We start from the raw sequence: 72,089 nt of genomic DNA on the forward strand, positions 1-72,089 counted from the left end.
TCTATTAGTCCATCTATACTGACCTCCACCAGGTTGCAAATTGAATATAATTTTTTTCTGCATATAGCTCTGAAAAAATATTTGGGCTTCTAGCAGTGTGTGGAACTTGGTCTATTAGTCCATCTATACTGACCTCCATCTGGTTGCAAATTAAAAATAATTTTTATCTGCATCTAGCTCTGAAAAAATATTTGGGCTTCTAGCAGTGTGTGCGACTTGTTCTATTAGTCCATCTATACTGACCTCCACCAGGTTGCAAATTGAATATAATTTTTTTCTGCATCTAGCTCTGAAAAAATATTTGGGCTTCTAGCAGTGTGTGGGACTTGGTCTATTAGTCCATCTATACTGACCTCCATCAGGTTGCAAATTAAAAATAATTTTTATCTGCATCTAGCTCTGAAAAAATATTTGGGCTTCTAGCAGTGTGTGGGACTTGGTCTATTAGTCCATCTATACTGACCTCCGCTAGGTTGCAAATTGAATATAATTTTTTTCTGCATCTAGCTCTGAAAAAATATTTGGGCTTCTAGCAGTGTGTGGGACTTGGTCTATTAGTCCATCTATACTGACCTCCATCAGGTTGCAAATTAAAAATAATTTTTATCTGCATCTAGCTCTGAAAAAATATTTGGGCTTCTAGCAGTGTGTGGGACTTGGTCTTTTAGTCCATCTATACTGACCTCCATCAGGTTGCAAATTAAAAATAATTTTTATCGGCATCTAGCTCTGAAAAAATATTTGGGCTTCTAGCAGTGTGTAGGACTTGGTCTATTAGTCCATCTATACTGACCTCCATCAGGTTGCAAATTAAAATAATTTTTATCTGTATCTAGCTAATAAAAAATGTTTGGGCTTCTAGCAGTGTGTGGGACTTGGTCTATTAGTCCATCTATTATACTGACCTCCATCATGTTGCAAATTAAAAATAATTTTTATCTGCATCTAGCTCTGAAAAAATATTTGGGCTTCTAACAGTGTGTGGGACTTGGTCTATTAGTCCATCTATACTGACCTCCACCAGGTTGCAAATTGAATATAATTTTTTTCTGCATCTAGCTCTGAAAAAATATTTGGGCTTCTAGCAGTGTGTGGAACTTGGTCTATTAGTCCATCTATACTGACCTCCATCAGGTTGCAAATTAAAAATAATTTTTATCTGCATCTAGCTCTGAAAAAATATTTGGGCTTCTAGCAGTGTGTGGGACTTGTTCTATTAGTCCATCTATACTGACCTCCACTAGGTTGCAAATTGAGTATAATTTTTTTCTGCATCTAGCTCTGAAAAAATATTTGGGCTTCTAGCAGTGTGTGTGACTTGGTCTATTAGTCCATCTATACTGACCTCCATCAGGTTGCAAATTAAAAATAATTTTTATCTGCATCTAGCTCTGAAAAAATATTTGGGCTTCTAGCATTGTGTGGGACTTGGTCTTTTAGTCCATCTATACTGACCTCCATCAGGTTGCAAATTAAAAATTATTTTTATCTGCATCTAGCTCTGAAAAAATATTTGGGCTTCTAGCAGCGTGTGGGACTTGGTCTATTAGTCCATCTATACTGACCTCCATCAGGTTGCAAATTAAAAATAATTTTTATCTGCATCTAGCTCTGAAAAAATATTTGGGCTTCTAGCAGTGTGTGGGACTTGTTCTATTACTCCATCTATACTGACCTCCACTAGGTTGCAAATTGAATATAATTTTTTTCTGCATCTAGCTCTGAAAAAATATTTGGGCTTCTAGCAGTGTGTGGGATTTGGTCTATTAGTCCATCTATACTGACCTCCATCAGGTTGCAAATTAAAAATAATTTTTATCTGCATCTAGCTCTTAAAAAATATTTGGGCTTCTAGCAGTGTGTGGTCTATTAGTCCATCTATACTGACCTCCATCAGGTTGCAAATTAAAAATAATTTTTATCTGCATCTAGCTCTGAAAAAATATTTGGGCTTCTAGCAGTGTGTGGAACTTGGTCTATTAGTCCATCTATACTGACCTCCATCAGGTTGCAAATTAAAAATAATTTTTATCTGCATCTAGCTCTTAAAAAATATTTGGGCTTCTAGCAGTGTGTGGGATTTGGTCTATTAGTCCATCTATACTGACCTCCATCAGGTTGCAAATTAAAAATAATTTTTATCTGCATCTAGCTCTGAAAAAATATTTGGGCTTCTAGCAGTGTGTGGAACTTGGTCTATTAGTCCATCTATACTGACCTCCATCAGGTTGCAAATTAAAAATAATTTTTATCTGCATCTAGCTCTAAAAAAATATTTGGGCTTCTAGCAGTGTGTGGGACTTGTTCTATTAGTCCATCTATACTGACCTCCACTAGGTTGCAAATTGAATATAATTTTTTTCTGCATCTAGCTCTGAAAAAATATTTGGGCTTCTAGCAGTGTGTGTGACTTGGTCTATTAGTCCATCTATACTGACCTCCATCAGGTTGCAAATTAAAAATAATTTTTATCTGCATCTAGCTCTGAAAAAATATTTGGGCTTCTAGCATTGTGTGGGACTTGGTCTTTTAGTCCATCTATACTGACCTCCATCAGGTTGCAAATTAAAAATTATTTTTATCTGCATCTAGCTCTGAAAAAATATTTGGGCTTCTAGCAGCGTGTGGGACTTGGTCTATTAGTCCATCTATACTGACCTCCATCAGGTTGCAAATTAAAAATAATTTTTATCTGCATCTAGCTCTGAAAAAATATTTGGGCTTCTAGCAGTGTGTGGGACTTGTTCTATTAGTCCATCTATACTGACCTCCACTAGGTTGCAAATTGAATATAATTTTTTTCTGCATCTAGCTCTGAAAAAATATTTGGGCTTCTAGCAGTGTGTGGGATTTGGTCTATTAGTCCATCTATACTGACCTCCATCAGGTTGCAAATTAAAAATAATTTTTATCTGCATCTAGCTCTTAAAAAATATTTGGGCTTCTAGCAGTGTGTGGTCTATTAGTCCATCTATACTGACCTCCATCAGGTTGCAAATTAAAAATAATTTTTATCTGCATCTAGCTCTGAAAAAATATTTGGGCTTCTAGCAGTGTGTGGAACTTGGTCTATTAGTCCATCTATACTGACCTCCATCAGGTTGCAAATTAAAAATAATTTTTATCTGCATCTAGCTCTTAAAAAATATTTGGGCTTCTAGCAGTGTGTGGGATTTGGTCTATTAGTCCATCTATACTGACCTCCATCAGGTTGCAAATTAAAAATAATTTTTATCTGCATCTAGCTCTGAAAAAATATTTGGGCTTCTAGCAGTGTGTGGAACTTGGTCTATTAGTCCATCTATACTGACCTCCATCAGGTTGCAAATTAAAAATAATTTTTATCTGCATCTAGCTCTAAAAAAATATTTGGGCTTCTAGCAGTGTGTGGGACTTGTTCTATTAGTCCATCTATACTGACCTCCATCAGGTTGCAAATTGAATATATTTTTTTTCTGCATCTAGCTCTGAAAAAATATTTGGGCTTCTAGCTGTGTGTGGGACTTGGTCTATTAGTCCATCTATTATACTGACCTCCATCAGGTTGCAAATTGAAAATAATTTTTATCTGCATCTAGCTCTGAAAAAATATTTGGGCTTCTAGCAGTGTGTGGGACTTGTTCTATTAGTCCATCTATACTGACCTCCACCAGGTTGCAAATTGAATATAATTTTTTTCTGCATCTAGCTCTGAAAAAATATTTGGGCTTCTAGCAGTGTGTGGAACTTGGTCTATTAGTCCATCTATACTGACCTCCATCTGGTTGCAAATTAAAAATAATTTTTATCTGCATCTAGCTCTGAAAAAATATTTGGGCTTCTAGCAGTGTGTGGGACTTGTTCTATTAGTCCATCTATACTGACCTCCGCTAGGTTGCAAATTGAATATAATTTTTTTCTGCATCTAGCTCTGAAAAAATATTTGGGCTTCTAGCAGTGTGTGGGACTTGGTCTATTAGTCCATCTATACTGACCTCCATCAGGTTGCAAATTAAAAATAATTTTTATCTGCATCTAGCTCTGAAAAAATATTTGGGCTTCTAGCAGTGTGTGGGACTTGGTCTTTTAGTCCATCTATACTGACCTCCATCAGGTTGCAAATTAAAAATAATTTTTATCGGCATCTAGCTCTGAAAAAATATTTGGGCTTCTAGCAGTGTGTGGGACTTGGTCTATGAGTCCATCTATACTGACCTCCATCAGGTTGCAAATTAAAATAATTTTTATCTGTATCTAGCTTATAAAAAATATTTGGGCTTCTAGCAGTGTGTGGGACTTGGTCTATTAGTCCATCTATTATACTGACCTCCATCAGGTTGCAAATTAAAAATAATTTTTATCTGCATCTAGCTCTGAAAAAATATTTGGGCTTCTAGCAGTGTGTGGGACTGTTTCTATTAGTCCATCTATACTGACCTCCACCAGGTTGCAAATTGAATATAATTTTTTTCTGCATCTAGCTCTGAAAAAATATTTGGGCTTCTAGCAGTGTGTGGGACTTGGTCTATTAGTCCATCTATACTGACCTCCATCAGGTTGCCAATTAAAAATAATTTTTATCTTTATCTAGCTCTGAAAAAATATTTGGGCTTCTAGCAGTGTGTGGGACTTGGTCTATTAGTCCATCTATACTGACCTCCATCAGGTTGCAAATTGAATATAATTTTTTTCTGCATCTAGCTCTGAAAAAATATTTGGGCTTCTAGCAGTGTGTGGGACTTGTTCTATTAGTCCATCTATACTGACCTCCATCAGGTTGCAATTTAAAAATAATTTTTATCTGCATCTAGCTCTGAAAAAATATTTGGGCTTCTAGCAGTGTGTGGGACTTGTTCTATTAGTCCATCTATACTGACCTCCACTAGGTTGCAAATTGAATATAATTTTTTTCTGCATCTAGCTCTGAAAAAATATTTGGGCTTCTAGCAGTGTGTGTGACTTGGTCTATTAGTCCATCTATACTGACCTCCATCAGGTTGCAAATTAAAAATAATTTTTATCTGCATCTAGCTCTGAAAAAATATTTGGGCTTCTAGCAGTGTGTGGGACTTGGTCTTTTAGTCCATCTATACTGACCTCCATCAGGTTGCAAATTAAAAATTATTTTTATCTGCATCTAGCTCTGAAAAAATATTTGGGCTTCTAGCAGCGTGTGGGACTTGGTCTATTAGTCCATCTATACTGACCTCCATCAGGTTGCAAATTAAAAATAATTTTTATCTGCATCTAGCTCTGAAAAAATATTTGGGCTTCTAGCAGTGTGTGGGACTTGTTCTATTAGTCCATCTATACTGACCTCCACTAGGTTGCAAATTGAATATAATTTTTTTCTGCATCTAGCTCTGAAAAAATATTTGGGCTTCTAGCAGTGTGTGGGATTTGGTCTATTAGTCCATCTATACTGACCTCCATCAGGTTGCAAATTAAAAATAATTTTTATCTGCATCTAGCTCTTAAAAAATATTTGGGCTTCTAGCAGTGTGTGGTCTATTAGTCCATCTATACTGACCTCCATCAGGTTGCAAATTAAAAATAATTTTTATCTGCATCTAGCTCTGAAAAAATATTTGGGCTTCTAGCAGTGTGTGGAACTTGGTCTATTAGTCCATCTATACTGACCTCCATCAGGTTGCAAATTAAAAATAATTTTTATCTGCATCTAGCTCTTAAAAAATATTTGGGCTTCTAGCAGTGTGTGGGATTTGGTCTATTAGTCCATCTATACTGACCTCCATCAGGTTGCAAATTAAAAATAATTTTTATCTGCATCTAGCTCTGAAAAAATATTTGGGCTTCTAGCAGTGTGTGGAACTTGGTCTATTAGTCTATCTATACTGACCTCCATCAGGTTGCAAATTAAAAATAATTTTTATCTGCATCTAGCTCTAAAAAAATATTTGGGCTTCTAGCAGTGTGTGGGACTTGTTCTATTAGTCCATCTATACTGACCTCCATCAGGTTGCAAATTGAATATATTTTTTTTCTGCATCTAGCTCTGAAAAAATATTTGGGCTTCTAGCTGTGTGTGGGACTTGGTCTATTAGTCCATCTATTATACTGACCTCCATCAGGTTGCAAATTGAAAATAATTTTTATCTGCATCTAGCTCTGAAAAAATATTTGGGCTTCTAGCAGTGTGTGGGACTTGTTCTATTAGTCCATCTATACTGACCTCCACCAGGTTGCAAATTGAATATAATTTTTTTCTGCATCTAGCTCTGAAAAAATATTTGGGCTTCTAGCAGTGTGTGGAACTTGGTCTATTAGTCCATCTATACTGACCTCCATCTGGTTGCAAATTAAAAATAATTTTTATCTGCATCTAGCTCTGAAAAAATATTTGGGCTTCTAGCAGTGTGTGGGACTTGTTCTATTAGTCCATCTATACTGACCTCCGCTAGGTTGCAAATTGAATATAATTTTTTTCTGCATCTAGCTCTGAAAAAATATTTGGGCTTCTAGCAGTGTGTGGGACTTGGTCTATTAGTCCATCTATACTGACCTCCATCAGGTTGCAAATTAAAAATAATTTTTATCTGCATCTAGCTCTGAAAAAATATTTGGGCTTCTAGCAGTGTGTGGGACTTGGTCTTTTAGTCCATCTATACTGACCTCCATCAGGTTGCAAATTAAAAATAATTTCTATCGGCATCTAGCTCTGAAAAAATATTTGGGCTTCTAGCAGTGTGTGGGACTTGGTCTATGAGTCCATCTATACTGAACTCCATCAGGTTGCAAATTAAAATAATTTTTATCTGTATCTAGCTTATAAAAAATATTTGGGCTTCTAGCAGTGTGTGGGACTTGGTCTATTAGTCCATCTATTATACTGACCTCCATCAGGTTGCAAATTAAAAATAATTTTTATCTGCATCTAGCTCTGAAAAAATATTTGGGCTTCTAGCAGTGTGTGGGACTTGTTCTATTAGTCCATCTATACTGACCTCCATCTGGTTGCAAATTAAAAATAATTTTTATCTGCATCTAGCTCTGAAAAAATATTTGGGCTTCTAGCAGTGTGTGGGACTTGTTCTATTAGTCCATCTATACTGACCTCCGCTAGGTTGCAAATTGAATATAATTTTTTTCTGCATCTAGCTCTGAAAAAATATTTGGGCTTCTAGCAGTGTGTGGGACTTGGTCTATTAGTCCATCTATACTGACCTCCATCAGGTTGCAAATTAAAAATAATTTTTATCTGCATCTAGCTCTGAAAAAATATTTGGGCTTCTAGCAGTGTGTGGGACTTGGTCTTTTAGTCCATCTATACTGACCTCCATCAGGTTGCAAATTAAAAATAATTTTTATCGGCATCTAGCTCTGAAAAAATATTTGGGCTTCTAGCAGTGTGTGTATGACTTGGTCTATGAGTCCATCTATACTGACCTCCATCAGGTTGCAAATTAAAATAATTTTTATCTGTATCTAGCTTATAAAAAATATTTGGGCTTCTAGCAGTGTGTGGGACTTGGTCTATTAGTCCATCTATTATACTGACCTCCATCAGGTTGCAAATTAAAAATAATTTTTATCTGCATCTAGCTCTGAAAAAATATTTGGGCTTCTAGCAGTGTGTGGGACTGTTTCTATTAGTCCATCTATACTGACCTCCACCAGGTTGCAAATTGAATATAATTTTTTTCTGCATCTAGCTCTGAAAAAATATTTGGGCTTCTAGCAGTGTGTGGGACTTGGTCTATTAGTCCATCTATACTGACCTCCATCAGGTTGCCAATTAAAAATAATTTTTATCTTTATCTAGCTCTGAAAAAATATTTGGGCTTCTAGCAGTGTGTGGGACTTGGTCTATTAGTCCATCTATACTGACCTCCATCAGGTTGCAAATTGAATATAATTTTTTTCTGCATCTAGCTCTGAAAAAATATTTGGGCTTCTAGCAGTGTGTGGGACTTGTTCTATTAGTCCATCTATACTGACCTCCATCAGGTTGCAATTTAAAAATAATTTTTATCTGCATCTAGCTCTGAAAAAATATTTGGGCTTCTAGCAGTGTGTGGGACTTGTTCTATTAGTCCATCTATACTGACCTCCACTAGGTTGCAAATTGAATATAATTTTTTTCTGCATCTAGCTCTGAAAAAATATTTGGGCTTCTAGCAGTGTGTGTGACTTGGTCTATTAGTCCATCTATACTGACCTCCATCAGGTTGCAAATTAAAAATAATTTTTATCTGCATCTAGCTCTGAAAAAATATTTGGGCTTCTAGCAGTGTGTGGGACTTGGTCTTTTAGTCCATCTATACTGACCTCCATCAGGTTGCAAATTAAAAATTATTTTTATCTGCATCTAGCTCTGAAAAAATATTTGGGCTTCTAGCAGCGTGTGGGACTTGGTCTATTAGTCCATCTATACTGACCTCCATCAGGTTGCAAATTAAAAATAATTTTTATCTGCATCTAGCTCTGAAAAAATATTTGGGCTTCTAGCAGTGTGTGGGACTTGTTCTATTAGTCCATCTATACTGACCTCCACTAGGTTGCAAATTGAATATAATTTTTTTCTGCATCTAGCTCTGAAAAAATATTTGGGCTTCTAGCAGTGTGTGGGATTTGGTCTATTAGTCCATCTATACTGACCTCCATCAGGTTGCAAATTAAAAATAATTTTTATCTGCATCTAGCTCTTAAAAAATATTTGGGCTTCTAGCAGTGTGTGGTCTATTAGTCCATCTATACTGACCTCCATCAGGTTGCAAATTAAAAATAATTTTTATCTGCATCTAGCTCTGAAAAAATATTTGGGCTTCTAGCAGTGTGTGGAACTTGGTCTATTAGTCCATCTATACTGACCTCCATCAGGTTGCAAATTAAAAATAATTTTTATCTGCATCTAGCTCTTAAAAAATATTTGGGCTTCTAGCAGTGTGTGGGATTTGGTCTATTAGTCCATCTATACTGACCTCCATCAGGTTGCAAATTAAAAATAATTTTTATCTGCATCTAGCTCTGAAAAAATATTTGGGCTTCTAGCAGTGTGTGGAACTTGGTCTATTAGTCTATCTATACTGACCTCCATCAGGTTGCAAATTAAAAATAATTTTTATCTGCATCTAGCTCTAAAAAAATATTTGGGCTTCTAGCAGTGTGTGGGACTTGTTCTATTAGTCCATCTATACTGACCTCCATCAGGTTGCAAATTGAATATATTTTTTTTCTGCATCTAGCTCTGAAAAAATATTTGGGCTTCTAGCTGTGTGTGGGACTTGGTCTATTAGTCCATCTATTATACTGACCTCCATCAGGTTGCAAATTGAAAATAATTTTTATCTGCATCTAGCTCTGAAAAAATATTTGGGCTTCTAGCAGTGTGTGGGACTTGTTCTATTAGTCCATCTATACTGACCTCCACCAGGTTGCAAATTGAATATAATTTTTTTCTGCATCTAGCTCTGAAAAAATATTTGGGCTTCTAGCAGTGTGTGGAACTTGGTCTATTAGTCCATCTATACTGACCTCCATCTGGTTGCAAATTAAAAATAATTTTCATCTGCATCTAGCTCTGAAAAAATATTTCTGCTTCTAGCAGTGTGTGGGACTTGTTCTATTAGTCCATCTATACTGACCTCCGCTAGGTTGCAAATTGAATATAATTTTTTTCTGCGTCTAGCTCTGAAAAAATATTTGGGCTTCTAGCAGTGTGTGGGACTTGGTCTATTAGTCCATCTATACTGACCTCCATCAGGTTGCAAATTAAAAATAATTTTTATCTGCATCTAGCTCTGAAAAAATATTTGGGCTTCTAGCAGTGTGTGGGACTTGGTCTTTTAGTCCATCTATACTGACCTCCATCAGGTTGCAAATTAAAATTAATTTCTATCGGCATCTAGCTCTGAAAAAATATTTGGGCTTCTAGCAGTGTGTGGGACTTGGTCTATGAGTCCATCTATACTGACCTCCATCAGGTTGCAAATTAAAATAATTTTTATCTGTATCTAGCTTATAAAAAATATTTGGGCTTCTAGCAGTGTGTGGGACTTGGTCTATTAGTCCATCTATTATACTGACCTCCATCAGGTTGCAAATTAAAAATAATTTTTATCTGCATCTAGCTCTGAAAAAATATTTGGGCTTCTAGCAGTGTGTGGGACTTGTTCTATTAGTCCATCTATACTGACCTCCACCAGGTTGCAAATTGAATATAATTTTTTTCTGCATCTAGCTCTGAAAAAATATTTGGGCTTCTAGCAGTGTGTGGGACTTGGTCTATTAATCCATCTATACTGACCTCCATCAGGTTGCAAATTAAAAATAATTTTTATCTGCATCTAGCTCTGAAAAAATATTTGGGTTTCTAGCAGTGTGTGGGACTTGGTCTATTAGTCCATCTATTATACTGACCTCCATCAGGTTGCAAATTGAAAATAATTTTTATCTGCATCTAGCTCTGAAAAAATATTTGGGCTTCTAGCAGTGTGTGGGACTTGTTCTATTAGTCCATCTATACTGACCTCCACTAGGTTGCAAATTGAATATAATTTTTTTCTGCATCTAGCTCTGAAAAAATATTTGGGCTTCTAGCAGTGTGTGTGACTTGGTCTATTAGTCCATCTATACTGACCTCCATCAGGTTGCAAATTAAAAATAATTTTTATCTGCATCTAGCTCTGAAAAAATATTTGGGCTTCTAGCAGTGTGTGGGACTTGGTCTTTTAGTCCATCTATACTGACCTCCATCAGGTTGCAAATTAAAAATTATTTTTAACTGCATCTAGCTCTGAAAAAATATTTGGGCTTCTAGCAGCGTGTGGGACTTGGTCTATTAGTCCATCTATACTGACCTCCATCAGGTTGCAAATTAAAAATAATTTTTATCTGCATCTAGCTCTGAAAAAATATTTGGGCTTCTAGCAGTGTGTGGGACTTGTTCTATTAGTCCATCTATACTGACCTCCACTAGGTTGCAAATTGAATATAATTTTTTTCTGCATCTAGCTCTGAAAAAATATTTGGGCTTCTAGCAGTGTGTGGGATTTGGTCTATTAGTCCATCTATACTGACCTCCATCAGGTTGCAAATTAAAAATAATTTTTATCTGCATCTAGCTCTTAAAAAATATTTGGGCTTCTAGCAGTGTGTGGTCTATTAGTCCATCTATACTGACCTCCATCAGGTTGCAAATTAAAAATAATTTTTATCTGCATCTAGCTCTGAAAAAATATTTGGGCTTCTAGCAGTGTGTGGAACTTGGTCTATTAGTCCATCTATACTGACCTCCATCAGGTTGCAAATTAAAAATAATTTTTATCTGCATCTAGCTCTTAAAAAATATTTGGGCTTCTAGCAGTGTGTGGGATTTGGTCTATTAGTCCATCTATACTGACCTCCATCAGGTTGCAAATTAAAAATAATTTTTATCTGCATCTAGCTCTGAAAAAATATTTGGGCTTCTAGCAGTGTGTGGAACTTGGTCTATTAGTCCATCTATACTGACCTCCATCAGGTTGCAAATTAAAAATAATTTTTATCTGCATCTAGCTCTAAAAAAATATTTGGGCTTCTAGCAGTGTGTGGGACTTGTTCTATTAGTCCATCTATACTGACCTCTATCAGGTTGCAAATTGAATATATTTTTTTTCTGCATCTAGCTCTGAAAAAATATTTGGGCTTCTAGCTGTGTGTGGGACTTGGTCTATTAGTCCATCTATTATACTGACCTCCATCAGGTTGCAAATTGAAAATAATTTTTATCTGCATCTAGCTCTGAAAAAATATTTGGGCTTCTAGCAGTGTGTGGGACTTGTTCTATTAGTCCATCTATACTGACCTCCACCAGGTTGCAAATTTAATATAATTTTTTTCTGCATCTAGCTCTGAAAAAATATTTGGGCTTCTAGCAGTGTGTGGAACTTGGTCTATTAGTCCATCTATACTGACCTCCATCTGGTTGCAAATTAAAAATAATTTTTATCTGCATCTAGCTCTGAAAAAATATTTGGGCTTCTAGCAGTGTGTGGGACTTGTTCTATTAGTCCATCTATACTGACCTCCGCTAGGTTGCAAATTGAATATAATTTTTTTCTGCATCTAGCTCTGAAAAAATATTTGGGCTTCTAGCAGTGTGTGGGACTTGGTCTATTAGTCCATCTATACTGACCTCCATCAGGTTGCAAATTAAAAATAATTTTTATCTGCATCTAGCTCTGAAAAAATATTTGGGCTTCTAGCAGTGTGTGGGACTTGGACTTTTAGTCCATCTATACTGACCTCCATCAGGTTGCAAATTAAAATAATTTCTATCGGCATCTAGCTCTGAAAAAATATTTGGGCTTCTAGCAGTGTGTGGGACTTGGTCTATGAGTCCATCTATACTGACCTCCATCAGGTTGCAAATTAAAATAATTTTTAATCTGTATCTAGCTTATAAAAAATATTTGGGCTTCTAGCAGTGTGTGGGACTTGGTCTATTAGTCCATCTATTATACTGACCTCCATCAGGTTGCAAATTAAAAATAATTTTTATCTGCATCTAGCTCTGAAAAAATATTTGGGCTTCTAGCAGTGTGTGGGACTTGTTCTATTAGTCCATCTATACTGACCTCCACCAGGTTGCAAATTGAATATAATTTTTTTCTGCATCTAGCTCTGAAAAAATATTTGGGCTTCTAGCAGTGTGTGGGACTTGGTCTATTAATCCATCTATACTGACCTCCATCAGGTTGCAAATTAAAAATAATTTTTATCTGCATCTAGCTCTGAAAAAATATTTGGGTTTCTAGCAGTGTGTGGGACTTGGTCTATTAGTCCATCTATTATACTGACCTCCATCAGGTTGCAAATTGAAAATAATTTTTATCTGCATCTAGCTCTGAAAAAATATTTGGGCTTCTAGCAGTGTGTGGGACTTGTTCTATTAGTCCATCTATACTGACCTCCACTAGGTTGCAAATTGAATATAATTTTTTTCTGCATCAAGCTCTGAAAAAATATTTGGGCTTCTAGCAGTGTGTGTGACTTGGTCTATTAGTCCATCTATACTGACCTCCATCAGGTTGCAAATTGAAAATAATTTTTATCTGCATCTAGCTCTGAAAAAATATTTGGGCTTCTAGCAGTGTGTGGGACTTGTTCTATTAGTCCATCTATACTGACCTCCACCAGGTTGCAAATTGAATATAATTTTTTTCTGCATCTAGCTCTGAAAAAATATTTGGGCTTCTAGCAGTGTGTGGAACTTGGTCTATTAGTCCATCTATACTGACCTCCATCTGGTTGCAAATTAAAAATAATTTTCATCTGCATCTAGCTCTGAAAAAATATTTGGGCTTCTAGCAGTGTGTGGGACTTGTTCTATTAGTCCATCTATACTGACCTCCGCTAGGTTGCAAATTGAATATAATTTTTTTCTGCATCTAGCTCTGAAAAAATATTTGGGCTTCTAGCAGTGTGTGGGACTTGGTCTATTAGTCCATCTATACTGACCTCCATCAGGTTGCAAATTAAAAATAATTTTTATCTGCATCTAGCTCTGAAAAAATATTTGGGCTTCTAGCAGTGTGTGGGACTTGGTCTTTTAGTCCATCTATACTGACCTCCATCAGGTTGCAAATTAAAAATAATTTCTATCGGCATCTAGCTCTGAAAAAATATTTGGGCTTCTAGCAGTGTGTGGGACTTGGTCTATGAGTCCATCTATACTGACCTCCATCAGGTTGCAAATTAAAATAATTTTTATCTGTATCTAGCTTATAAAAAATATTTGGGCTTCTAGCAGTGTGTGGGACTTGGTCTATTAGTCCATCTATTATACTGACCTCCATCAGGTTGCAAATTAAAAATAATTTTTATCTGCATCTAGCTCTGAAAAAATATTTGGGCTTCTAGCAGTGTGTGGGACTTGTTCTATTAGTCCATCTATACTGACCTCCACCAGGTTGCAAATTAAATATAATTTTTTTCTGCATCTAGCTCTGAAAAAATATTTGGGCTTCTAGCAGTGTGTGGGACTTGGTCTATTAATCCATCTATACTGACCTCCATCAGGTTGCAAATTAAAAATAATTTTTATCTGCATCTAGCTCTGAAAAAATATTTGGGTTTCTAGCAGTGTGTGGGACTTGGTCTATTAGTCCATCTATTATACTGACCTCCATCAGGTTGCAAATTGAAAATAATTTTTATCTGCATCTAGCTCTGAAAAAATATTTGGGCTTCTAGCAGTGTGTGGGACTTGTTCTATTAGTCCATCTATACTGACCTCCACTAGGTTGCAAATTGAATATAATTTTTTTCTGCATCTAGCTCTGAAAAAATATTTGGGCTTCTAGCAGTGTGTGTGACTTGGTCTATTAGTCCATCTATACTGACCTCCATCAGGTTGCAAATTAAAAATAATTTTTATCTGCATCTAGCTCTGAAAAAATATTTGGGCTTCTAGCAGTGTGTGGGACTTGGTCTTTTAGTCCATCTATACTGACCTCCATCAGGTTGCAAATTAAAAATTATTTTTATCTGCATCTAGCTCTGAAAAAATATTTGGGCTTCTAGCAGCGTGTGGGACTTGGTCTATTAGTCCATCTATACTGACCTCCATCAGGTTGCAAATTAAAAATAATTTTTATCTGCATCTAGCTCTGAAAAAATATTTGGGCTTCTAGCAGTGTGTGGGACTTGTTCTATTAGTCTATCTATACTGACCTCCACTAGGTTGCAAATTGAATATAATTTTTTTCTGCATCTAGCTCTGAAAAAATATTTGGGCTTCTAGCAGTGTGTGGGATTTGGTCTATTAGTCCATCTATACTGACCTCCATCAGGTTGCAAATTAAAAATAATTTTTATCTGCATCTAGCTCTTAAAAAATATTTGGGCTTCTAGCAGTGTGTGGTCTATTAGTCCATCTATACTGACCTCCATCAGGTTGCAAATTAAAAATAATTTTTATCTGCATCTAGCTCTGAAAAAATATTTGGGCTTCTAGCAGTGTGTGGAACTTGGTCTATTAGTCCATCTATACTGACCTCCATCAGGTTGCAAATTAAAAATAATTTTTATCTGCATCTAGCTCTTAAAAAATATTTGGGCTTCTAGCAGTGTGTGGGATTTGGTCTATTAGTCCATCTATACTGACCTCCATCAGGTTGCAAATTAAAAATAATTTTTATCTGCATCTAGCTCTGAAAAAATATTTGGGCTTCTAGCAGTGTGTGGAACTTGGTCTATTAGTCCATCTATACTGACCTCCATCAGGTTGCAAATTAAAAATAATTTTTATCTGCATCTAGCTCTAAAAAAATATTTGGGCTTCTAGCAGTGTGTGGGACTTGTTCTATTAGTCCATCTATACTGACCTCTATCAGGTTGCAAATTGAATATATTTTTTTTCTGCATCTAGCTCTGAAAAAATATTTGGGCTTCTAGCTGTGTGTGGGACTTGGTCTATTAGTCCATCTATTATACTGACCTCCATCAAGTTGCAAATTGAAAATAATTTTTATCTGCATCTAGCTCTGAAAAAATATTTGGGCTTCTAGCAGTGTGTGGGACTTGTTCTATTAGTCCATCTATACTGACCTCCACCAGGTTGCAAATTTAATATAATTTTTTTCTGCATCTAGCTCTGAAAAAATATTTGGGCTTCTAGCAGTGTGTGGAACTTGGTCTATTAGTCCATCTATACTGACCTCCATCTGGTTGCAAATTAAAAATAATTTTTATCTGCATCTAGCTCTGAAAAAATATTTGGGCTTCTAGCAGTGTGTGGGACTTGTTCTATTAGTCCATCTATACTGACCTCCGCTAGGTTGCAAATTGAATATAATTTTTTTCTGCATCTAGCTCTGAAAAAATATTTGGGCTTCTAGCAGTGTGTGGGACTTGGTCTATTAGTCCATCTATACTGACCTCCATCAGGTTGCAAATTAAAAATAATTTTTATCTGCATCTAGCTCTGAAAAAATATTTGGGCTTCTAGCAGTGTGTGGGACTTGGACTTTTAGTCCATCTATACTGACCTCCATCAGGTTGCAAATTAAAATAATTTCTATCGGCATCTAGCTCTGAAAAAATATTTGGGCTTCTAGCAGTGTGTGGGACTTGGTCTATGAGTCCATCTATACTGACCTCCATCAGGTTGCAAATTAAAATAATTTTTAATCTGTATCTAGCTTATAAAAAATATTTGGGCTTCTAGCAGTGTGTGGGACTTGGTCTATTAGTCCATCTATTATACTGACCTCCATCAGGTTGCAAATTAAAAATAATTTTTATCTGCATCTAGCTCTGAAAAAATATTTGGGCTTCTAGCAGTGTGTGGGACTTGTTCTATTAGTCCATCTATACTGACCTCCACCAGGTTGCAAATTGAATATAATTTTTTTCTGCATCTAGCTCTGAAAAAATATTTGGGCTTCTAGCAGTGTGTGGGACTTGGTCTATTAATCCATCTATACTGACCTCCATCAGGTTGCAAATTAAAAATAATTTTTATCTGCATCTAGCTCTGAAAAAATATTTGGGTTTCTAGCAGTGTGTGGGACTTGGTCTATTAGTCCATCTATTATACTGACCTCCATCAGGTTGCAAATTGAAAATAATTTTTATCTGCATCTAGCTCTGAAAAAATATTTGGGCTTCTAGCAGTGTGTGGGACTTGTTCTATTAGTCCATCTATACTGACCTCCACTAGGTTGCAAATTGAATATAATTTTTTTCTGCATCAAGCTCTGAAAAAATATTTGGGCTTCTAGCAGTGTGTGTGACTTGGTCTATTAGTCCATCTATACTGACCTCCATCAGGTTGCAAATTAAAAATAATTTTTATCTGCATCTAGCTCTGAAAAAATATTTGGGCTTCTAACAGTGTGTGGGACTTGGTCTTTTAGTCCATCTATACTGACCTCCATCAGGTTGCAAATTAAAAATTATTTTTATCTGCATCTAGCTCTGAAAAAATATTTGGGCTTCTAGCAGCGTGTGGGACTTGGTCTATTAGTCCATCTATACTGACCTCCATCAGGTTGCAAATTAAAAATAATTTTTATCTGCATCTAGCTCTGAAAAAATATTTGGGCTTCTAGCAGTGTGTGGGACTTGTTCTATTAGTCCATCTATACTGACCTCCACTAGGTTGCAAATTGAATATAATTTTTTTCTGCATCTAGCTCTGAAAAAATATTTGGGCTTCTAGCAGTGTGTGGGATTTTGTCTATTAGTCCATCTATACTGACCTCCATCAGGTTGCAAATTAAAAATAATTTTTATCTGCATCTAGCTCTTAAAAAATATTTGGGCTTCTAGCAGTGTGTGGTCTATTAGTCCATCTATACTGACCTCCATCAGGTTGCAAATTAAAAATAATTTTTATCTGCATCTAGCTCTGAAAAAATATTTGGGCTTCTAGCAGTGTGTGGAACTTGGTCTATTAGTCCATCTATACTGACCTCCATCAGGTTGCAAATTAAAAATAATTTTTATCTGCATCTAGCTCTTAAAAAATATTTGGGCTTCTAGCAGTGTGTGGGATTTGGTCTATTAGTCCATCTATACTGACCTCCATCAGGTTGCAAATTAAAAATAATTTTTATCTGCATCTAGCTCTGAAAAAATATTTGGGCTTCTAGCAGTGTGTGGAACTTGGTCTATTAGTCCATCTATACTGACCTCCATCAGGTTGCAAATTAAAAATAATTTTTATCTGCATCTAGCTCTAAAAAAATATTTGGGCTTCTAGCAGTGTGTGGGACTTGTTCTATTAGTCCATCTATACTGACCTCCATCAGGTTGCAAATTGAATATATTTTTTTTCTGCATCTAGCTCTGAAAAAATATTTGGGCTTCTAGCTGTGTGTGGGACTTGGTCTATTAGTCCATCTATTATACTGACCTCCATCAGGTTGCAAATTGAAAATAATTTTTATCTGCATCTAGCTCTGAAAAAATATTTGGGCTTCTAGCAGTGTGTGGGACTTGTTCTATTAGTCCATCTATACTGACCTCCACCAGGTTGCAAATTTAATATAATTTTTTTCTGCATCTAGCTCTGAAAAAATATTTGGGCTTCTAGCAGTGTGTGGAACTTGGTCTATTAGTCCATCTATACTGACCTCCATCTGGTTGCAAATTAAAAATAATTTTTATCTGCATCTAGCTCTGAAAAAATATTTGGGCTTCTAGCAGTGTGTGGGACTTGTTCTATTAGTCCATCTATACTGACCTCCGCTAGGTTGCAAATTGAATATAATTTTTTTCTGCATCTAGCTCTGAAAAAATATTTGGGCTTCTAGCAGTGTGTGTGACTTGGTCTATTAGTCCATCTATACTGACCTCCATCAGGTTGCAAATTAAAAATAATTTTTATCTGCATCTAGCTCTGAAAAAATATTTGGGCTTCTAGCAGTGTGTGGGACTTGGTCTTTTAGTCCATCTATACTGACCTCCATCAGGTTGCAAATTAAAAATAATTTTTATCGGCATCTAGCTCTGAAAAAATATTTGGGCTTCTAGCAGTGTGTGGGACTTGGTCTATGAGTCCATCTATACTGACCTCCATCAGGTTGCAAATTAAAATAATTTTTATCTGTATCTAGCTTATAAAAAATATTTGGGCTTCTAGCAGTGTGTGGGACTTGGTCTATTAGTCCATCTATTATACTGACCTCCATCAGGTTGCAAATTAAAAATAATTTTTATCTGCATCTAGCTCTGAAAAAATATTTGGGCTTCTAGCAGTGTGTGGGACTTGTTCTATTAGTCGATCTATACTGACCTCCACCAGGTTGCAAATTGAATATAATTTTTTTCTGCATCTAGCTCTGAAAAAATATTTGGGCTTCTAGCAGTGTGTGGGACTTGGTCTATTAATCCATCTATACTGACCTCCATCAGGTTGCAAATTAAAAATAATTTTTATCTGCATCTAGCTCTGAAAAAATATTTGGGTTTCTAGCAGTGTGTGGGACTTGGTCTATTAGTCCATCTATTATACTGACCTCCATCAGGTTGCAAATTGAAAATAATTTTTATCTGCATCTAGCTCTGAAAAAATATTTGGGCTTCTAGCAGTGTGTGGGACTTGTTCTATTAGTCCATCTATACTGACCTCCACCAGGTTGCAAATTGAATATAATTTTTTTCTGCATCTAGCTCTGAAAAAATATTTGGGCTTTTAGCAGTGTGTGGAACTTGGTCTATTAGTCCATCCATACTGACCTCCATCTGGTTGCAAATTAAAAATAATTTTTATCTGCATCTAGCTCTGAAAAAATATTTGGGCTTCTAGCAGTGTGTGGGACTTGTTCTATTAGTCCATCTATACTGACCTCCACCAGGTTGCAAATTGAATATAATTTTTTTCTGCATCTAGCTCTGAAAAAATATTTGGGCTTCTAGCAGTGTGTGGGACTTGGTCTATTATTCCATCTATACTAACCTCCATCAGGTTGCAAATTAAAAATAATTTTTATCTGCATCTAGCTCTGAAAAAATATTTGGGCTTCTAGCAGTGTGTGGGACTTGGTCTATTAGTCCATCTATACTGACCTCCGCTAGGTTGCAAATTGAATATAATTTTTTTCTGCATCTAGCTCTGAAAAAATATTTGGGCTTCTAGCAGTGTGTGGAACTTGGTCTATTAGTCCATCTATACTGACCTCCATCAGGTTGCAAATTAAAAATAATTTTTATCTGCATCTAGCTCTGAAAAAATATTTGGGCTTCTAGCAGTGTGTGGGACTTGTTCTATTAGTCCATCTATACTGACCTCCACCAGGTTGCAAATTGAATATAATTTTTTTCTGCATTTAGCTCTGAAAAAATATTTGGGCTTCTAGCAGTGTGTGGGACTTGCTCTATTAGTCCATCTATACTGACCTCCATCAGGTTGCAAATTAAAAATAATTTTTATCTGCATCTAGCTCTGAAAAAATATTTGGGCTTGTAGCAGTGTGTGGGACTTGGTATATTAGTCCATCTATACTGACCTCCGCTAGGTTGCAAATTGAATATAATTTTTTTCTGTATCTAGCTCTAAAAAAATATTTGGGCTTCTAGCAGTGTGTGGGACTTGGTCTATTAGTCCATCTATACTGACCTCCATCAGGTTGCAAATTAAAAATAATTTTTATCTGCATCTAGCTCTGAAAAAATATTTGGGCTTCTAGCAGTGTGTGGGACTTGGTCTTTTAGTCCATCTATACTGACCTCCATCAGGTTGCAAATTAAAAATAATTTTTATCTGCATCTAGCTCTGAAAAAATATTTGGGCTTCTAGCAGTGTGTGGGACTTGGTCTATTAGTCCATCTATACTGACCTCCATCAGGTTGCAAATTAAAATAATTTTTATCTGCATCTAGCTCTGAAAAAATATTTGGGCTTCTAGCAGTGTGTGGAACTTGGTCTATTAGTCCATCTATACTGACCTCCATAAGGTTGCAAATTAAAAATAATTTTTATCTGCATCTAGCTCTGAAAAAATATTTGGGCTTCTAGCAGTGTGTGGGACTTGTTCTATTAGTCCATCTATACTGACCTCCACTAGGTTGCAAATTGAATATAATTTTTTTCTGCATCTAGCTCTGAAAAAATATTTGGGCTTCTAGCAGTGTGTGGGACTTGTTCTATTAGTCCACCTATACTGACCTCCATCAGGTTGCAAATTGAATATAATTTTTTTCTGCATCTAGCTCTTAAAAAATATTTGGGCTTCTAGCAGTGTGTGGGATTTGGTCTATTAGTCCATCTATACTGACCTCCATCAGGTTGCAAATTAAAAATAATTTTTATCTGCATCTAGCTCTGAAAAAATATTTGGGCTTCTAGCAGTGTGTGGAACTTGGTCTATTAGTCCATCTATACTGACCTCCATCAGGTTGCAAATTAAAAATAATTTTTATCTGCATCTAGCTCTAAAAAAATATTTGGGCTTCTAGCAGTGTGTGGGACTTGTTCTATTAGTCCATCTATACTGACCTCCATCAGGTTGCAAATTGAATATATTTTTTTTCTGCATCTAGCTCTGAAAAAATATTTGGGCTTCTAGCTGTGTGTGGGACTTGGTCTATTAGTCCATCTATACTGACCTCCATCAGGTTGCAAATTAAAAATAATTTTTATCTGCATCTAGCTCTGAAAAAATATTTGGGCTTCTAGCAGTGTGTGGGACTTGTTCTTTTAGTCCATGTATACTGACCTCCATCAGGTTGCAAATTAAAAATTATTTTTATCTGCATCTAGCTCTGAAAAAATATTTGGGCTTCTAGCAGTGTGTGGGACTTGGTCTATTAGTCCATCTATACTGACCTCCATCAGGTTGCAAATTAAAATAATTTTTATCTGCATCTAGCTCTGAAAAAATATTTGGGCTTCTAGCAGTGTGTGGGACTTGGTCTATTAATACATCTATACTGACCTACATCAGGTTGCAAATTAAAAATAATTTTTATCTGCATCTAGCTCTGAAAAAATATTTGGGTTTCTAGCAGTGTGTGGGACTTGGTCTATTATTCCATCTATACTGACCTCCATCAGGTTGCAAATTAAAAATAATTTTTATCTGCTTCTAGCTCTGAAAAAATATTTGGGCTTCTAGCAGTGTGTGGGACTTGGTCTTTTAGTCCATCTATACTGACCTCCATCAGGTTGCAAATTAAAAATAATTTTTATCGGCATCTAGCTCTGAAAAAATATTTGGGCTTCTAGCAGTGTGTGGGACTTGGTCTATGAGTCCATCTATACTGACCTCCATCAGGTTGCAAATTAAAATAATTTTTATCTGTATCTAGCTTATAAAAAATATTTGGGCTTCTAGCAGTGTGTGGGACTTGGTCTATTAGTCCATCTATTATACTGACCTCCATCAGGTTGCAAATTAAAAATAATTTTTATCTGCATCTAGCTCTGAAAAAATATTTGGGCTTCTAGCAGTGTGTGGGACTTGTTCTATTAGTCCATCTATACTGACCTCCACCAGGTTGCAAATTGAATATAATTTTTTTCTGCATCTATCTCTGAAAAAATATTTGGGCTTCTAGCAGTGTGTGGGACTTGGTCTATTAATCCATCTATACTGACCTCCATCAGGTTGCAAATTAAAAATAATTTTTATCTGCATCTAGCTCTGAAAAAATATTTGGGTTTCTAGCAGTGTGTGGGACTTGGTCTATTAGTCCATCTATTATACTGACCTCCATCAGGTTGCAAATTGAAAATAATTTTTATCTGCATCTAGCTCTGAAAAAATATTTGGGCTTCTAGCAGTGTGTGGGACTTGTTCTATTAGTCCATCTATACTGACCTCCACCAGGTTGCAAATTGAATATAATTTTTTTCTGCATCTAGCTCTGAAAAAATATTTGGGCTTCTAGCAGTGTGTGGAACTTGGTCTATTAGTCCATCCATACTGACCTCCATCTGGTTGCAAATTAAAAATAATTTTTATCTGCATCTAGCTCTGAAAAAATATTTGGGCTTCTAGCAGTGTGTGGGACTTGTTCTATTAGTCCATCTATACTGACCTCCACCAGGTTGCAAATTGAATATAATTTTTTTCTGCATCTAGCTCTGAAAAAATATTTGGGCTTCTAGCAGTGTGTGGGACTTGGTCTATTATTCCATCAATACTAACCTCCATCAGGTTGCAAATTAAAAATAATTTTTATCTGCATCTAGCTCTGAAAAAATATTTGGGCTTCTAGCAGTGTGTGGGACTTGGTCTATTAGTCCATCTATACTGACCTCCGCTAGGTTGCAAATTGAATATAATTTTTTTCTGCATCTAGCTCTGAAAAAATATTTGGGCTTCTAGCAGTGTGTGGAACTTGGTCTATTAGTCCATCTATACTGACCTCCATCAGGTTGCAAATTAAAAATAATTTTTATCTGCATCTAGCTCTGAAAAAATATTTGGGCTTCTAGCAGTGTGTGGGACTTGTTCTATTAGTCCATCTATACTGACCTTCACCAAGTTGCAAATTGAATATAATTTTTTTCTGCATTTAGCTCTGAAAAAATATTTGGGCTTCTAGCAGTGTGTGGGACTTGCTCTATTAGTCCATCTATACTGACCTCCATCAGGTTGCAAATTAAAAATAATTTTTATCTGCATCTAGCTCTGAAAAAATATTTGGGCTTGTAGCAGTGTGTGGGACTTGGTATATTAGTCCATCTATACTGACCTCCGCTAGGTTGCAAATTGAATATAATTTTTTTCTGCATCTAGCTCTAAAAAAATATTTGGGCTTCTAGCAGTGTGTGGGACTTGGTCTATTAGTCCATCTATACTGACCTCCATCAGGTTGCAAATTAAAAATAATTTTTATCTGCATCTAGCTCTGAAAAAATATTTGGGCTTCTAGCAGTGTGTGGGACTTGGTCTTTTAGTCCATCTATACTGACCTCCATCAGGTTGCAAATTAAAAATAATTTTTATCTGCATCTAGCTCTGAAAAAATATTTGGGCTTCTAGCAGTGTGTGGGACTTGGTCTATTAGTCCATCTATACTGACCTCCATCAGGTTGCAAATTAAAATAATTTTTATCTGCATCTAGCTCTGAAAAAATATTTGGGCTTCTAGCAGTGTGTGGAACTTGGTCTATTAGTCCATCTATACTGACCTCCATAAGGTTGCAAATTAAAAATAATTTTTATCTGCATCTAGCTCTGAAAAAATATTTGGGCTTCTAGCAGTGTGTGGGACTTGTTCTATTAGTCCATCTATACTGACCTCCACTAGGTTGCAAATTGAATATAATTTTTTTCTGCATCTAGCTCTGAAAAAATATTTGGGCTTCTAGCAGTGTGTGGGACTTGTTCTATTAGTCCACCTATACTGACCTCCATCAGGTTGCAAATTGAATATAATTTTTTTCTGCATCTAGCTCTTAAAAAATATTTGGGCTTCTAGCAGTGTGTGGGATTTGGTCTATTAGTCCATCTATACTGACCTCCATCAGGTTGCAAATTAAAAATAATTTTTATCTGCATCTAGCTCTGAAAAAATATTTGGGCTTCTAGCAGTGTGTGGAACTTGGTCTATTAGTCCATCTATACTGACCTCCATCAGGTTGCAAATTAAAAATAATTTTTATCTGCATCTAGCTCTGAAAAAATATTTGGGCTTCTAGCAGTGTGTGGGACTTGTTCTATTAGTCCATCTATACTGACCTCCATCAGGTTGCAAATTGAATATATTTTTTTTCTGCATCTAGCTCTGAAAAAATATTTGGGCTTCTAGCTGTGTGTGGGACTTGGTCTATTAGTCCATCTATTATAATGGCCTCCATCAGGTTGCAAATTGAAAATAATTTTTTTCTGCATCTAGCTCTGAAAAAATATTTGGGCTTCTAGCAGTGTGTGGGACTTGTTCTATTAGTCCACCTATACTGACCTCCATCAGGTTGCAAATTAAAAATAATTTTTATCTGCATCTAGCTCTGAAAAAATATTTGGGCTTCTAGCAGTGTGTGGGACTTGTTCTTTTAGTCCATGTATACTGACCTCCATCAGGTTGCAAATTAAAAATTATTTTTATCTGCATCTAGCTCTGAAAAAATATTTGGGCTTCTAGCAGTGTGTGGGACTTGGTCTATTAGTCCATCTATACTGACCTCCATCAGGTTGCAAATTAAAATAATTTTTATCTGCATCTAGCTCTGAAAAAATATTTGGGCTTCTAGCAGTGTGTGGTACTTGGTCTATTAATACATCTATACTGACCTCCATCAGGTTGCAAAATAAAAATAATTTTTATCTGCATCTAGCTCTGAAAAAATATTTGGGTTTCTAGCAGTGTGTGGGACTTGGTCTATTAGTCCATCTATTATACTGACCTCCATCAGGTTGCAAATTGAAAATAATTTTTATCTGCATCTAGCTCTGAAAAAATATTTGGGCTTCTAGCAGTGTGTGGGACTTGTTCTATTAGTCCATCTATACTGACCTGCACCAGGTTGCAAATTGAATATAATTTTTTTCTGCATCTAGCTCTGAAAAAATATTTGGGCTTCTAGCAGTGTGTGGAACTTGGTCTATTAGTCCATCCATACTGACCTCCATCTGGTTGCAAATTAAAAATAATTTTTATCTGCATCTAGCTCTGAAAAAATATTTGGGCTTCTAGCAGTGTGTGGGACTTGTTCTATTAGTCCATCTATACTGACCTCCACCAGGTTGCAAATTGAATATAATTTTTTTCTGCATCTAGCTCTTAAAAAATATTTGGGCTTCTAGCAGTGTGTGGGATTTGGTCTATTAGTCCATCTATACTGACCTCCATCAGGTTGCAAATTAAAAATAATTTTTATCTGCATCTAGCTCTGAAAAAATATTTGGGCTTCTAGCAGTGTGTGGAACTTGGTCTATTAGTCCATCTATACTGACCTCCATCAGGTTGCAAATTAAAAATAATTTTTATCTGCATCTAGCTCTAAAAAAATATTTGGGCTTCTAGCAGTGTGTGGGACTTGTTCTATTAGTCCATCTATACTGACCTCCATCAGGTTGCAAATTGAATATATTTTTTTTCTGCATCTAGCTCTGAAAAAATATTTGGGCTTCTAGCTGTGTGTGGGACTTGGTCTATTAGTCCATCTATTATAATGGCCTCCATCAGGTTGCAAATTGAAAATAATTTTTTTCTGCATCTAGCTCTGAAAAAATATTTGGGCTTCTAGCAGTGTGTGGGACTTGTTCTATTAGTCCACCTATACTGACCTCCATCAGGTTGCAAATTAAAAATAATTTTTATCTGCATCTAGCTCTGAAAAAATATTTGGGCTTCTAGCTGTGTGTGGGACTTGTTCTTTTAGTCCATGTATACTGACCTCCATCAGGTTGCAAATTAAAAATTATTTTTATCTGCATCTAGCTCTGAAAAAATATTTGGGCTTCTAGCAGTGTGTGGGACTTGGTCTATTAGTCCATCTATACTGACCTCCATCAGGTTGCAAATTAAAATAATTTTTATCTGCATCTAGCTCTGAAAAAATATTTGGGCTTCTAGCAGTGTGTGGGACTTGGTCTATTAATACATCTATACTGACCTCCATCAGGTTGCAAAATAAAAATAATTTTTATCTGCATCTAGCTCTGAAAAAATATTTGGGTTTCTAGCAGTGTGTGGGACTTGGTCTATTAGTCCATCTATTATACTGACCTCCATCAGGTTGCAAATTGAAAATAATTTTTATCTGCATCTAGCTCTGAAAAAATATTTGGGCTTCTAGCAGTGTGTGGGACTTGTTCTATTAGTCCATCTATACTGACCTGCACCAGGTTGCAAATTGAATATAATTTTTTTCTGCATCTAGCTCTGAAAAAATATTTGGGCTTCTAGCAGTGTGTGGAACTTGGTCTATTAGTCCATCTATACTGACCTCCATCTGGATGCAAATTAAAAATAATTTTTATCTGCATCTAGCTCTGAAAAAATATTTGGGCTTCTAGCAGTGTGTGGGACTTGTTCTATTAGTCCATCTATACTGACCTCCGCTAGGTTGCAAATTGAATATAATTTTTTTCTGCATCTAGCTCTGAAAAAATATTTGGGCTTCTAGCAGTGTGTGGGACTTGGTCTATTAGTCCATCTATACTGACCTCCATCAGGTTGCAAATTAAAAATAATTTTTATCTGCATCTAGCTCTGAAAAAATATTTGGGCTTCTAGCAGTGTGTGGGACTTGGTCTTTTAGTCCATCTATACTGACCTCCATCAGGTTGCAAATTAAAAATAATTTTTATCGGCATCTAGCTCTGAAAAAATATTTGGGCTTCTAGCAGTGTGTGGGACTTGGTCTATTAGTCCATCTATACTGACCTCCATCAGATTGCAAATTAAAATAATTTTTATCTGTTTCTAGCTTATAAAAAATAATTGGGCTTCTAGCAGTGTGTGGGACTTGGTCTATTAGTCCATCTATTATACTGACCTCCATCATGTTGCAAATTAAAAATAATTTTTATCTGCATCTAGCTCTGAAAAAATATTTGGGCTTCTAGCAGTGTGTGGGACTTGTTCTATTAGTCCATCTATACTGACCTCCACCAGGTTGCAAATTGAATATAATTTTTTTCTGCATCTAGCTCTGAAAAAATATTTGGGCTTCTAGCAGTGTGTGGAACTTGGTCTATTAGTCCATCTATACTGACCTCCATCAGGTTGCAAATTAAAAATAATTTTTATCTGCATCTAGCTCTGAAAAAATATTTGGGCTTCTAGCAGTGTGTGGGACTTGTTCTATTAGTCCATCTATACTGACCTCCACCAGGTTGCAAATTGAATATAATTGTTTTCTGCATCTAGCTCTGAAAAAATATTTGGGCTTCTAGCAGTGTGTGGGACTTGGTCTATTAGTCCATCTATACTGACCTCCATCAGGTTGCCAATTAAAAATAATTTTTATCTGTATCTAGCTCTGAAAAAATATTTGGGCTTCTAGCAGTGTGTGGGACTTGGTCTATTAGTCCATCTATACTGACCTCCATCAGGTTGCAAATTGAATATAATTTTTTTCTGCATCTAGCTCTGAAAAAATATTTGGGCTTCTAGCAGTGTGTGTGACTTGGTCTATTAGTCCATCTATACTGACCTCCATCAGGTTGCAAATTAAAAATAATTTTTATCTGCATCTAGCTCTGAAAAAATATTTGGGCTTCTAGCAGTGTGTGGGACTTGGTCTTTTAGTCCATCTATACTGACCTCCATCAGGTTGCAAATTAAAAATTATTTTTATCTGCATCTAGCTCTGAAAAAATATTTGGGCTTCTAGCAGCGTGTGGGTCTTGGTCTATTAGTCCATCTATACTGACCTCCATCAGGTTGCAAATTAAAAATAATTTTTATCTGCATCTAGCTCTGAAAAAATATTTGGGCTTCTAGCAGTGTGTGGGACTTGTTCTATTAGTCCATCTATACTGACCTCCACTAGGTTGCAAATTGAATATAATTTTTTTCTGCATCTAGCTCTGAAAAAATATTTGGGCTTCTAGCAGTGTGTGGGATTTGGTCTATTAGTCCATCTATACTGACCTCCATCAGGTTGCAAATTAAAAATAATTTTATCTGCATCTAGCTCTTAAAAAATATTTGGGCTTCTAGCAGTGTGTGGGATTTGGTCTATTAGTCCATCTATACTGACCTCCATCAGGTTGCAAATTAAAAATAATTTTTATCTGCATCTAGCTCTGAAAAAATATTTGGGCTTCTAGCAGTGTGTGGAACTTGGTCTATTAGTCCATCTATACTGACCTCCATCAGGTTGCAAATTAAAAATAATTTTTATCTGCATCTAGCTCTTAAAAAATATTTGGGCTTCTAGCAGTGTGTGGGATTTGGTCTATTAGTCCATCTATACTGACCTCCATCAGGTTGCAAATTAAAAATAATTTTTATCTGCATCTAGCTCTGAAAAAATATTTGGGCTTCTAGCAGTGTGTGGGACTTGGTCTATTAGTCCATCTATTATAATGGCCTCCATCAGGTTGCAAATTGAAAATAATTTTTTTCTGCATCTAGCTCTGAAAAAATATTTGGGCTTCTAGCAGTGTGTGGGACTTGTTCTATTAGTCCACCTATACTGACCTCCATCAGGTTGCAAATTAAAAATAATTTTTATCTGCATCTAGCTCTGAAAAAATATTTGGGCTTCTAGCAGTGTGTGGGACTTGGTCTATTAGTCCATCTATACTGACCTCCATCAGGTTGCAAATTAAAATAATTTTTATCTGCATCTAGCTCTGAAAAAATATTTGGGCTTCTAGCAGTGTGTGGGACTTGGTCTATTAATACATCTATACTGACCTCCATCAGGTTGCAAATTAAAAATAATTTTTATCTGCATCTAGCTCTGAAAAAATATTTGGGTTTCTAGCAGTGTGTGGGACTTGGTCTATTAGTCCATCTATTATACTGACCTCCATCAGGTTGCAAATTGAAAATAATTTTTATCTGCATCTAGCTCTGAAAAAATATTTGGGCTTCTAGCAGTGTGTGGGACTTGTTCTATTAGTCCATCTATACTGACCTCCACCAGGTTGCAAATTGAATATAATTTTTTTCTGCATCTAGCTCTGAAAAAAATATTTGGGCTTCTAGCAGTGTGTGGAACTTGGTCTATTAGTCCATCTATACTGACCTCCATCAGGTTGCAAATTAAAAATAATTTTTATCTGCATCTAGCTCTGAAAAAATATTTGGGCTTCTAGCATTGTGTGGGACTTGTTCTATTAGTCCATCTATACTGACCTCCACCAGGTTGCAAATTGAATATAATTGTTTTCTGCATCTAGCTCTGAAAAAATATTTGGGCTTCTAGCAGTGTGTGGGACTTGGTCTATTAGTCCATCTATACTGACCTCCATCAGGTTGCCAATTAAAAATAATTTTTATCTGTATCTAGCTCTGAAAAAATATTTGGGCTTCTAGCAGTGTGTGGGACTTGGTCTATTAGTCCATCTATACTGACCTCCATCAGGTTGCAAATTGAATATAATTTTTTTCTGCATCTAGCTCTGAAAAAATATTTGGGCTTCTAGCAGTGTGTGGGACTTGTTCTATTAGTCCATCTATACTGACCTCCATCAGGTTGCAATTTAAAAATAATTTTTATCTGCATCTAGCTCTGAAAAAATATTTGGGCTTCTAGCAGTGTGTGGGACTTGTTCTATTAGTCCATCTATACTGACCTCCACTAGGTTGCAAATTGAATATAATTTTTTTCTGCATCAAGCTCTGAAAAAATATTTGGGCTTCTAGCAGTGTGTGTGACTTGGTCTATTAGTCCATCTATACTGACCTCCATCAGGTTGCAAATTAAAAATAATTTTTATCTGCATCTAGCTCTGAAAAAATATTTGGGCTTCTAGCAGTGTGTGGGACTTGGTCTTTTAGTCCATCTATACTGACCTCCATCAGGTTGCAAATTAAAAATTATTTTTATCTGCATCTAGCTCTGAAAAAATATTTGGGCTTCTAGCAGCGTGTGGGACTTGGTCTATTAGTCCATCTATACTGTCCTCCATCAGGTTGTAAATTAAAAATAATTTTTATCTGCATCTAGCTCTGAAAAAATATTTGGGCTTCTAGCAGTGTGTGGGACTTGTTCTATTAGTCCATCTATACTGACCTCCACTAGATTGCAAATTGAATATAATTTTTTTCTGCATCTAGCTCTGAAAAAATATTTGGGCTTCTAGCAGTGTGTGGGATTTGGTCTATTAGTCCATCTATACTGACCTCCATCAGGTTGCAAATTAAAAATAATTTTATCTGCATCAAGCTCTTAAAAAATATTTGGGCTTCTAGCAGTGTGTGGGATTTGGTCTATTAGTCCATCTATACTGACCTCCATCAGGTTGCAAATTAAAAATAATTTTTATCTGCATCTAGCTCTGAAAAAATATTTGGGCTTCTAGCAGTGTGTGGAACTTGGTCTATTAGTCCATCTATACTGACCTCCATCAGGTTGCAAATTAAAAATAATTTTTATCTGCATCTAGCTCTTAAAAAATATTTGGGCTTCTAGCAGTGTGTGGGATTTGGTCTATTAGTCCATCTATACTGACCTCTATCAGGTTGCAAATTAAAAATAATTTTTATCTGCATCTAGCTCTGAAAAAATATTTGGGCTTCTAGCAGTGTGTGGGACTTGGTCTATTAGCCCATCTATTATAATGGCCTCCATCAGGTTGCAAATTGAAAATAATTTTTTTCTGCATCTAGCTCTGAAAAAATATTTGGGCTTCTAGCAGTGTGTGGGACTTGTTCTATTAGTCCACCTATACTGACCTCCATCAGGTTGCAAATTAAAAATAATTTTTATCTGCATCTAGCTCTGAAAAAATATTTGGGCTTCTAGCAGTGTGTGGGACTTGTTCTTTTAGTCCATGTATACTGACCTCCATCAGGTTGCAAATTAAAAATTATTTTTATCTGCATCTAGCTCTGAAAAAATATTTGGGCTTCTAGCAGTGTGTGGGACTTGGTCTATTAGTCCATCTATACTGACCTCCATCAGGTTGCAAATTAAAATAATTTTTATCTGCATCTAGCTCTGAAAAAATATTTGGGCTTCTAGCAGTGTGTGGGACTTGGTCTATTAATACATCTATACTGACCTCCATCAGGTTGCAAATTAAAAATAATTTTTATCTGCATCTAGCTCTGAAAAAATATTTGGGTTTCTAGCAGTGTGTGGGACTTGGTCTATTAGTCCATCTATTATACTGACCTCCATCAGGTTGCAAATTGAAAATAATTTTTATCTGCATCTAGCTCTGAAAAAATATTTGGGCTTCTAGCAGTGTGTGGGACTTGTTCTATTAGTCCATCTATACTGACCTCCACCAGGTTGCAAATTGAATATAATTTTTTTCTGCATCTAGCTCTGAAAAAATATTTGGGCTTCTAGCAGTGTGTGGAACTTGGTCTATTAGTCCATCTAAACTGACCTCCATCTGGTTGCAAATTAAAAATAATTTTTATCTGCATCTAGCTCTGAAAAAATATTTGGGCTTCTAGCAGTGTGTGGGACTTGTTCTATTAGTCCATCTATACTGACCTCCGCTAGGTTGCAAATTGAATATAATTTTTTTCTGCATCTAGCTCTGAAAAAATATTTGGGCTTCTAGCAGTGTGTGGGACTTGGTCTATTAGTTCATCTATACTGACCTCCATCAGGTTGCAAATTAAAAATAATTTTTATCTGCATCTAGGTCTGAAAAAATATTTGGGCTTCTAGCAGTGTGTGGGACTTGGTCTTTTAGTCCATCTATACTGACCTCCATCAGGTTGCAAATTAAAAATAATTTTTATCGGCATCTAGCTCTGAAAAAATATTTGGGCTTCTAGCAGTGTGTGGGACTTGGTCTATTAGTCCTTCTATACTGACCTCCATCAGATTGAAAATTAAAATAATTTTTATCTGTTTCTACCTTATAAAAAATATTTGGGCTTCTAGCAGTGTGTGGGACTTGGTCTATTAGTCCATCTATTATACTGACCTCCATCAGGTTGCAAATTAAAAATAATTTTTATCTGCATCTAGCTCTAAAAAAATATTTGGGCTTCCAGCAGTGTGTGGGACTTGTTCTATTAGTCCATCTATACTGACCTCCACCAGGTTGCAAATTGAATATAATATTTTTCTGCATCTAGCTCTGAAAAAATATTTGGGCTTCTAGCAGTGTGTGGGACTTTGTCTATTAATCCATCTATACTGACCTCCATCAGGTTGCAAATTAAAAATAATTTTTAACTGCATCTAGCTCTGAAAAAATATTTGGGTTTCTAGCAGTGTGTGGGGCTTGGTCTATTAGTCCATCTATTATACTGACCTCCATCAGGTTGCAAATTGAAAATAATTTTTATCTGCATCTAGCTCTGAAAAAATATTTGGGCTTCTAGCAGTGTGTGGGACTTGTTCTATTAGTCCATCTATACTGACCTCCACCAGGTTGCAAATTGAATATAATTTTTTTCTGCATATAGCTCTGAAAAAATATTTGGGCTTCTAGCAGTGTGTGGAACTTGGTCTATTAGTCCATCTATACTGACCTCCATCTGGTTGCAAATTAAAAATAATTTTTATCTGCATCTAGCTCTGAAAAAATATTTGGGCTTCTAGCAGTGTGTGCGACTTGTTCTATTAGTCCATCTATACTGACCTCCACCAGGTTGCAAATTGAATATAATTTTTTTCTGCATCTAGCTCTGAAAAAATATTTGGGCTTCTAGCAGTGTGTGGGACTTGGTCTATTAGTCCATCTATACTGACCTCCATCAGGTTGCAAATTAAAAATAATTTTTATCTGCATCTAGCTCTGAAAAAATATTTGGGCTTCTAGCAGTGTGTGGGACTTGGTCTATTAGTCCATCTATACTGACCTCCATCAGGTTGCAAATTAAAATAATTTTTATCTGTATCTAGCTAATAAAAAATGTTTGGGCTTCTAGCAGTGTGTGGGACTTGGTCTATTAGTCCATCTATTATACTGACCTCCATCATGTTGCAAATTAAAAATAATTTTTATCTGCATCTAGCTCTGAAAAAATATTTGGGCTTCTAGCAGTGTGTGGGACTTGTTCTATTAGTCCAGCTATACTGACCTCCACCAGGTTGCAAATTGAATATAATTGTTTTCTGTATCTAGCTCTGAAAAAATATTTGGGCTTCTAGCAGTGTGTGGGACTTGGTCTATTAGTCCATCTATACTGACCTCCATCAGGTTGCAAATTGAATATAATTTTTTTCTGCATCTAGCTCTGAAAAAATATTTGGGCTTCTAGCAGTGTGTGGGACTTGTTCTAATAGTCCATCTATACTGACCTCCATCAGGTTGCAATTTAAAAATAATTTTTATCTGCATCTAGCTCTGAAAAAATATTTGGGCTTCTAGCAGTGTGTGGGACTTGTTCTATTAGTCCATCTATACTGACCTCCACTAGGTTGCAAATTGAATATAATTTTTTTCTGCATCTAGCTCTGAAAAAATATTTGGGCTTCTAGCAGTGTGTGTGACTTGGTCTATTAGTCCATCTATACTGACCTCCATCAGGTTGCAAATTAAAAATAATTTTTATCTGCATCTAGCTCTGAAAAAATATTTGGGCTTCTAGCAGTGTGTGGGACTTGGTCTTTTAGTCCATCTATACTGACCTCCATCAGGTTGCAAATTAAAAATTATTTTTATCTGCATCTAGCTCTGAAAAAATATTTGGGCTTCTAGCAGCGTGTGGGACTTGGTCTATTAGTCCATCTATACTGACCTCCATCAGGTTGCAAATTAAAAATAATTTTTATCTGCATCTAGCTCTGAAAAAATATTTGGGCTTCTAGCAGTGTGTGGGACTTGTTCTATTAGTCCATCTATACTGACCTCCACTAGGTTGCAAATTGAATATAATTTTTTTCTGCATCTAGCTCTGAAAAAATATTTGGGCTTCTAGCAGTGTGTGGGATTTGGTCTATTAGTCCATCTATACTGACATCCATCAGGTTGCAAATTAAAAATAATTTTTATCTGCATCTAGCTCTTAAAAAATATTTGGGCTTCTAGCAGTGTGTGGTCTATTAGTCCATCTATACTGACCTCCATCAGGTTGCAAATTAAAAATAATTTTTATCTGCATCTAGCTCTGAAAAAATATTTGGGCTTCTAGCAGTGTGTGGAACTTGGTCTATTAGTCCATCTATACTGACCTCCATCAGGTTGCAAATTAAAAATAATTTTTATCTGCATCTAGCTCTTAAAAAATATTTGGGCTTCTAGCAGTGTGTGGGATTTGGTCTATTAGTCCATCTATACTGACCTCCATCAGGTTGCAAATTAAAAATAATTTTTATCTGCATCTAGCTCTGAAAAAATATTTGGGCTTCTAGCAGTGTGTGGAACTTGGTCTATTAGTCCATCTATAATGACCTCCATCAGGTTGCAAATTAAAAATAATTTTTATCTGCATCTAGCTCTAAAAAAATATTTGGGCTTCTAGCAGTGTGTGGGACTTGTTCTATTAGTCCATCTATACTGACCTCCATCAGGTTGCAAATTGAATATATTTTTTTTCTGCATCTAGCTCTGAAAAAATATTTGGGCTTCTAGCTGTGTGTGGGACTTGGTCTATTAGTCCATCTATTATACTGACCTCCATCAGGTTGCAAATTGAAAATAATTTTTATCTGCATCTAGCTCTGAAAAAATATTTGGGCTTCTAGCAGTGTGTGGGACTTGTTCTATTAGTCCATCTATACTGACCTCCACCAGGTTGCAAATTGAATATAATTTTTTTCTGCATCTAGCTCTGAAAAAATATTTGGGCTTCTAGCAGTGTGTGGAACTTGGTCTATTAGTCCATCTATACTGACCTCCATCTGGTTGCAAATTAAAAATAATTTTTATCTGCATCTAGCTCTGAAAAAATATTTGGGCTTCTAGCAGTGTGTGGGACTTGTTCTATTAGTCCATCTATACTGACCTCTGCTAGGTTGCAAATTGAATATAATTTTTTTCTGCATCTAGCTCTGAAAAAACATTTGGGCTTCTAGCAGTGTGTGGGACTTGGTCTATTAGTCCATCTATACTGACCTCCATCAGGTTGCAAATTAAAAATAATTTTTATCTGCATCTAGCTCTGAAAAAATATTTGGGCTTCTAGCAGTGTGTGGGACTTGGTCTTTTAGTCCATCTATACTGACCTCCATCAGGTTGCAAATTAAAAATAATTTTTATCGGCATCTAGCTCTGAAAAAATATTTGGGCTTCTAGCAGTGTGTGGGACTTGGTCTATGAGTCCATCTATACTGACCTCCATCAGGTTGCAAATTAAAATAATTTTTATCTGTATCTAGCTTATAAAAAATATTTGGGCTTCTAGCAGTGTGTGGGACTTGGTCTATTAGTCCATCTATTATACTGACCTCCATCAGGTTGCAAATTAAAAATAATTTTTATCTGCATCTAGCTCTGAAAAAATATTTGGGCTTCTAGCAGTGTGTGGGACTTGTTCTATTAGTCCATCTATACTGACCTCCACCAGGTTGCAAATTGAATATAATTTTTTTCTGCATCTAGCTCTGAAAAAATATTTGGGCTTCTAGCAGTGTGTGGGACTTGGTCTATTAATCCATCTATACTGACCTCCATCAGGTTGAAAATTAAAAATAATTTTTATCTGCATCTAGCTCTGAAAAAATATTTGGGTTTCTAGCAGTGTGTGGGACTTGGTCTATTAGTCCATCTATTATACTGACCTCCATCAGGTTGCAAATTGAAAATAATTTTTATCTGCATCTAGCTCTGAAAAAATATTTGGGCTTCTATCAGTGTGTGGGACTTGTTCTATTAGTCCATCTATACTGACCTCCACCAGGTTGCAAATTGAATATAATTTTTTTCTGCATCTAGCTCTGAAAAAATATTTGGGCTTCTAGCAGTGTGTGGAACTTGGTCTATTAGTCCATCCATACTGACCTCCATCTGGTTGCAAATTAAAAATAATTTTTATCTGCATCTAGCTCTGAAAAAATATTTGGGCTTCTAGCAGTGTGTGGGACTTGTTCTATTAGTCCATCTATACTGACCTCCACCAGGTTGCAAATTGAATATAATTTTTTTCTGCATCTAGCTCTGAAAAAATATTTGGGCTTCTAGCAGTGTGTGGGACTTGGTCTATTATTCCATCTATACTAATCTCCATCAGGTTGCAAATTAAAAATAATTTTTATCTGCATCTAGCTCTGAAAAAATATTTGGGCTTCTAGCAGTGTTTGGGACTTGGTCTATTAGTCCATCTATACTGACCTCCGCTAGGTTGCAAATTGAATATAATTTTTTTCTGCATCTAGCTCTGAAAAAATATTTGGGCTTCTAGCAGTGTGTGGGACTTGGTCTATTAGTCCATCTATACTGAACTCCATCAGGTTGCAAATTAAAAATAATTTTTATCTGCATCTAGCTCTGAAAAAATATTTGGGTTTCTAGCAGTGTGTGGGACTTGGTCTATTAGTCCATCTATTATACTGACCTCCATCAGGTTGCAAATTGAAAATAATTTTTATCTGCATCTAGCTCTGAAAAAATATTTGGGCTTCTAGCAGTGTGTGGGACTTGTTCTATTAGTCCATCTATACTGACCTCCACCAGGTTGCAAATTGAATATAATTTTTTTCTGCATCTAGCTCTGAAAAAATATTTGGGCTTCTAGCAGTGTGTGGAACTTGGTCTATTAGTCCATCCATACTGACCTCCATCTGGTTGCAAATTAAAAATAATTTTTATCTGCATCTAGCTCTGAAAAAATATTTGGGCTTCTAGCAGTGTGTGGGACTTGTTCTATGAGTCCATCTATACTGACCTCCACCAGGTTGCAAATTGAATATAATTTTTTTCTGCATCTAGCTCTGAAAAAATATTTGGGCTTCTAGCAGTGTGTGGGACTTGGTCTATTATTCCATCTATACTAACCTCCATCAGGTTGCAAATTAAAAATAATTTTTATCTGCATCTAGCTCTGAAAAAATATTTGGGCTTCTAGCAGTGTTTGGGACTTGGTCTATTAGTCCATCTATACTGACCTCCGCTAGGTTGCAAATTGAATATAATTTTTTTCTGCATCTAGCTCTGAAAAAATATTTGGGCTTCTAGCAGTGTGTGGGACTTGTTCTATTAGTCCATCTATACTGACCTCCACTAGGTTGCAAATTGAATATAATTTTTTTCTGCATCTAGCTCTGAAAAAATATTTGGGCTTCTAGCAGTGTGTGGGACTTGGTCTATTAGTCCATCTATACTGACCTCCATCAGGTTGCAAATTAAAAATAATTTTTATCTGCATCTAGCTCTGAAAAAATATTTGGGCTTCTAGCAGTGTGTGGGACTTGGTCTTTTAGTCCATCTATACTGACCTCCATCAGGTTGCAAATTAAAAATTATTTTTATCTGCATCTAGCTCTGAAAAAATATTTGGGCTTCTAGCAGTGTGTGGGACTTGGTCTATTAGTCCATCTATACTGACCTCCATCAGGATGCAAATTAAAATAATTTTTATCTGCATCTAGCTCTGAAAAAATATTTGGGCTTCTTACAGTTTGTGGGACTTGGTCTATTAGTCCATCTATACTGACCTCCATCAGGTTGCAAATTAAAAATAATTTTAATCTGCATCTAGCTCTGAAAAAATATTTGGGCTTCTAGCAGTGTGTGGGACTTGGTCTATTAGTCCATCTATACTGACCTCCATCAGGTTGCAAATTAAAAATTATTTTTATCTGCATCTAGCTCTGAAAAAATATTTGGGCTTCTAGCAGTGTGTGGGACTTGATCTATTAGTCCATCTATACTGACCTCCATCAGGTTGCAAATTAAAATAATTTTTATCTGCATCTAGCTCTGAAAAAATATTTGGGCTTCTTACAGTGTGTGGGACTTGGTCTATTAGTCCATCTATACTGACCTCCATCTGGTTGCAAATTAAAAATAATTTTTATCTGCATCTAGCTCTGAAAAAATATTTGGGCTTCTAGCAGTGTGTGGGACTTGTTCTATTAGTCCATCTATACTGACCTCCACCAGGTTGCAAATTGAATATAATTTTTTTCTGCATCTAGCTCTGAAAAAATATTTGGGCTTCTAGCAGTGTGTGGGACTTGGTCTATTATTCCATCTATACTAACCTCCATCAGGTTGCAAATTAAAAATAATTTTTATCTGCATCTAGCTCTGAAAAAATATTTGGGCTTCTAGCAGTGTTTGGGACTTGGTCTATTAGTCCATCTATACTGACCTCCGCTAGGTTGCAAATTGAATATAATTTTTTTCTGCATCTAGCTCTGAAAAAATATTTGGGCTTCTAGCAGTGTGTGGGACTTGGTCTATTAGTCCATCTATACTGAACTCCATCAGGTTGCAAATTAAAAATAATTTTTATCTGCATCTAGCTCTGAAAAAATATTTGGGCTTCTAGCAGTGTGTGGGACTTGGTCTTTTAGTCCATCTATACTGACCTCCATCAGGTTGCAAATTAAAAATAATTTTTATCGGCATCTAGCTCTGAAAAAATATTTGGGCTTCTAGCAGTGTGTGGGACTTGGTCTATTAGTCCATCTATACTGACCTCCATCAGGTTGCAAATTAAAATAATTTTTATCTGTATCTAGCTAATAAAAAAATATTTGGGCTTCTAGCAGTGTGTGGGACTTGGTCTATTAGTCCATCTATTATACTGACCTCCATCATGTTGCAAATTAAAAATAATTCTTATCTGCATCTAGCTCTGAAAAAATATTTGGGCTTCTAGCAGTGTGTGGGACTTGTTCTATTAGTCCAGCTATACTGACCTCCACCAGGTTGCAAATTGAATATAATTGTTTTCTGCATCTAGCTCTGAAAAAATATTTGGGCTTCTAACAGTGTGTGGGACTTGGTCTATTAGTCCATCTATACTGACCTCCATCAGGTTGCAAATTAAAAATAATTTTTATCTGTATCTAGCTCTCAAAAAATATTTGGGCTTCTAGCAGTGTGTGGGACTTGGTCTATTAGTCCATCTATACTGACCTCCATCAGGTTGCAAATTGAATATAATTTTTTTCTGCATCTAGCTCTGAAAAAATATTTGGGCTTCTAGCAGTGTGTGGGACTTGTTCTATTAGTCCATCTATACTGACCTCCACCAGGTTGCAAATTGAATATAATTTTTTTCTGCATCTAGCTCTGAAAAAATATTTGGGCTTCTAGCAGTGTGTGGGACTTGGTCTATTATTCCATCTATACTAACCTCCATCAGGTTGCAAATTAAAAATAATTTTTATCTGCATCTAGCTCTGAAAAAATATTTGGGCTTCTAGCAGTGTTTGGGACTTGGTCTATTAGTCCATCTATACTGACCTCCGCTAGGTTGCAAATTGAATATAATTTTTTTCTGCATCTAGCTCTGAAAAAATATTTGGGCTTCTAGCAGTGTGTGGGACTTGGTCTATTAGTCCATCTATACTGAACTCCATCAGGTTGCAAATTAAAAATAATTTTTATCTGCATCTAGCTCTGAAAAAATATTTGGGCTTCTAGCAGTGTGTGGGACTTGGTCTTTTAGTCCATCTATACTGACCTCCATCAGGTTGCAAATTAAAAATAATTTTTATCGGCATCTAGCTCTGAAAAAATATTTGGGCTTCTAGCAGTGTGTGGGACTTGGTCTATTAGTCCATCTATACTGACCTCCATCAGGTTGCAAATTAAAATAATTTTTATCTGTATCTAGCTAATAAAAAAATATTTGGGCTTCTAGCAGTGTGTGGGACTTGGTCTATTAGTCCATCTATTATACTGACCTCCATCATGTTGCAAATTAAAAATAATTCTTATCTGCATCTAGCTCTGAAAAAATATTTGGGCTTCTAGCAGTGTGTGGGACTTGTTCTATTAGTCCAGCTATACTGACCTCCACCAGGTTGCAAATTGAATATAATTGTTTTCTGCATCTAGCTCTGAAAAAATATTTGGGCTTCTAACAGTGTGTGGGACTTGGTCTATTAGTCCATCTATACTGACCTCCATCAGGTTGCAAATTAAAAATAATTTTTATCTGTATCTAGCTCTCAAAAAATATTTGGGCTTCTAGCAGTGTGTGGGACTTGGTCTATTAGTCCATCTATACTGACCTCCATCAGGTTGCAAATTGAATATAATTTTTTTCTGCATCTAGCTCTGAAAAAATATTTGGGCTTCTAGCAGTGTGTGGGACTTGTTCTATTAGCCCATCTATACTGACCTCCATCAGGTTGCAAATTAAAAATAATTTTTATCTGCATCTAGCTCTGAAAAAATATTTGGGCTTCTAGCAGTGTGTGGGACTTGTTCTATTAGTCCATCTATACTGACCTCCACTAGGTTGCAAATTGAATATAATTTTTTTCTGCATCTAGCTCTGAAAAAATATTTGGGCTTCTAGCAGTGTGTGGGACTTGGTCTATTAGTCCATCTATACTGACCTCCATCAGGTTGCAAATTAAAAATAATTTTTATCTGCATCTAGCTCTGAAAAAATATTTGGGCTTCTAGCAGTGTGTGGGACTTGGTCTTTTAGTCCATCTATACTGACCTCCATCAGGTTGCAAATTAAAAATTATTTTTATCTGCATCTAGCTCTGAAAAAATATTTGGGCTTCTAGCAGTGTGTGGGACTTGGTCTATTAGTCCATCTATACTGACCTCCATCAGGTTGCAAATTAAAATAATTTTTATCTGCATCTAGCTCTGAAAAAATATTTGGGCTTCTAGCAGTGTGTGGGACTTGGTCTATTAGTCCATCTATACTGACCTCCATCAGGTTGCAAATTAAAAATTATTTTTATCTGCATCTAGCTCTGAAAAAATATTTGGGCTTCTAGCAGTGTGTGGGACTTGGTCTATTAGTCCATCTATACTGACCTCCATCAGGTTGCAAATTAAAATAATTTTTATCTGCATCTAGCTCTGAAAAAATATTTGGGCTTCTTACAGTGTGTGGGACTTGGTCTATTAGTCCATCTATACTGACCTCCATCAGGTTGCAAATTAAAATAATTTTTATCTGCATCTAGCTCTAAAAAAATATTTGGGCTTCTAGCAGTGTGTGGGACTTGGTCTATTAATACATCTATACTGACCTCCATCAGGTTGCAAATTAAAAATAATTTTTATCTGCATCTAGCTCTGAAAAAATGTTTGGGTTTCTAGCAGTGTGTGGGACTTGGTCTATTAGTCCATCTATTATACTGACCTCCATCAGGTTGCAAATTGAAAATAATTTTTATCTGCATCTAGCTCTGAAAAAATATTTGGGCTTCTAGCAGTGTGTGGGACTTGTTCTATTAGTCCATCTATACTGACCTCCACCAGGTTGCAAATTGAATATAATTTTTTTCTGCATCTAGCTCTGAAAAAATATTTGGGCTTCTAGCAGTGTGTGGAACTTGGTCTATTAGTCCATCTATACTGACCTCCATCTGGTTGCAAATTAAAAATAATTTTTATCTGCATCTAGCTCTGAAAAAATATTTGGGCTTCTAGCAGTGTGTGGGACTTGTTCTATTAGTCCATCTATACTGACCTCCGCTAGGTTGCAAATTGAATATAATTTTTTTCTGCATCTAGCTCTGAAAAAATATTTGGGCTTCTAGCAGTGTGTGGGACTTGGTCTATTAGTCCATCTATACTGACCTCCATCAGGTTGCAAATTAAAAATAATTTTTATCTGCATCTAGCTCTGAAAAAATATTTGGGCTTCTAGCAGTGTGTGGGACTTGGTCTTTTAGTCCATCTATACTGACCTCCATCAGGTTGCAAATTAAAAATAATTTTTATCGGCATCTAGCTCTGAAAAAATATTTGGGCTTCTAGCAGTGTGTGGGACTTGGTCTATTAGTCCATCTATACTGACCTCCATCAGATTGCAAATTAAAATAATTTTTATCTGTATCTAGCTTATAAAAAATATTTGGGCTTCTAGCAGTGTGTGGGACTTGGTCTATTAGGCCATCTATTATACTGACCTCCATCAGGTTGCAAATTAAAAATAATTTTTATCTGCATCTAGCTCTGAAAAAATATTTGGGCTTCTAGCAGTGTTTGGGACTTGTTCTATTAGTCCATCTATACTGACCTCCACCAGGTTGCAAATTGAATATAATTTTTTTCTGCATCTAGCTCTGAAAAAATATTTGGGCTTCTAGCAGTGTGTGGGACTTGTTCTATTAGTCCATCTATACTGACCTCCACCAGGTTGCAAATTGAATATAATTTTTTTCTGCATCTAGCTCTGAAAAAATATTTGGGCTTCTAGCAGTGTGTGGAACTTGGTCTATTAGTCCATCTATACTGACCTCCATCTGGTTGCAAATTAAAAATAATTTTTATCTGCATCTAGCTCTGAAAAAATATTTGGGCTTCTAGCAGTGTGTGGGACTTGTTCTATTAGTCCATCTATACTGACCTCCGCTAGGTTGCAAATTGAATATAATTTTTTTCTGCATCTAGCTCTGAAAAAATATTTGGGCTTCTAGCAGTGTGTGGGACTTGGTCTATTAGTCCATCTATACTGACCTCCGTCAGGTTGCAAATTAAAAATAATTTTTATCTGCATCTAGCTCTGAAAAAATATTTGGGCTTCTAGCAGTGTGTGGGACTTGGTCTTTTAGTCCATCTATACTGACCTCCATCAGGTTGCAAATTAAAAATAATTTTTATCGGCATCTAGCTCTGAAAAAATATTTGGGCTTCTAGCAGTGTGTGGGACTTGGTCTATTAGTCCATCTATACTGACCTCCATCAGATTGCAAATTAAAATAATTTTTATCTTTATCTAGCTTATAAAAAATATTTGGGCTTCTAGCAGTGTGTGGGACTTGGTCTATTAGTCCATCTATTATACTGACCTCCATCAGGTTGCAAATTAAAAATAATTTTTATCTGCATCTAGCTCTGAAAAAATATTTGGGCTTCTAGCAGTGTGTGGGACTTGTTCTATTAGTCCATCTATACTGACCTCCACCAGGTTGCAAATTGAATATAATTTTTTTCTGCATCTAGCTCTGAAAAAATATTTGGGCTTCTAGCAGTGTGTGGGACTTGGTCTATTAATCCATCTATACTGACCTCCATCAGGATGCAAATTAAAAATAATTTTTATCTGCATCTAGCTCTGAAAAAATATTTGGGCTTCTAGCAGTGTGTGGAACTTGGTCTATTAGTCCATCTATACTGACCTCCATCTGGTTGCAAATTAAAAATAATTTTTATCTGCATCTAGCTCTGAAAAAATATTTGGGCTTCTAGCAGTGTGTGAGACTTGTTCTATTAGTCCATCTATACTGACCTCCACCAGGTTGCAAATTGAATATAATTTTTTTCTGCATCTAGCTCTGAAAAAATATTTGGGCTTCTAGCAGTGTGTGGGACTTGGTCTATTATTCCATCTATACTAACCTCCATCAGGTTGCAAATTAAAAATAATTTTTATCTGCATCTAGCTCTGAAAAAATATTTGGGCTTCTAGCAGTGTGTGGGACTTGGTCTATTAGTCCATCTATACTGACCTCCGCTAGGTTGCAAATTGAATATAATTTTTTTCTGCATCTAGCTCTGAAAAAATATTTGGGCTTCTAGCAGTGTGTGGGACTTGGTGTATTAGTCCATCTATACTGAACTCCATCAGGTTGCAAATTAAAAATAATTTTTATCGGCATCTAGCTCTGAAAAAATATTTGGGCTTCTAGCAGTGTGTGGGACTTGGTCTATTAGTCCATCTATACTGACCTCCATCAGGTTGCAAATTAAAATAATTTTTATCTGTATCTAGCTAATAAAAAATATTTGGGCTTCTAGCAGTGTGTGGGACTTGGTCTATTAGTCCATCTATTATACTGACCTCCATCATGTTGCAAATTAAAAATAATTTTTGTCTGCATCTAGCTCTGAAAAAATATTTGGGCTTATAGCAGTGTGTGGGACTTGTTCTATTAGTCCAGCTATACTGACCTCCACCAGGTTGCAAATTGAATATAATTGTTTTTTGCATCTAGCTCTGAAAAAATATTTGGGCTTCTAACAGTGTGTGGGACTTGGTCTATTAGTCCATCTATACTGACCTCCATCAGGTTGCAAATTAAAAATAATTTTTATCTGTATCTAGCTCTTAAAAAATATTTGGGCTTCTAGCAGTGTGTGGGACTTGGTCTATTAGTCCATCTATACTGACCTCCATCAGGTTGCAAATTGAATATAATTTTTTTCTGCATCTAGCTCTGAAAAAATATTTGGGCTTCTAGCAGTGTGTGGGACTTGTTCTATTAGTCCATCTATACTGACCTCCACTAGGTTGCAAATTGAATATAATTTTTTTCTGCATCTAGCTCTGAAAAAATATTTGGGCTTCTAGCAGTGTGTGGGACTTGGTCTATTAGTCCATCTATACTGACCTCCATCAGGTTGCAAATTAAAAATAATTTTTATCTGCATCTAGCTCTGAAAATATATTTGGGCTTCTAGCAGTGTGTGGGACTTGGTCTTTTAGTCCATCTTTACTGACCTCCATCAGGTTGCAAATTAAAAATTATTTTTATCTGCATCTAGCTCTGAAAAAATATTTGGGCTTCTAGCAGTGTGTGGGACTTGGTCTATTAGTCCATCTATACTGACCTCCATCAGGTTGCAAATTAAAATAATTTTTATCTGCATCTAGCTCTGAAAAAATATTTGGGCTTCTTACAGTGTGTGGGACTTGGTCTATTAGTCCATCTATACTGACCTCCATCAGGTTGCAAATTAAAAATAATTTTAATCTGCATCTAGCTCTGAAAAAATATTTGGGTTTCTAGCAGTGTGTGGGACTTGTTCTATTAGTCCATCTATACTGACCTCCACCAGGTTGCAAATTGAATATAATTTTTTTCTGCATCTAGCTCTGAAAAAATATTTGGGCTTCTAGCAGTGTGTGGGACTTGGTCTATTAGTCCATCTATACTGACCTCCATCAGGTTGCAAATTAAAATAATTTTTATCTGCATCTAGCTCTGAAAAAATATTTGGGCTTCTAGCAGTGTGTGGGACTTTGTCTATTAGTCCATCTATACTGACCTCCATCAGGTTGCAAATTAAAAATAATTTTAATCTGCATCTAGCTCTGAAAAAATATTTGGGCTTCTAGCAGTGTGTGGGACTTGGTCTATTAGTCCATCTATACTGACCTCCGCTAGGTTGCAAATTGAATATAATTTTTTTCTGCATCTAGCTCTGAAAAAATATTTGGGCTTCTAGCAGTGTGTGGGACTTGGTGTATTAGTCCATCTATACTGAACTCCATCAGGTTGCAAATTAAAAATAATTTTTATCTGCATCTAGCTCTGAAAAAATATTTGGGCTTCTAGCAGTGTGTGGGACTTGGTCTTTTAGTCCATCTATACTGACCTCCATCAGGTTGCAAATTAAAAATAATTTTTATCGGCATCTAGCTCTGAAAAAATATTTGGGCTTCTAGCAGTGTGTGGGACTTGGTCTATTAGTCCATCTATACTGACCTCCATCAGGTTGCAAATTAAAATAATTTTTATCTGTATCTAGCTAATAAAAAATATTTGGGCTTCTAGCAGTGTGTGGGACTTGGTCTATTAGTCCATCTATTATACTGACCTCCATCATGTTGCAAATTAAAAATAATTTTTGTCTGCATCTAGCTCTGAAAAAATATTTGGGCTTATAGCAGTGTGTGGGACTTGTTCTATTAGTCCAGCTATACTGACCTCCACCATGTTGCAAATTGAATATAATTGTTTTTTGCATCTAGCTCTGAAAAAATATTTGGGCTTCTAACAGTGTGTGGGACTTGGTCTATTAGTCCATCTATACTGACCTCCATCAGGTTGCAAATTAAAAATAATTTTTATCTGTATCTAGCTCTTAAAAAATATTTGGGCTTCTAGCAGTGTGTGGGACTTGGTCTATTAGTCCATCTATACTGACCTCCATCAGGTTGCAAATTGAATATAATTTTTTTCTGCATCTAGCTCTGAAAAAATATTTGGGCTTCTAGCAGTGTGTGGGACTTGTTCTATTAGTCCATCTATACTGACCTCCACTAGGTTGCAAATTGAATATAATTTTTTTCTGCATCTAGCTCTGAAAAAATATTTGGGCTTCTAGCAGTGTGTGGGACTTGGTCTATTAGTCCATCTATACTGACCTCCATCAGGTTGCAAATTAAAAATAATTTTTATCTGCATCTAGCTCTGAAAAAATATTTGGGCTTCTAGCAGTGTGTGGGACTTGGTCTTTTAGTCCATCTATACTGACCTCCATCAGGTTGCAAATTAAAAATTATTTTTATCTGCATCTAGCTCTGAAAAAATATTTGGGCTTCTAGCAGTGTGTGGGACTTGGTCTATTAGTCCATCTATACTGACCTCCATCAGGTTGCAAATTAAAATAATTTTTATCTGCATCTAGCTCTGAAAAAATATTTGGGCTTCTTACAGTGTGTGGGACTTGGTCTATTAGTCCATCTATACTGACCTCCATCAGGTTGCAAATTAAAAATAATTTTAATCTGCATCTAGCTCTGGAAAAATATTTGGGTTTCTAGCAGTGTGTGGGACTTGTTCTATTAGTCCATCTATACTGACCTCCACCAGGTTGCAAATTGAATATAATTTTTTTCTGCATCTAGCTCTGAAAAAATATTTGGGCTTCTAGCAGTGTGTGGGACTTGGTCTATTAGTCCATCTATACTGACCTCCATCAGGTTGCAAATTAAAATAATTTTTATCTGCATCTAGCTCTGAAAAAATATTTGGGCTTCTAGCAGTGTGTGGGACTTTGTCTATTAGTCCATCTATACTGACCTCCATCAGGTTGCAAATTAAAAATAATTTTAATCTGCATCTAGCTCTGAAAAAATATTTGGGTTTCTAGCAGTGTGTGGGACTTGGTCTATTAGTCCATCTATTATACTGACCTCCATCAGGTTGCAAATTGAAAATAATTTTTATCTGCATCTAGCTCTGAAAAAATATTTGGGCTTCTAGCAGTGTGTGGGACTTGTTCTATTAGTCCATATATACTGACCTCCACCAGGTTGCAAATTGAATATAATTTTTTTCTGAATCTAGCTCTGAAAAAATATTTGGGCTTCTAGCAGTGTGTGGGACTTGTTCTATTAGTCCATCTATACTGACCTCCATCAGGTTGCAAATTAAAATAATTTTTATCTGCATCTAGCTCTGAAAAAATATTTGGGCTTCTTACAGTGTGTGGGACTTGGTCTATTAGTCCATCTATACTGACCTCCATCAGGTTGCAAATTAAAAATAATTTTAATCTGCATCTAGCTCTGAAAAAATATTTGGGCTTCTAGCAGTGTGTGGGACTTGGTCTATTAGTCCATCTATACTGACCTCCATCAGGTTGCAAATTAAAATAATTTTTATCTGCATCTAGCTCTGAAAAAATATTTGGGCTTCTAGCAGTGTGTGGGACTTTGTCTATTAGTCCATCTATACTGACCTCCATCAGGTTGCAAATTAAAAATAATTTTAATCTGCATCTAGCTCTGAAAAAATATTTGGGCTTCTAGCAGTGTGTGGGACTTGGTCTATTAGTCCATCTATACTGACCTCCGCTAGGTTGCAAATTGAATATAATTTTTTTCTGCATCTAGCTCTGAAAAAATATTTGGGCTTCTACCAGTGTGTGGGACTTGGTGTATTAGTCCATCTATACTGAACTCCATCAGGTTGCAAATTAAAAATAATTTTTATCTGCATCTAGCTCTGAAAAAATATTTGGGCTTCTAGCAGTGTGTGGGACTTGGTCTTTTAGTCCATCTATACTGACCTCCATCAGGTTGCAAATTAAAAATAATTTTTATCGGCATCTAGCTCTGAAAAAATATTTGGGCTTCTAGCAGTGTGTGGGACTTGGTCTATTAGTCCATCTATACTGACCTCCATCAGGTTGCAAATTAAAATAATTTTTATCTGTATCTAGCTAATAAAAAATATTTGGGCTTCTAGCAGTGTGTGGGACTTGGTCTATTAGTCCATCTATTATACTGACCTCCATCAGGTTGCAAATTAAAGATAATTTTTATCTGCATCTAGCTCTGAAAAAATATTTGGGCTTCTAGCAGTGTGTGGGACTTGTTCTATTAGTCCATCTATACTGACCTCCACCAGGTTGCAAATTGAATATAATTTTTTTCTGCATCTAGCTCTGAAAAAATATTTAGGCTTCTAGCAGTGTGTGGGACTTGTTCTATTAGTCCATCTATACTGACCTCCATCAGGTTGCAAATTGAATATAATTTTTTTCTGCATCTAGCTCTGAAAAAATATTTGGGCTTCTAGCAGTGTGTGGGACTTGGTCTATTAGTCCATCTAAACTGACCTCCATCAGGTTGCAAATTAAAATAATTTTTATCTGTATCTAGCTTATAAAAAATATTTGGGCTTCTAGCAGTGTGTGGGACTTGGTCTATTAGTCCATCTATTATACTGACCTCCATCAGGTTGCAAATTAAAGATAATTTTTATCTGCATCTAGCTCTGAAAAAATATTTGGGCTTCTAGCAGTGTGTGGGACTTGTTCTATTAGTCCATCTATACTGACCTCCACCAGGTTGCAAATTGAATATAATTTTTTTCTGCATCTAGCTCTGAAAAAATATTTGGGCTTCTAGCAGTGTGTGGAACTTGGTCTATTAGTCCATCTATACTGACCTCCATCAGGTTGCATATTAAAAATAATTTTTATCTGCATCTAGCTCTGAAAAAATATTTGTGCTTCTAGCAGTGTGTGGGACTTGTTCTATTAGTCCATCTATACTGACCTCCACCAGGTTGCAAATTGAATATAATTGTTTTCTGCATCTAGCTCTGAAAAAATATTTGGGCTTCTAGCAGTGTGTGGGACTTGGTCTATTAGTCCATCTATACTGACCTCCATCAGGTTGCAAATTAAAATAATTTTTATCTGTATCTAGCTAATAAAAAAATATTTGGGCTTCTAGCAGTGTGTGGGACTTGGTCTATTAGTCCATCTATTATACTGACCTCCATCATGTTGCAAATTAAAAATAATTCTTATCTGCATCTAGCTCTGAAAAAATATTTGGGCTTCTAGCAGTGTGTGGGACTTGTTCTATTAGTCCAGCTATACTGACCTCCACCAGGTTGCAAATTGAATATAATTGTTTTCTGCATCTAGCTCTGAAAAAATATTTGGGCTTCTAACAATGTGTGGGACTTGGTCTATTAGTCCATCTATACTGACCTCCATCAGGTTGCAAATTAAAAATAATTTTTATCTGTATCTAGCTCTCAAAAAATATTTGGGCTTCTAGCAGTGTGTGGGACTTGGTCTATTAGTCCATCTATACTGACCTCCATCAGGTTGCAAATTGAATATAATTTTTTTCTGCATCTAGCTCTGAAAAAATATTTGGGCTTCTAGCAGTGTGTGGGACTTGTTCTATTAGTCCATCTATACTGACCTCCATCAGGTTGCAAATTAAAAATAATTTTTATCTGCATCTAGCTCTGAAAAAATATTTGGGCTTCTAGCAGTGTGTGGGACTTGTTCTATTAGTCCATCTATACTGACCTCCACTAGGTTGCAAATTGAATATAATTTTTTTCTGCATCTAGCTCTGAAAAAATATTTGGGCTTCTAGCAGTGTGTGGGACTTGGTCTATTAGTCCATCTATACTGACCTCCATCAGGTTGCAAATTAAAAATAATTTTTATCTGCATCTAGCTCTGAAAAAATATTTGGGCTTCTAGCAGTGTGTGGGACTTGGTCTTTTAGTCCATCTATACTGACCTCCATCAGGTTGCAAATTAAAAATTATTTTTATCTGCATCTAGCTCTGAAAAAATATTTGGGCTTCTAGCAGTGTGTGGGACTTGGTCTATTAGTCCATCTATACTGACCTCCATCAGGTTGCAAATTAAAATAATTTTTATCTGCATCTAGCTCTGAAAAAATATTTGGGCTTCTAGCAGTGTGTGGGACTTGGTCTATTAGTCCATCTATACTGACCTCCATCAGGTTGCAAATTAAAAATTATTTTTATCTGCATCTAGCTCTGAAAAAATATTTGGGCTTCTAGCAGTGTGTGGGACTTGGTCTATTAGTCCATCTATACTGACCTCCATCAGGTTGCAAATTAAAATAATTTTTATCTGCATCTAGCTCTGAAAAAATATTTGGGCTTCTTACAGTGTGTGGGACTTGGTCTATTAGTCCATCTATACTGACCTCCATCAGGTTGCAAATTAAAATAATTTTTATCTGCATCTAGCTCTAAAAAAATATTTGGGCTTCTAGCAGTGTGTGGGACTTGGTCTATTAATACATCTATACTGACCTCCATCAGGTTGCAAATTAAAAATAATTTTTATCTGCATCTAGCTCTGAAAAAATATTTGGGTTTCTAGCAGTGTGTGGGACTTGGTCTATTAGTCCATCTATTATACTGACCTCCATCAGGTTGCAAATTGAAAATAATTTTTATCTGCATCTAGCTCTGAAAAAATATTTGGGCTTCTAGCAGTGTGTGGGACTTGTTCTATTAGTCCATCTATACTGACCTCCACCAGGTTGCAAATTGAATATAATTTTTTTCTGCATCTAGCTCTGAAAAAATATTTGGGCTTCTAGCAGTGTGTGGAACTTGGTCTATTAGTCCATCTATACTGACCTCCATCTGGTTGCAAATTAAAAATAATTTTTATCTGCATCTAGCTCTGAAAAAATATTTGGGCTTCTAGCAGTGTGTGGGACTTGTTCTATTAGTCCATCTATACTGACCTCCGCTAGGTTGCAAATTGAATATAATTTTTTTCTGCATCTAGCTCTGAAAAAATATTTGGGCTTCTAGCAGTGTGTGGGACTTGGTCTATTAGTCCATCTATACTGACCTCCATCAGGTTGCAAATTAAAAATAATTTTTATCTGCATCTAGCTCTGAAAAAATATTTGGGCTTCTAGCAGTGTGTGGGACTTGGTCTTTTAGTCCATCTATACTGACCTCCATCAGGTTGCAAATTAAAAATAATTTTTATCGGCATCTAGCTCTGAAAAAATATTTGGGCTTCTAGCAGTGTGTGGGACTTGGTCTATTAGTCCATCTATACTGACCTCCATCAGATTGCAAATTAAAATAATTTTTATCTGTATCTAGCTTATAAAAAATATTTGGGCTTCTAGCAGTGTGTGGGACTTGGTCTATTAGGCCATCTATTATACTGACCTCCATCAGGTTGCAAATTAAAAATAATTTTTATCTGCATCTAGCTCTGAAAAAATATTTGGGCTTCTAGCAGTGTTTGGGACTTGTTCTATTAGTCCATCTATACTGACCTCCACCAGGTTGCAAATTGAATATAATTTTTTTCTGCATCTAGCTCTGAAAAAATATTTGGGCTTCTAGCAGTGTGTGGGACTTGTTCTATTAGTCCATCTATACTGACCTCCACCAGGTTGCAAATTGAATATAATTTTTTTCTGCATCTAGCTCTGAAAAAATATTTGGGCTTCTAGCAGTGTGTGGAACTTGGTCTATTAGTCCATCTATACTGACCTCCATCTGGTTGCAAATTAAAAATAATTTTTATCTGCATCTAGCTCTGAAAAAATATTTGGGCTTCTAGCAGTGTGTGGGACTTGTTCTATTAGTCCATCTATACTGACCTCCGCTAGGTTGCAAATTGAATATAATTTTTTTCTGCATCTAGCTCTGAAAAAATATTTGGGCTTCTAGCAGTGTGTGGGACTTGGTCTATTAGTCCATCTATACTGACCTCCGTCAGGTTGCAAATTAAAAATAATTTTTATCTGCATCTAGCTCTGAAAAAATATTTGGGCTTCTAGCAGTGTGTGGGACTTGGTCTTTTAGTCCATCTATACTGACCTCCATCAGGTTGCAAATTAAAAATAATTTTTATCGGCATCTAGCTCTGAAAAAATATTTGGGCTTCTAGCAGTGTGTGGGACTTGGTCTATTAGTCCATCTATACTGACCTCCATCAGATTGCAAATTAAAATAATTTTTATCTTTATCTAGCTTATAAAAAATATTTGGGCTTCTAGCAGTGTGTGGGACTTGGTCTATTAGTCCATCTATTATACTGACCTCCATCAGGTTGCAAATTAAAAATAATTTTTATCTGCATCTAGCTCTGAAAAAATATTTGGGCTTCTAGCAGTGTGTGGGACTTGTTCTATTAGTCCATCTATACTGACCTCCACCAGGTTGCAAATTGAATATAATTTTTTTCTGCATCTAGCTCTGAAAAAATATTTGGGCTTCTAGCAGTGTGTGGGACTTGGTCTATTAATCCATCTATACTGACCTCCATCAGGATGCAAATTAAAAATAATTTTTATCTGCATCTAGCTCTGAAAAAATATTTGGGTTTCTAGCAGTGTGTGGGACTTGGTCTATTAGTCCATCTATTATACTGACCTCCATCAGGTTGCAAATTGAAAATAATTTTTATCTGCATCTAGCTCTGAAAAAATATTTGGGCTTCTAGCAGTGTGTGGGACTTGTTCTATTAGTCCATCTATACTGACCTCCACCAGGTTGCAAATTGAATATAATTTTTTTCTGCATCTAGCTCTGAAAAAATATTTGGGCTTCTAGCAGTGTGTGGAACTTGGTCTATTAGTCCATCTATACTGACCTCCATCTGGTTGCAAATTAAAAATAATTTTTATCTGCATCTAGCTCTGAAAAAATATTTGGGCTTCTAGCAGTGTGTGGAACTTGGTCTATTAGTCCATCTATACTGACCTCCATCTGGTTGCAAATTAAAAATAATTTTTATCTGCATCTAGCTCTGAAAAAATATTTGGGCTTCTAGCAGTGTGTGAGACTTGTTCTATTAGTCCATCTATACTGACCTCCACCAGGTTGCAAATTGAATATAATTTTTTTCTGCATCTAGCTCTGAAAAAATATTTGGGCTTCTAGCAGTGTGTGGGACTTGGTGTATTAGTCCATCTATACTGAACTCCATCAGGTTGCAAATTAAAAATAATTTTTATCGGCATCTAGCTCTGAAAAAATATTTGGGCTTCTAGCAGTGTGTGGGACTTGGTCTATTAGTCCATCTATACTGACCTCCATCAGGTTGCAAATTAAAATAATTTTTATCTGTATCTAGCTAATAAAAAATATTTGGGCTTCTAGCAGTGTGTGGGACTTGGTCTATTAGTCCATCTATTATACTGACCTCCATCATGTTGCAAATTAAAAATAATTTTTGTCTGCATCTAGCTCTGAAAAAATATTTGGGCTTATAGCAGTGTGTGGGACTTGTTCTATTAGTCCAGCTATACTGACCTCCACCAGGTTGCAAATTGAATATAATTGTTTTTTGCATCTAGCTCTGAAAAAATATTTGGGCTTCTAACAGTGTGTGGGACTTGGTCTATTAGTCCATCTATACTGACCTCCATCAGGTTGCAAATTAAAAATAATTTTTATCTGTATCTAGCTCTTAAAAAATATTTGGGCTTCTAGCAGTGTGTGGGACTTGGTCTATTAGTCCATCTATACTGACCTCCATCAGGTTGCAAATTGAATATAATTTTTTTCTGCATCTAGCTCTGAAAAAATATTTGGGCTTCTAGCAGTGTGTGGGACTTGTTCTATTAGTCCATCTATACTGACCTCCACTAGGTTGCAAATTGAATATAATTTTTTTCTGCATCTAGCTCTGAAAAAATATTTGGGCTTCTAGCAGTGTGTGGGACTTGGTCTATTAGTCCATCTATACTGACCTCCATCAGGTTGCAAATTAAAAATAATTTTTATCTGCATCTAGCTCTGAAAATATATTTGGGCTTCTAGCAGTGTGTGGGACTTGGTCTTTTAGTCCATCTTTACTGACCTCCATCAGGTTGCAAATTAAAAATTATTTTTATCTGCATCTAGCTCTGAAAAAATATTTGGGCTTCTAGCAGTGTGTGGGACTTGGTCTATTAGTCCATCTATACTGACCTCCATCAGGTTGCAAATTAAAATAATTTTTATCTGCATCTAGCTCTGAAAAAATATTTGGGCTTCTTACAGTGTGTGGGACTTGGTCTATTAGTCCATCTATACTGACCTCCATCAGGTTGCAAATTAAAAATAATTTTAATCTGCATCTAGCTCTGAAAAAATATTTGGGTTTCTAGCAGTGTGTGGGACTTGTTCTATTAGTCCATCTATACTGACCTCCACCAGGTTGCAAATTGAATATAATTTTTTTCTGCATCTAGCTCTGAAAAAATATTTGGGCTTCTAGCAGTGTGTGGGACTTGGTCTATTAGTCCATCTATACTGACCTCCATCAGGTTGCAAATTAAAATAATTTTTATCTGCATCTAGCTCTGAAAAAATATTTGGGCTTCTAGCAGTGTGTGGGACTTTGTCTATTAGTCCATCTATACTGACCTCCATCAGGTTGCAAATTAAAAATAATTTTAATCTGCATCTAGCTCTGAAAAAAATATTTGGGCTTCTAGCAGTGTGTGGGACTTGGTCTATTAGTCCATCTATACTGACCTCCGCTAGGTTGCAAATTGAATATAATTTTTTTCTGCATCTAGCTCTGAAAAAATATTTGGGCTTCTAGCAGTGTGTGGGACTTGGTGTATTAGTCCATCTATACTGAACTCCATCAGGTTGCAAATTAAAAATAATTTTTATCTGCATCTAGCTCTGAAAAAATATTTGGGCTTCTAGCAGTGTGTGGGACTTGGTCTTTTAGTCCATCTATACTGACCTCCATCAGGTTGCAAATTAAAAATAATTTTTATCGGCATCTAGCTCTGAAAAAATATTTGGGCTTCTAGCAGTGTGTGGGACTTGGTCTATTAGTCCATCTATACTGACCTCCATCAGGTTGCAAATTAAAATAATTTTTATCTGTATCTAGCTAATAAAAAATATTTGGGCTTCTAGCAGTGTGTGGGACTTGGTCTATTAGTCCATCTATTATACTGACCTCCATCATGTTGCAAATTAAAAATAATTTTTGTCTGCATCTAGCTCTGAAAAAATATTTGGGCTTATAGCAGTGTGTGGGACTTGTTCTATTAGTCCAGCTATACTGACCTCCACCAGGTTGCAAATTGAATATAATTGTTTTTTGCATCTAGCTCTGAAAAAATATTTGGGCTTCTAACAGTGTGTGGGACTTGGTCTATTAGTCCATCTATACTGACCTCCATCAGGTTGCAAATTAAAAATAATTTTTATCTGTATCTAGCTCTTAAAAAATATTTGGGCTTCTAGCAGTGTGTGGGACTTGGTCTATTAGTCCATCTATACTGACCTCCATCAGGTTGCAAATTGAATATAATTTTTTTCTGCATCTAGCTCTGAAAAAATATTTGGGCTTCTAGCAGTGTGTGGGACTTGTTCTATTAGTCCATCTATACTGACCTCCACTAGGTTGCAAATTGAATATAATTTTTTTCTGCATCTAGCTCTGAAAAAATATTTGGGCTTCTAGCAGTGTGTGGGACTTGGTCTATTAGTCCATCTATACTGACCTCCATCAGGTTGCAAATTAAAAATAATTTTTATCTGCATCTAGCTCTGAAAAAATATTTGGGCTTCTAGCAGTGTGTGGGACTTGGTCTTTTAGTCCATCTATACTGACCTCCATCAGGTTGCAAATTAAAAATTATTTTTATCTGCATCTAGCTCTGAAAAAATATTTGGGCTTCTAGCAGTGTGTGGGACTTGGTCTATTAGTCCATCTATACTGACCTCCATCAGGTTGCAAATTAAAATAATTTTTATCTGCATCTAGCTCTGAAAAAATATTTGGGCTTCTTACAGTGTGTGGGACTTGGTCTATTAGTCCATCTATACTGACCTCCATCAGGTTGCAAATTAAAAATAATTTTAATCTGCATCTAGCTCTGAAAAAATATTTGGGTTTCTAGCAGTGTGTGGGACTTGTTCTATTAGTCCATCTATACTGACCTCCACCAGGTTGCAAATTGAATATAATTTTTTTCTGCATCTAGCTCTGAAAAAATATTTGGGCTTCTAGCAGTGTGTGGGACTTGGTCTATTAGTCCATCTATACTGACCTCCATCAGGTTGCAAATTAAAATAATTTTTATCTGCATCTAGCTCTGAAAAAATATTTGGGCTTCTAGCAGTGTGTGGGACTTTGTCTATTAGTCCATCTATACTGACCTCCATCAGGTTGCAAATTAAAAATAATTTTAATCTGCATCTAGCTCTGAAAAAATATTTGGGTTTCTAGCAGTGTGTGGGACTTGGTCTATTAGTCCATCTATTATACTGACCTCCATCAGGTTGCAAATTGAAAATAATTTTTATCTGCATCTAGCTCTGAAAAAATATTTGGGCTTCTAGCAGTGTGTGGGACTTGTTCTATTAGTCCATATATACTGACCTCCACCAGGTTGCAAATTGAATATAATTTTTTTCTGAATCTAGCTCTGAAAAAATATTTGGGCTTCTAGCAGTGTGTGGGACTTGTTCTATTAGTCCATCTATACTGACCTCCATCAGGTTGCAAATTAAAATAATTTTTATCTGCATCTAGCTCTGAAAAAATATTTGGGCTTCTTACAGTGTGTGGGACTTGGTCTATTAGTCCATCTATACTGACCTCCATCAGGTTGCAAATTAAAAATAATTTTAATCTGCATCTAGCTCTGAAAAAATATTTGGGCTTCTAGCAGTGTGTGGGACTTGGTCTATTAGTCCATCTATACTGACCTCCATCAGGTTGCAAATTAAAATAATTTTTATCTGCATCTAGCTCTGAAAAAATATTTGGGCTTCTAGCAGTGTGTGGGACTTTGTCTATTAGTCCATCTATACTGACCTCCATCAGGTTGCAAATTAAAAATAATTTTAATCTGCATCTAGCTCTGAAAAAATATTTGGGCTTCTAGCAGTGTGTGGGACTTGGTCTATTAGTCCATCTATACTGACCTCCGCTAGGTTGCAAATTGAATATAATTTTTTTCTGCATCTAGCTCTGAAAAAATATTTGGGCTTCTACCAGTGTGTGGGACTTGGTGTATTAGTCCATCTATACTGAACTCCATCAGGTTGCAAATTAAAAATAATTTTTATCTGCATCTAGCTCTGAAAAAATATTTGGGCTTCTAGCAGTGTGTGGGACTTGGTCTTTTAGTCCATCTATACTGACCTCCATCAGGTTGCAAATTAAAAATAATTTTTATCGGCATCTAGCTCTGAAAAAATATTTGGGCTTCTAGCAGTGTGTGGGACTTGGTCTATTAGTCCATCTATACTGACCTCCATCAGGTTGCAAATTAAAATAATTTTTATCTGTATCTAGCTAATAAAAAATATTTGGGCTTCTAGCAGTGTGTGGGACTTGGTCTATTAGTCCATCTATTATACTGACCTCCATCAGGTTGCAAATTAAAGATAATTTTTATCTGCATCTAGCTCTGAAAAAATATTTGGGCTTCTAGCAGTGTGTGGGACTTGTTCTATTAGTCCATCTATACTGACCTCCACCAGGTTGCAAATTGAATATAATTTTTTTCTGCATCTAGCTCTGAAAAAATATTTAGGCTTCTAGCAGTGTGTGGGACTTGTTCTATTAGTCCATCTATACTGACCTCCATCAGGTTGCAAATTGAATATAATTTTTTTCTGCATCTAGCTCTGAAAAAATATTTGGGCTTCTAGCAGTGTGTGGGACTTGGTCTATTAGTCCATCTAAACTGACCTCCATCAGGTTGCAAATTAAAATAATTTTTATCTGTATCTAGCTTATAAAAAATATTTGGGCTTCTAGCAGTGTGTGGGACTTGGTCTATTAGTCCATCTATTATACTGACCTCCATCAGGTTGCAAATTAAAGATAATTTTTATCTGCATCTAGCTCTGAAAAAATATTTGGGCTTCTAGCAGTGTGTGGGACTTGTTCTATTAGTCCATCTATACTGACCTCCACCAGGTTGCAAATTGAATATAATTTTTTTCTGCATCTAGCTCTGAAAAAATATTTGGGCTTCTAGCAGTGTGTGGAACTTGGTCTATTAGTCCATCTATACTGACCTCCATCAGGTTGCATATTAAAAATAATTTTTATCTGCATCTAGCTCTGAAAAAATATTTGTGCTTCTAGCAGTGTGTGGGACTTGTTCTATTAGTCCATCTATACTGACCTCCACCAGGTTGCAAATTGAATATAATTGTTTTCTGCATCTAGCTCTGAAAAAATATTTGGGCTTCTAGCAGTGTGTGGGACTTGGTCTATTAGTCCATCTATACTGACCTCCATCAGGTTGCAAATTAAAAATATTTTTTATCTGTATCTAGCTCTGAAAAAATATTTGGACTTCTAGCAGTGTGTGGGACTTGGTCTATTAGTCCATCTATACTGACCTCCATCAGGTTGCAAATTGAATATAATTTTTTTCTGCATCTAGCTCTGAAAAAATATTTGGGCTTCTAGCAGTGTGTGGGACTTGGTCTATTAGTCCATCTATACTGACCTCCATCAGGTTGCAAATTGAATATAATTTTTTTCTGCATCTAGCTCTGAAAAAATATTTGGGCTTCTAGCAGTGTGTGGGACTTGGTCTATTAGTCCATCTATACTGAACTCCATCAGGTTGCAAATTAAAAATAATTTTAATCTGCATCTAGCTCTGAAAAAATATTTGGGTTTCTAGCAGTGTGTGGGACTTGTTCTATTAGTCCATCTATACTGACCTCCACCAGGTTGCAAATTGAATATAATTTTTTTCTGCATCTAGCTCTGAAAAAATATTTGGGCTTCTAGCAGTGTGTGGGACTTGGTCTATTAGTCCATCTATACTGACCTCCATCAGGTTGCAAATTAAAATAATTTTTATCTGCATCTAGCTCTGAAAAAATATTTGGGCTTCTAGCAGTGTGTGGGACTTTGTCTATTAGTCCATCTATACTGACCTCCATCAGGTTGCAAATTAAAAATAATTTTAATCTGCATCTAGCTCTGAAAAAATATTTGGGTTTCTAGCAGTGTGTGGGACTTGGTCTATTAGTCCATCTATTATACTGACCTCCATCAGGTTGCAAATTGAAAATAATTTTTATCTGCATCTAGCTCTGAAAAAATATTTGGGCTTCTAGCAGTGTGTGGGACTTGTTCTATTAGTCCATATATACTGACCTCCACCAGGTTGCAAATTGAATATAATTTTTTTCTGAATCTAGCTCTGAAAAAATATTTGGGCTTCTAGCAGTGTGTGGGACTTGTTCTATTAGTCCATCTATACTGACCTCCATCAGGTTGCAAATTAAAATAATTTTTATCTGCATCTAGCTCTGAAAAAATATTTGGGCTTCTTACAGTGTGTGGGACTTGGTCTATTAGTCCATCTATACTGACCTCCATCAGGTTGCAAATTAAAAATAATTTTAATCTGCATCTAGCTCTGAAAAAATATTTGGGCTTCTAGCAGTGTGTGGGACTTGGTCTATTAGTCCATCTATACTGACCTCCATCAGGTTGCAAATTAAAATAATTTTTATCTGCATCTAGCTCTGAAAAAATATTTGGGCTTCTAGCAGTGTGTGGGACTTTGTCTATTAGTCCATCTATACTGACCTCCATCAGGTTGCAAATTAAAAATAATTTTAATCTGCATCTAGCTCTGAAAAAATATTTGGGCTTCTAGCAGTGTGTGGGACTTGGTCTATTAGTCCATCTATACTGACCTCCGCTAGGTTGCAAATTGAATATAATTTTTTTCTGCATCTAGCTCTGAAAAAATATTTGGGCTTCTACCAGTGTGTGGGACTTGGTGTATTAGTCCATCTATACTGAACTCCATCAGGTTGCAAATTAAAAATAATTTTTATCTGCATCTAGCTCTGAAAAAATATTTGGGCTTCTAGCAGTGTGTGGGACTTGGTCTTTTAGTCCATCTATACTGACCTCCATCAGGTTGCAAATTAAAAATAATTTTTATCGGCATCTAGCTCTGAAAAAATATTTGGGCTTCTAGCAGTGTGTGGGACTTGGTCTATTAGTCCATCTATACTGACCTCCATCAGGTTGCAAATTAAAATAATTTTTATCTGTATCTAGCTAATAAAAAATATTTGGGCTTCTAGCAGTGTGTGGGACTTGGTCTATTAGTCCATCTATTATACTGACCTCCATCAGGTTGCAAATTAAAGATAATTTTTATCTGCATCTAGCTCTGAAAAAATATTTGGGCTTCTAGCAGTGTGTGGAACTTGTTCTATTAGTCCATCTATACTGACCTCCACCAGGTTGCAAATTGAATATAATTTTTTTCTGCATCTAGCTCTGAAAAAATATTTAGGCTTCTAGCAGTGTGTGGGACTTGTTCTATTAGTCCATCTATACTGACCTCCATCAGGTTGCAAATTGAATATAATTTTTTTCTGCATCTAGCTCTGAAAAAATATTTGGGCTTCTAGCAGTGTGTGGGACTTGGTCTATTAGTCCATCTAAACTGACCTCCATCAGGTTGCAAATTAAAATAATTTTTATCTGTATCTAGCTTATAAAAAATATTTGGGCTTCTAGCAGTGTGTGGGACTTGGTCTATTAGTCCATCTATTATACTGACCTCCATCAGGTTGCAAATTAAAGATAATTTTTATCTGCATCTAGCTCTGAAAAAATATTTGGGCTTCTAGCAGTGTGTGGAACTTGGTCTATTAGTCCATCTATACTGACCTCCATCAGGTTGCATATTAAAAATAATTTTTATCTGCATCTAGCTCTGAAAAAATATTTGTGCTTCTAGCAGTGTGTGGGACTTGTTCTATTAGTCCATCTATACTGACCTCCACCAGGTTGCAAATTGAATATAATTGTTTTCTGCATCTAGCTCTGAAAAAATATTTGGGCTTCTAGCAGTGTGTGGGACTTGGTCTATTAGTCCATCTATACTGACCTCCATCAGGTTGCAAATTAAAAATATTTTTTATCTGTATCTAGCTCTGAAAAAATATTTGGGCTTCTAGCAGTGTGTGGGACTTGGTCTATTAGTCCATCTATACTGACCTCCATCAGGTTGCAAATTGAATATAATTTTTTTCTGCATCTAGCTCTGAAAAAATATTTGGGCTTCTAGCAGTGTGTGGGACTTGGTCTATTAGTCCATCTATACTGACCTCCATCAGGTTGCAAATTGAATATAATTTTTTTCTGCATCTAGCTCTGAAAAAATATTTGGGCTTCTAGCAGTGTGTGGGACTTGGTCTATTAGTCCATCTATACTGACCTCCATCAGGTTGCAAATTGAAAATAATTTTTATCTGCATCTAGCTCTGAAAAAATATTTGGGCTTCTCGCAGTGTGTGGGATTTGTTCTATTAGTCCATCTATACTGACCTCCACCAGATTGCAAATTGAATATAATTTTTTTCTGCATCTAGCTCTGAAAAAATATTTGGGCTTCTAGCAGTGTGTGGGACTTGTTCTATTAGGCCATCTATACTGACCTCCATCAGGTTGCAAATTAAAAATAATTTTTATCGGCATCTAGCTCTGAAAAAAATATTTGGGCTTCTAGCAGTGTGTGGGACTTGTTCTATTAGTCCATCTATACTGACCTCCACTAGGTTGCAAATTGAATATAATTTTTTTCTGCATCTAGCTCTGAAAAAATATTTGGGCTTCTAGCAGTGTGTGGGACTTGGTCTATTAGTCCATCTATACTGACCTCCATCAGGTTGCAAATTAAAAATAATTTTTATCTGCATCTAGCTCTGAAAAAATATTTGGGCTTCTAGCAGTGTGTGGGACTTGGTCTTTTAGTCCATCTATACTGACCTCCATCAGGTTGCAAATTAAAAATTATTTTTATCTGCATCTAGCTCTGAAAAAAATATTTGGGCTTCAAGCAGTGTGTGGGACTTGGTCTATTAGTCCATCTATACTGACCTCCATCAAGTTGCAAATTAAAAATAATTTTTATCTGCATCTAGCTTTGAAAAAATATTTGGGCTTCTAGCAGTGTGTGGGACTTGGTCTATTAGTCCATCTATACTGACCTCCATCAAGTTGCAAATTAAAAATAATTTTAATCTGCATCTAGCTCTGAAAAAATATTTGGGTTTCTAGCAGTGTGTGGGACTTGGTCTATTAGTCCATCTATTATACTGACCTCCATCAGGTTGCAAATTGAAAATAATTTTTATCTGCATCTAGCTCTGAAAAAATATTTAGGCTTCTAGCAGTGTGTGGGACTTGTTCTATTAGTCCATCTATACTGACCTCCACCAGGTTGCAAATTGAATATAATTTTTTTCTGCATCTAGCTCTGAAAAAATATTTGGGCTTCTAGCAGTGTGTGGGACTTGGTCTATTAGTCCATCTATACTGACCTCCATCAGGTTGCAAATTAAAATAATTTTTATCTGCATCTAGCTCTGAAAAAATATTTGGGCTTCTAGCAGTGTGTGGGACTTGGTCTATTAGTCCATCTATACTGACCTCCATCAGGTTGCAAATTAAAAATAATTTTAATCTGCATCTAGCTCTGAAAAAATATTTGGGTTTCTAGCAGTGTGTGGGACTTGGTGTATTAGTCCATCTATTATACTGACCTCCATCAGGTTGCAAATTGAAAATAATTTTTATCTGCATCTAGCTCTGAAAAAATATTTGGGCTTCTAGCAGTGTGTGGGATTTGTTCTATTAGTCCATCTATACTGACCTCCACCAGATTGCAAATTGAATATAATTTTTTTCTGCATCTAGCTCTGAAAAAATATTTGGGCTTCTAGCAGTGTGTGGGACTTGTTCTATTAGGCCATCTATACTGACCTCCATCAGGTTGCAAATTAAAAATAATTTTTATCGGCATCTAGCTCTGAAAAAAATATTTGGGCTTCTAGCAGTGTGTGGGACTTGTTCTATTAGTCCATCTATACTGACCTCCACTAGGTTGCAAATTGAATATAATTTTTTTCTGCATCTAGCTCTGAAAAAATATTTGGGCTTCTAGCAGTGTGTGGTACTTGGTCTATTAGTCCATCTATACTGACCTCCATCAGGTTGCAAATTAAAAATAATTTTTATCTGCATCTAGCTCTGAAAAAATATTTGGGCTTCTAGCAGTGTGTGGGACTTGGTCTTTTAGTCCATCTATACTGACCTCCATCAGGTTGCAAATTAAAAATTATTTTTATCTGCATCTAGCTCTGAAAAAAATATTTGGGCTTCTAGCAGTGTGTGGGACTTGGTCTATTAGTCCATCTATACTGACCTCCATCAGGTTGAAAATTAAAATAATTTTTATCTGCATCTAGCTTTGAAAAAATATTTGGGCTTCTAGCAGTGTGTGGGACTTGGTCTATTAGTCCATCTATACTGACCTCCATCAAGTTGCAAATTAAAAATAATTTTAATCTGCATCTAGCTCTGAAAAAATATTTGGGTTTCTAGCAGTGTGTGGGACTTGGTCTATTAGTCCATCTATTATACTGACCTCCATCAGGTTGCAAATTGAAAATAATTTTTATTTGCATCTAGCTCTGAAAAAATATTTAGGCTTCTAGCAGTGTGTGGGACTTGTTCTATTAGTCCATCTATACTGACCTCCACCAGGTTGCAAATTGAATATAATTTTTTTCTGCATCTAGCTCTGAAAAAATATTTGGGCTTCTAGCAGTGTGTGGGACTTGGTCTATTAGTCCATCTATACTGACCTCCATCAGGTTGCAAATTAAAATAATTTTTATCTGCATCTAGCTCTGAAAAAATATTTGGGCTTCTAGCAGTGTGTGGGACTTGGTCTATTAGTCCATCTATACTGACCTCCATCAGGTTGCAAATTGAATATAATTTTTTTCTGCATCTAGCTCTGAAAAAATATTTGGGCTTCTAGCAGTGTGTGGGACTTGTTCTATTAGTCCATCTATACTGACCTCCATCAGGTTGCAAATTCAATATAATTTTTTTCTGCGTCTAGCTCTGAAAAAATATTTGGGCTTCTAGCAGTGTGTGGGACTTGTTCTATTAGTCCATCTATACTGACCTCCACCAGGTTGCAAATTGAATATAATTTTTATCTGCATCTAGCTCTGAAAAAATATTTGGGCTTCTAGCAGTGTGTGGGACTTGGTCTATTAGTCCATCTATACTGACCTCCATCAGGTTGCAAATTAAAAATAATTTTTATCTGCATCTAGCTCTGAAAAAATATTTGGGCTTCTAGCAGTGTGTGGGACTTGGTCTTTTAGTCCATCTATACTGACCTCCATCAGGTTGCAAATTAAAAATAATTTTTATCTGCATCTAGCTCTGAAAAAATATTTGGGCTTCTAGCAGTGTGTGGGACTTGGTCTATTAGTCCATCTATTATACTGACCTCCATCAGGTTGCAAATTGAAAATAATTTTTATCTACATCTAGCTCTGAAAAAATATTTGGGCTTCTAGCATTGTGTGGGATTTGTTCTATTAGTCCATCTATACTGACCTCCACCAGGTTGCAAATTGAATATAATTTTTTTCTGCATCTAGCTCTGAAAATATATTTGGGCTTCTAGCAGTGTGTGGAACTTGGTCTATTAGTCCATCTATACTGACCTCCACCAGGTTGCAAATTAAAAATAATTTTTATCTGCATCTAGCTCTGAAAAAAAATTTGGGCTTCTAGCAGTGTGTGGGACTTGGTCTATTAGTCCATCTATACTGACCTCCATCAGGTTGCAAATTAAAATAATTTTTATCTGCAACTAGCTCTGAAAAAATATTTGGGCTTCTAGCAGTGTGTGGGACTTGGTCTATTAGTCCATCTGTACTGACCTCCATCAGGTTGCAAATTAAAAATAATTTTAATCTGCATCTAGCTCTGAAAAAATATTTGAGTTTCTAGCAGTGTGTGGGACTTGGTGTATTAGTCCATCTATTATACTGACCTCCATCAGGTTGCAAATTGAAAATAATTTTTATCTGCATCTAGCTCTGAAAAAAAATTTGGGCTTCTAGCAGTGTGTGGGACTTGTTCTATTAGTCCATCTATACTGACCTCCACCAGGTTGCAAATTGAATATAATTTTTTTCTGCATCTAGCTCTGAAAAAATATTTGGGCTTCTAGCAGTGTGTGGGACTTGTTCTATTAGTCCATCTATACTGACCTCCACCAGGTTGCAAATTTAATATAATTTTTTTCTGCATCTAGCTCTGAAAAAATATTTGGGCTTCTAGCAGTGTGTGGGACTTGTTCTATTAGTCCATCTATACTGACCTCCATCAGGTTGCAAATTCAATATAATTTTTTTCTGCATCTAGCTCTGAAAAAATATTTGGGCTTCTAGCAGTGTGTGGGACTTGTTCTATTAGTCCATCTATACTGACCTCCATCAGGATGCAAATTCAATATAATTTTTTTCTGCGTCTAGCTCTGAAAAAATATTTGGGCTTCTAGCAGTGTGTGGGACTTGTTCTATTAGTCCATCTATACTGACCTCCACCAGGTTGCAAATTGAATATAATTTTTATCTGCATCTAGCTCTGAAAAAATATTTGGGCTTCTAGCAGTGTGTGGGACTTGGTCTATTAGTCCATCTATACTGACCTCCATCAGGTTGCAAATTGAAAATAATTTTTATCTGCATCTAGCTCTGAAAAAATATTTGGGCTTCTAGCAGTGTGTGGGACTTTTTCTATTATTCCATCTATACTGACCTCCACCAGGTTGCAAATTGAATATAATTTTTTTCTGCATCTAGCTCTGAAAAAATATTTAGGCTTCTAGCAGTGTGTGGAACTTGTTCTATTAGTCCATCTATACTGACCTCCATCAGCTTTCAAATTAAAAACAATTTTTATCTGCATCTAGCTCTGAAAAAATATTTGGGCTTCTAGCAGTGTGTGGGACTTGGTCTATTAGTCCATCTACACTGACCTCCATCAGGTTGCAAATTAAAAATAATTTTTATCTGCATCTAGCTCTGAAAAAATATTTGGGCTTCTAGCAGTGTGTGGGACTTGGTCTTTTAGTCCATCTATACTGACCTCCATCAGGTTGGAAATTAAAAATAATTTTTATCTGCATCTAGCTCTGAAAAAATATTTGGGTTTCTAGCAGTGTGTGGGACTTGGTCTATTAGTCCATCTATTATACTGACCTCCATCAGGTTGCAAATTGAAAATAATTTTTATCTACATCTAGCTCTGAAAAAATATTTGGGCTTCTAGCAGTGTGTGGGACTTGTTCTATTAGTCCATCTATACTGACCTCCACCAGGTTGCAAATTTAATATAATTTTTTTCTGCATCTAGCTCTGAAAAAATATTTGGGCTTCTAGCAGTGTGTGGAACTTGGTCTATTAGTCCATCTATACTGACCTCCATCAGGTTGCAAATTAAAAATAATTTTTATCTGCATCTAGCTCTGAAAAAATATTTGGGCTTCTAGCAGTGTGTGGGACTTGGTCTATAAGTCCATCTATACTGACCTCCATCAGGTTGCAAATTGAATATAATTTTTTCTGCATCTAGCTCTGAAAAAATATTTGGGCTTCTAGCAGTGTGTGGGACTTGGTCTATTAGTCCATCTATTATACTGACCTCCATCAGGTTGCAAATTGAAAATAATTTTTATCTGCATCTAGCTCTGAAAAAATATTTGGGCTTCTAGCAGTGTGTGGGACTTGGTCTATTAGTCCATCTATACTGACCTCCACCAGGTTGCAAATTGAATATAATTTTTTTCTGCATCTAGCTCTGAAAACATATTTGGGCTTCTAGCAGTGTGTGGGACTTGTTCTATTAGTCCATCTATACTGACCTCCACCAGGTTGCAAATTGAATATAATTTTTTTCTGCATCTAGCTCTGAAAAAATATTTGGGCTTCTAGCAGTGTGTGGGACTTATTCTATTAGTCCATCTATACTGACCTCCACCAGGTTGCAAATTGAATATAATTTTTTTCTGCATCTAGCTCTGAAAAAATATTTGGGCTTCTAGCAGTGTGTGGGACTTGTTCTATTAGTCCATCTATACTGTCCTCCATCAGGTTGCAAATTAAAAATAATTTTTATCTGCATCTAGCTCTGAAAAAATATTTGGGCTTCTAGCAGTGTGTGGGACTTGTTCTATTAGTCCATCTATACTGACCTCCACTAGGTTGCAAATTGAATATAATTTTTTTCTGCATCTAGCTCTGAAAAAATATTTGGGCTTCTAGCAGTGTGTGAGACTTGGTCTATTAGTCGATCTATACTGACCTCCATCAGGTTGCAAATTAAAAATAATTTTTATCTGCATCTAGCTCTGAAAAAATATTTGGGCTTCTAGCAGTGTGTGGGACTTGGTCTTTTAGTCCATCTATACTGACCTCCATCAGGTTGCAAATTAAAAATTATTTTTATCTGCATCTAGCTATGAAAAAATATTTGTGCTTCTAGCAGTGTGTGGTACTTGGTCTATTAGTCCATCTATACTGACCTCCATCAGGTTGCAAATTAAAATAATTTTTATCTGCATCTAGCTCTGAAAAAATATTTGGGCTTCTAGCAGTGTGTGGGACTTGGTCTATTAGTCCATCTATACTGACCTCCATCAGGTTGCAAATTAAAAATAATTTTTATCTGCATCTAGCTCTGAAAAAATATTTGGGCTTCTAGCAGTGTGTGGGACTTGGTCTTTTAGTCCATCTATACTGACCTCCATCAGGTTGCAAATTAAAAATTATTTTTATCTGCATCTAGCTCTGAAAAAAATATTTGGGCTTCTAGCAGTGTGTGGGACTTGGTCTATTAGTCCATCTATACTGACCTCCATCAAGTTGCAAATTAAAAATAATTTTTATCTGCATCTAGCTTTGAAAAAATATTTGGGCTTCTAGCAGTGTGTGGGACTTGGTCTATTAGTCCATCTATACTGACCTCCATCAAGTTGCAAATTAAAAATAATTTTAATCTGCATCTAGCTCTGAAAAAATATTTGGGTTTCTAGCAGTGTGTGGGACTTGGTCTATTAGTCCATCTATTATACTGACCTCCATCAGGTTGCAAATTGAAAATAATTTTTATCTGCATCTAGCTCTGAAAAAATATTTAGGCTTCTAGCAGTGTGTGGGACTTGTTCTATTAGTCCATCTATACTGACCTCCACCAGGTTGCAAATTGAATATAATTTTTTTCTGCATCTAGCTCTGAAAAAATATTTGGGCTTCTAGCAGTGTGTGGGACTTGGTCTATTAGTCCATCTATACTGACCTCCATCAGGTTGCAAATTAAAATAATTTTTATCTGCATCTAGCTCTGAAAAAATATTTGGGCTTCTAGCAGTGTGTGGGACTTGGTCTATTAGTCCATCTATACTGACCTCCATCAGGTTGCAAATTAAAAATAATTTTAATCTGCATCTAGCTCTGAAAAAATATTTGGGTTTCTAGCAGTGTGTGGGACTTGGTGTATTAGTCCATCTATTATACTGACCTCCATCAGGTTGCAAATTGAAAATAATTTTTATCTGCATCTAGCTCTGAAAAAATATTTGGGCTTCTAGCAGTGTGTGGGATTTGTTCTATTAGTCCATCTATACTGACCTCCACCAGATTGCAAATTGAATATAATTTTTTTCTGCATCTAGCTCTGAAAAAATATTTGGGCTTCTAGCAGTGTGTGGGACTTGTTCTATTAGGCCATCTATACTGACCTCCATCAGGTTGCAAATTAAAAATAATTTTTATCGGCATCTAGCTCTGAAAAAAATATTTGGGCTTCTAGCAGTGTGTGGGACTTGTTCTATTAGTCCATCTATACTGACCTCCACTAGGTTGCAAATTGAATATAATTTTTTTCTGCATCTAGCTCTGAAAAAATATTTGGGCTTCTAGCAGTGTGTGGTACTTGGTCTATTAGTCCATCTATACTGACCTCCATCAGGTTGCAAATTAAAAATAATTTTTATCTGCATCTAGCTCTGAAAAAATATTTGGGCTTCTAGCAGTGTGTGGGACTTGGTCTTTTAGTCCATCTATACTGACCTCCATCAGGTTGCAAATTAAAAATTATTTTTATCTGCATCTAGCTCTGAAAAAAATATTTGGGCTTCTAGCAGTGTGTGGGACTTGGTCTATTAGTCCATCTATACTGACCTCCATCAGGTTGCAAATTAAAATAATTTTTATCTGCATCTAGCTTTGAAAAAATATTTGGGCTTCTAGCAGTGTGTGGGACTTGGTCTATTAGTCCATCTATACTGACCTCCATCAAGTTGCAAATTAAAAATAATTTTAATCTGCATCTAGCTCTGAAAAAATATTTGGGTTTCTAGCAGTGTGTGGGACTTGGTCTATTAGTCCATCTATTATACTGACCTCCATCAGGTTGCAAATTGAAAATAATTTTTATTTGCATCTAGCTCTGAAAAAATATTTAGGCTTCTAGCAGTGTGTGGGACTTGTTCTATTAGTCCATCTATACTGACCTCCACCAGGTTGCAAATTGAATATAATTTTTTTCTGCATCTAGCTCTGAAAAAATATTTGGGCTTCTAGCAGTGTGTGGGACTTGGTCTATTAGTCCATCTATACTGACCTCCATCAGGTTGCAAATTAAAATAATTTTTATCTGCATCTAGCTCTGAAAAAATATTTGGGCTTCTAGCAGTGTGTGGGACTTGGTCTATTAGTCCATCTATACTGACCTCCATCAGGTTGCAAATTGAATATAATTTTTTTCTGCATCTAGCTCTGAAAAAATATTTGGGCTTCTAGCAGTGTGTGGGACTTGTTCTATTAGTCCATCTATACTGACCTCCATCAGGTTGCAAATTCAATATAATTTTTTTCTGCGTCTAGCTCTGAAAAAATATTTGGGCTTCTAGCAGTGTGTGGGACTTGTTCTATTAGTCCATCTATACTGACCTCCACCAGGTTGCAAATTGAATATAATTTTTATCTGCATCTAGCTCTGAAAAAATATTTGGGCTTCTAGCAGTGTGTGGGACTTGGTCTATTAGTCCATCTATACTGACCTCCATCAGGTTGCAAATTAAAAATAATTTTTATCTGCATCTAGCTCTGAAAAAATATTTGGGCTTCTAGCAGTGTGTGGGACTTGGTCTTTTAGTCCATCTATACTGACCTCCATCAGGTTGCAAATTAAAAATAATTTTTATCTGCATCTAGCTCTGAAAAAATATTTGGGCTTCTAGCAGTGTGTGGGACTTGGTCTATTAGTCCATCTATTATACTGACCTCCATCAGGTTGCAAATTGAAAATAATTTTTATCTACATCTAGCTCTGAAAAAATATTTGGGCTTCTAGCATTGTGTGGGACTTGTTCTATTAGTCCATCTATACTGACCTCCACCAGGTTGCAAATTGAATATAATTTTTTTCTGCATCTAGCTCTGAAAATATATTTGGGCTTCTAGCAGTGTGTGGAACTTGGTCTATTAGTCCATCTATACTGACCTCCACCAGGTTGCAAATTAAAAATAATTTTTATCTGCATCTAGCTCTGAAAAAAAATTTGGGCTTCTAGCAGTGTGTGGGACTTGGTCTATTAGTCCATCTATACTGACCTCCATCAGGTTGCAAATTAAAATAATTTTTATCTGCAACTAGCTCTGAAAAAATATTTGGGCTTCTAGCAGTGTGTGGGACTTGGTCTATTAGTCCATCTGTACTGACCTCCATCAGGTTGCAAATTAAAAATAATTTTAATCTGCATCTAGCTCTGAAAAAATATTTGAGTTTCTAGCAGTGTGTGGGACTTGGTGTATTAGTCCATCTATTATACTGACCTCCATCAGGTTGCAAATTGAAAATAATTTTTATCTGCATCTAGCTCTGAAAAAAAATTTGGGCTTCTAGCAGTGTGTGGGACTTGTTCTATTAGTCCATCTATACTGACCTCCACCAGGTTGCAAATTGAATATAATTTTTTTCTGCATCTAGCTCTGAAAAAATATTTGGGCTTCTAGCAGTGTGTGGGACTTGTTCTATTAGTCCATCTATACTGACCTCCACCAGGTTGCAAATTTAATATAATTTTTTTCTGCATCTAGCTCTGAAAAAATATTTGGGCTTCTCGCAGTGTGTGGGACTTGTTCTATTAGTCCATCTATACTGACCTCCATCAGGTTGCAAATTCAATATAATTTTTTTCTGCATCTAGCTCTGAAAAAATATTTGGGCTTCTAGCAGTGTGTGGGACTTGTTCTATTAGTCCATCTATACTGACCTCCATCAGGATGCAAATTCAATATAATTTTTTTCTGCGTCTAGCTCTGAAAAAATATTTGGGCTTCTAGCAGTGTGTGGGACTTGTTCTATTAGTCCATCTATACTGACCTCCACCAGGTTGCAAATTGAATATAATTTTTATCTGCATCTAGCTCTGAAAAAATATTTGGGCTTCTAGCAGTGTGTGGGACTTGGTCTATTAGTCCATCTATACTGACCTCCATCAGGTTGCAAATTGAAAATAATTTTTATCTGCATCTAGCTCTGAAAAAATATTTGGGCTTCTAGCAGTGTGTGGGACTTTTTCTATTATTCCATCTATACTGACCTCCACCAGGTTGCAAATTGAATATAATTTTTTTCTGCATCTAGCTCTGAAAAAATATTTAGGCTTCTAGCAGTGTGTGGAACTTGTTCTATTAGTCCATCTATACTGACCTCCATCAGCTTTCAAATTAAAAACAATTTTTATCTGCATCTAGCTCTGAAAAAATATTTGGGCTTCTAGCAGTGTGTGGGACTTGGTCTATTAGTCCATCTACACTGACCTCCATCAGGTTGCAAATTAAAAATAATTTTTATCTGCATCTAGCTCTGAAAAAATATTTGGGCTTCTAGCAGTGTGTGGGACTTGGTCTTTTAGTCCATCTATACTGACCTCCATCAGGTTGGAAATTAAAAATAATTTTTATCTGCATCTAGCTCTGAAAAAATATTTGGGTTTCTAGCAGTGTGTGGGACTTGGTCTATTAGTCCATCTATTATACTGACCTCCATCAGGTTGCAAATTGAAAATAATTTTTATCTACATCTAGCTCTGAAAAAATATTTGGGCTTCTAGCAGTGTGTGGGACTTGTTCTATTAGTCCATCTATACTGACCTCCACCAGGTTGCAAATT

The sequence above is a fragment of the Phyllobates terribilis genome, unplaced genomic scaffold, assembly GCF_046119375.1.
Source record: "Phyllobates terribilis strain yellow unplaced genomic scaffold, ASM4611937v1 Scaffold_3__8_contigs__length_932513732, whole genome shotgun sequence".
NCBI lineage: Eukaryota > Metazoa > Chordata > Amphibia > Anura > Dendrobatidae > Phyllobates > Phyllobates terribilis.